This window comes from Musa acuminata, chromosome BXJ1-6, assembly GCF_036884655.1.
Source record: "Musa acuminata AAA Group cultivar baxijiao chromosome BXJ1-6, Cavendish_Baxijiao_AAA, whole genome shotgun sequence".
Lineage (NCBI taxonomy): Eukaryota > Viridiplantae > Streptophyta > Magnoliopsida > Zingiberales > Musaceae > Musa > Musa acuminata.
Genome location: NC_088332.1, coordinates 32,706,490 through 32,778,260, shown reverse-complemented (window position 1 = coordinate 32,778,260; position 71,771 = coordinate 32,706,490). Strand labels below are relative to the sequence as shown.

General features: G+C 38.1%; 5 protein-coding genes across 6 annotated transcripts; 2 read left to right on the top strand and 3 right to left on the bottom strand.

Annotated features, from left to right (window-relative positions):
* The first annotated feature begins 24,946 nt into the window (after positions 1 to 24,946).
* Positions 24,947 to 31,702, top strand: LOC135676680 (uncharacterized). Its single transcript, XM_065188125.1, has 7 exons — positions 24,947 to 25,147; positions 28,486 to 28,552; positions 28,642 to 28,703; positions 28,780 to 28,869; positions 28,946 to 29,067; positions 30,695 to 30,749; positions 31,296 to 31,702. The coding sequence occupies exons 2-7, from the start codon at positions 28,486 to 28,488 to the stop codon at positions 31,500 to 31,502; spliced, it is 603 nt and encodes a 200-aa protein (XP_065044197.1). The 5' UTR covers positions 24,947 to 25,147; the 3' UTR covers positions 31,503 to 31,702.
* A 1,722-nt stretch (positions 31,703 to 33,424) lies between these two features.
* LOC135676679 (UDP-glucose 4-epimerase 1-like) lies at positions 33,425 to 41,590 on the top strand. Its single transcript, XM_065188124.1, has 9 exons — positions 33,425 to 33,760; positions 34,764 to 34,813; positions 36,279 to 36,414; positions 37,707 to 37,808; positions 37,905 to 38,132; positions 38,577 to 38,658; positions 40,463 to 40,545; positions 40,838 to 40,929; positions 41,131 to 41,590. Exons 1-9 carry the CDS (start codon positions 33,578 to 33,580, stop codon positions 41,222 to 41,224), a joined length of 1,050 nt encoding a protein of 349 aa, XP_065044196.1. The 5' UTR covers positions 33,425 to 33,577; the 3' UTR covers positions 41,225 to 41,590.
* Positions 41,591 to 42,952: 1,362 nt separating this feature from the next.
* Positions 42,953 to 45,479, bottom strand: LOC135676678 (phosphatidylinositol 4-kinase gamma 4-like). Its single transcript, XM_065188123.1, has 3 exons — positions 45,341 to 45,479; positions 43,586 to 44,898; positions 42,953 to 43,411 (listed from the first exon to the last, which is right to left on the bottom strand). The coding sequence occupies exons 2-3, from the start codon at positions 44,888 to 44,890 to the stop codon at positions 43,034 to 43,036; spliced, it is 1,683 nt and encodes a 560-aa protein (XP_065044195.1). The 5' UTR covers positions 44,891 to 44,898; positions 45,341 to 45,479; the 3' UTR covers positions 42,953 to 43,033.
* Positions 45,480 to 47,424: 1,945 nt separating this feature from the next.
* On the bottom strand, positions 47,425 to 52,523 carry LOC103988806 (E3 ubiquitin-protein ligase SINAT5). The gene is made up of 3 exons (XM_009407445.3): positions 52,156 to 52,523; positions 48,404 to 48,790; positions 47,425 to 48,048 (listed from the first exon to the last, which is right to left on the bottom strand). Exons 1-3 carry the CDS (start codon positions 52,351 to 52,353, stop codon positions 47,692 to 47,694), a joined length of 942 nt encoding a protein of 313 aa, XP_009405720.1. The 5' UTR covers positions 52,354 to 52,523; the 3' UTR covers positions 47,425 to 47,691.
* Positions 52,524 to 53,786: 1,263 nt separating this feature from the next.
* On the bottom strand, positions 53,787 to 62,601 carry LOC103988805 (uncharacterized). Of its 2 annotated transcripts, none has more exons than XM_009407442.3 (3): positions 62,481 to 62,601; positions 61,925 to 62,106; positions 53,787 to 54,303 (listed from the first exon to the last, which is right to left on the bottom strand). In XM_009407442.3, exons 2-3 carry the CDS (start codon positions 62,104 to 62,106, stop codon positions 54,117 to 54,119), a joined length of 369 nt encoding a protein of 122 aa, XP_009405717.1. In that variant the 5' UTR covers positions 62,481 to 62,601; the 3' UTR covers positions 53,787 to 54,116. The 2 variants fall into 2 exon arrangements, with proteins under 2 accessions (XP_009405717.1, XP_009405718.1); XM_009407443.3 differs by having other exon boundaries at positions 61,925 to 62,109; positions 62,481 to 62,589.
* Between the last annotated feature and the right edge of the window lie 9,170 nt (positions 62,602 to 71,771).

The window sequence follows — 71,771 nt, the reverse complement described above, 5'->3', positions numbered from 1 at the left end:
CCTAATTCCCTTCTAATGAATTCAAATTGATCTTCATTCAAAGCTTTTGTAAATATATCTGCTAATTGATGCTTTGTGTCAATGAATTCTAGAACAACATCATTGTTAAGGACATGATCGCGTATGAAATGATGCCTAACGTCGATGTGCTTAGTTCTAGAGTGATGAATTGGATTTTTAGTAAGACATATGGCACTAGTATTATCACATTTTATGGGAATATTTTTAAAGTGGATTCCATAGTCTTCTAATGTATTTTTCATCCAAACAACTTGTGCACAGCATGCACTTGCAGCAATGTATTCGGCTTCCGCCGTAGATAGTGCAACTGAATTTTGTTTCTTGGAAGTCCAAGAAACAAGTGCATGTCCTAAAAATTGGCATGTTCCGGATGTACTTTTTCTGTCTATCCTGCATCCGCCAAAATCGGCATCTGCATAAGCTATTAAATCGAATTTTTCAGATTTTGGATACCACAATCCTAAATTTGGAGTTCCTTTAAGATACCTAAATATTCTTTTAACTCTTTTAAGATGAGATAATTTAGGATTTGATTGAAACCTAATGCAAAGTCTTACACTAAACATAATATCCGGTCTAGTCGTGGTGAAGTAGAGTAGACTACCTATCATTCCCCTATATGTTTTTTTATCGAAATTTTCACTATTTTCATCCATATCTTAGTTGCAGTACTCATAGGGGTGTTTCTTGCTTTTGAATTATCCATGTTAAATCATTTTAATAATTCTAATGTATATTTAGATTGGTTAAGAAATATACCATCACTAAGTTGTTTAATTTGTAATCCTAAAAAGAAAGTTAATTCACCCATTAAACTCATTTCAAATTCATAACTCATACATTTGGCAAATGATTCACATAGTGATTCATCAGAAGAGCCAAAAATAATATCGTCAACATAAATTTGCACAATAAGAAAATTATTTTTAAAATATTTAATAAACAATGTAGTATCAACCTTGCCTTTGGTAAAATTATTTAAAATAAGAAAGGAACTAAGCCTTTCATACCAAGCTCTAGGAGCTTGTTTCAAGCCATAGAGAGCCTTAGTCAATTTGAATACATGATTAGGAAGAAGAGAGTTTTCAAATCCGGGAGGTTGTTCGACATATACTTCTTCAGAAATAAAACCATTCAAGAAGGCACTTTTGATATCCATTTGAAATAGTTTAAAATTATTACTACTAGCATAGGCAAGGAGCATCCTTATGGCTTCTAATCAAGCCACGGGAGCGAAGATTTCTTCATAATCGATACCTTCTTCTTGGTTGAAACCTTTGGCCACTAATCTAGCCTTGTTTCTAACCACGATACCATTTTCGTCTTGCTTGTTTCTAAAGACCCATTTAGTACCAATGACTAAATTGTCACTAGGTCTAGGAACAAGCTTCCATACCTTATTCCTCTCAAATTGATTCAATTCCTCTTGCATTGCAATAACCCAAAAATCATCTTTTATGGCCTCGTCAATGTATTTAGGTTCGATTTGAGAAAGGAATGCAGTGTTAGCACAAAAATTCTTGAAAGAGGAACGAGTTTGAACCTCTTTTGATGTATCTCCTATAATTAGCTCTTTTGGATGAGCATCTATATACTTCCATTCCTTAGGTATGGAAATTTCGGAAGAAGGTGCATCCAAGTTGCTATTTTGAGGAGGGGGTTCATTTAAATTCAAATTATCAAAACCAAGATCATCATCAAAATCATTTTTCTTTAAATTAGAAATTTCATTAAAAACTACATGAATAGACTCTTCTATTACTAAGGTTCTTTTGTTAAAAACCCGAAAAGCCTTAGAAACGGAAGAGTAACCAAGAAAGATGTCTTCATCGGATTTAGCATCAAATTTTCCTAAGGCATCCCGTTCATTCAAAATAAAGCATTTACAACCGAAAACTTTAAAATGGGAAATATTTGGTTTTTTGTTATTCCATAATTCATAGGGAGTTTTTGATAAGGATGGTCTTATTAGGACTCTATTCATGATGTAGCAAGCCGTATTTACGGCTTCGGCCCAAAAATACTTAGGTAAACTATGTTCATTTAACATAGTTCTTGCCATTTCTTATAGATTTCTATTTTTTCTTTCAACTACATTTTGTTGGGGATTCCTCGGAGTGGAGAAGTTGTGATTGTATCCATTAACTTCACAAAAATTTTGAAAGTCACGGTTTTGAAATTCACCACCGTGATCACTCCGAATTGATGAAATCATGAAACCCTTTTCGTTTTGAGTGAGTTTACAAAATTTAGAGAAACACTTGAAACAATCACTTTTGTGAGCTAAGAAATAGGTCCAAGTGTATCTAGTATAGTCATCCATAATTACAAACGCATATTTGCTTCCCCCTAGACTTGTCGTGTCAATTGGTCCAAATAAGTCCAAATGAATCAATTGTAATGGTCTAGTGGTGCTAATTTGAGTTTTTGGTTTGAAACTAGTTTTTATTTGTTTACCTAATTGACATGCATCGCATACTTTGTCCTTAATAAACTTTATATTTGGAATTCCTTGCACTAATTCTCTAGATGAGATCTTAGATATTAGTTTCATGCTTACATGGCCTAGTCTCCTATGCCAAAGCCAAGCATCATCATTTAAAGCGGAGAAGCACATTTCATTACTTAGTTCATCAAGGTTGATGGTGTAGACATTATTTTGTTTTAGTGCAATCATAGTTATGTTATGGTTTGGTTTTTCAATAATACACACATTTGATTCAAATCTAACGATATAACCTTTATCGCATAATTGACTAACACTCAAGAGATTATGTTTCAATCCATCAACTAGTAAGACATCATCAATGGAAAATTTTAATTTGTTACCTATGGTTCCCTTGCCAATGATTTTGCCGTAGTTGTTGTCTCCGAAGGTGACGTACCCTTCTTCTTTGCTAGTGAGCATAGAGAAATGAGATGGATCTCCAATCATATGTCTTGAGCATCCACTATCTAGATACCATCTCTTGCTTCTAGCTTGTGATGGTGTATGTTTCTACAAGAAGGGATTATTTTTAGGTACCCATTTTCTTTTGGGTGCCATAAAAACTGATTTAACTTGTTCATCATATTGCATAGAATTGATCATGGTTCCTTTAGGAACCCAAATTAGTTTGTTCGGACTAATTTTCTTGAATGGATATTTATAAGTTTTATGTCTATATTTGCAACAAAAGTTACAATTGCTTTGGTGCCGAACATGTAAGACGGGGCCTTTAATGAAAGTGGTTGGATTTTGGTGAGGACTTCTCACAAATCCGATTCCACTTCTTTTAGGAACGTGACTCTTATTTGTAATAATCATGTTCAAAGATTTGCTACCAACTTCGAATTTCTTCAATGTGTCCTTAAGTAGCAAGTTCTCCTTTTGGAGAGATTCTAGATCATGGCATTTTATACATGGAGCTAAACTATCATGATATTCAGTTTTTAATTTATCGATATCACAAGTGAGACTATCATGCTCCTTTTTTAACAATTTGTATTTTCTACTAATTGTCTTACATTCATCAAATAACTCATGGAAAGCATTTAATAATTCATGATAAGGTAAATCTGCATCAATTAAATCTGTTACCTCTTCTCCGATGGCCATTAGGGCGTAGTGAGCAACTTGCTCGGTGTTGGACTCCTCTTCTTCGGACGCGCTTGAATCATCCCACGTTGCCTTGAGCGCCTTCTTCTTTGATGTTCTCTTTTTGGCTTGAGGACAATCGTTCTTGTAGTGTCCCGGTTTTTTGCATTCATAGAAAATCACTTGGTCCTTCTTGTGTTCGAACTTATTTTTTGTATTATTTTTAAATTTGTTCTTTCTTAAATATTTTTTAAATTTTTGAGTCAAAAGTGCAATGTCATTGTCACTATCCTCATCACTTGATGTTCCTTTCAAGTGGTCTTCTTGTGATATGAGTGTCATATCCTTCCTATTCTTTGGAAGGGGGTTCTCGAGCTCATCATTAGAGACCCAATAAGTTCTTCAAGAGGGAATGTTTTAAGGTCTTTGGCCTCTTGAATTGCCGTAACTTTTGGATCCCAACTTTTAGGGAGGGATCTTAAGATTTTAGTTACTAGTTCAAAGTTAGTAAAATCTTTACCAAGAGCTTTGAGTCCATTGATGACATCCGTGAACCGGGTGTACATGTCTCTGATGGACTCACTTGGTTTCATTTGGAAAAGTTCGTAAGAGTGCACAAGGATGTTGATTTTGGACTCTTTCACTCGGCTAGTGCCTTCATGAGTGACCTCAAGAGTTCTCCAAATATCAAAAGCCGAATCACAAATTGAAACACGATTAAATTCATTTTTGTCTAGTGCACAAAACAAGGCATTCATAGCCTTTGCGTTTAAAGCAAAAACCTTCTTCTCCGATTCATTCCATTCGCTCATCGGAAGAGAAGATTTTTGAAATCCGTTTTCAACAATAGTCCAAAGCTCGAAATCCATGGAAATGAGGAAGATCCTTATACGAGTCTTCCAATAAGTATAATCCGACCCATTAAACAAGGGTGGACGTGTGATAGAATGACCATCATGCATGCCGGAGTAAGCCATCTCTCTTGGGTATTAAACCAAAAATGAGAGTGAGCCTAGCTCTGATACCAATTGTTAGGATCGGAGCGGCACTAAGAGGGGGGGGGGGGGTGAATTAGTGCAGCGGATTAAAACTTTCGTTTCGACAAATCTTTCGTATGATAAAAATTGAACTCGGAAGTGCTTAACTTGAAAGCGTATTCGCAAAGTTGTGCAGCAAAGGTAATGAGGAAATAAAGCAAGTAAGAAGGTTTGCAGTAATGTAAATAGCAATAATGAAATGCAAACCAAAGATCATGCCGATTTTAAAGTGGTTCGGTCAAATGACCTATATCCACTTGTGAGGCCCCTCTTCGATGAGGCTCCCACCTTCCACTAGCAAATCTCTTGAAGGGGAAGGGTAAATACCCCTCTTACAACTTTTTACAAGCGGTTCACTCTCTTACAGATTTTCAGCAAGAAAGAAAGAGGTGAACACTAGCAAATTGAAAACAAGACTAGCTAAGGCTTTTCTAAGACCTTTCTCTCAATCAATTGCTTCTCAAAAAGTTGTGATCTCAGTTGAGATTTGAGGGGTATTTATAGGCCTCAAGAGGATTCAAATTTGGGCTCCAAAATTTGAATTCTCTTTGGGTTCCCGATGCTAGCAGTGCCACCGCCTGTCAGTGGCGGTGCCATCGCCTGTCAATGTTAGACACTAACAATGGACGGGCGATGCCACCGCCCAGCCAAGCGGTGCCACCGCCCAGCTCTCGGGTGTTGGGCGGTGCCACCGCCAGACCCTTCGGTTCACTGGTTGGGCTTCAAATTTAGCCCAAACCAAGTCTAATTTTGGGCCCAGTTGGCCCCTAACCAGGATATAGGATTATTTCTTAATCCTAATCCTAATTACAAGTGAACTACATAACACAAAAACATCCTAAGCAAGTTTTCAACCGCGAACGTCGAGTCTTGTTCCGGCGAGCTTTCCGACGAACTTCTTCCGACGGACTCCCAGCAAGCTCCCGAACTTGTGATGACTTTAACGAGTAGCCGAGCCTTCTCGGTGATCTCCGTGAACCTCCGACAATCTCTTCGGCAAACTTCCAAAAATTTCGACAGGTTCCCAATTTCTTCTCGGTTGGTTCCGGCAGCATCTCCGACGATTCTTCGGACTCTTAAACGTCCATCTAACTTGACTCCGGTATTCTTGCTTTGTGTTTTCTGGTTATCATAGTTAATCCTGCAAACTTAACTCAATAACATATATTAGATCAATTAACCCATCAATTGATTTTATCATCAAAATCCGAGATTCAACATCTTGTTCTTTGAAAGGTTATTCTCGAGTTCTCTTTTTGCCACATTGTTCATTTTGTAGGTCATTAGAAACCCAATAAGTTCTTCGAGAGAAAACGTGATTAAATTCATTTTTGTCAAGTGCATAATATAAGGCATTCATAGCCTTTGAATTTAGAGAAAACATCTTCTCCAAATCATTCCAATGGTTCACTGGAAGAGAAGACATTTCAAATCCATTTTCGACTATGTCCCATAAATTCAAATCCAAAGAAAGTAAGAAAACTCTCATTCAAGTTTTCCAATAAGTGTAGTTTGTCCCATTGAAAAATGGAGGACGAATGAGAGAGTGCCCCTCTTGAAAGCCGTAAAGAGCCATTTCTCTTGTGTGTTAAACCAACTGAGAAATAACGAGGCTCTGATACCAATTGTTAAGATCGGAGCGACACTAAGAGGGGGGGTGAATTAGTGCAGCGGATTAAAACTTATAAGTTTGAAAATAATTTCGTAAATGCGTAGAGATTTCGATTCGACAAAGAATGACATGGTAAAAGTAGCTTGAGTAAAGTAAAGAGATGAAAACCAAAAGCTTGCTGCTATGTAAATAATGGTTTCAGAAAGGTAAACACTCACACATTCAAGGAACACACCAATTTAAAATGGTTCGATCAAATGACCTACATCCACTTGCGAAGCCTTCTTCGATGAGGCTCCCAACTTCCATTAACAAATCACTTTGAAGGGGAAGGACAAATACCCCTCTTACAATCTTTTACAAGTGGTTTATACTCTTACAGATTTTTAAAGAGAAAGAGGGAGGTGAACACTTAAGCTATTGAAAACAAGACTTGCTAAAGACTTTGCTAAGGCTTTATCTCAATCTCTAACTTCTTAAAGGTTATCTTCTCTGCTGAGAATTGAAGGGTATTTATAGACCCCAAGAGGATTAAAATTTGGGCTCCAAATTTGAATTACTTTTGGGTTTCCCGGTGCTGGCGGTGCCACCGCCTGTTAGTGTCTGACACTGATAGTGTACTGGCGGTGCCACCGCCCAGTCCGGCGATGCCATTGTCGAACCTCTTGGGTGCTGGGCGATGCCACCGCCCGATCCTCGGGTTCTGGGCGGTGCCACCGCCCGGTCCGGCGGTTCCACCGCTCGACCCTACGGTTCCACCGCTCGACCCTATGGTTCACTAGATGGGCTTCAAATATGGCCCAAACTAGGTAATATCAGGCCCAGTTGGCCCCTAACCAGGATATAAGATTATCCCTTAATCCTAATCCTAATTACATGCAAACTATGCAACTGAAAACATAGTCGTAAGCAAGTTTTCAACCGGCAAACGTCGAGTCTCCTTCTGGTGAGCTTTCCGGCGATCTTCCAGTGGACTTCCGATACACCCTAGGATTTCTTCTGGCGGACTCCCAGTAGGCTCTCGATCTTGTGGCGAGTTCAGCGAGTAGCCGAGCCTCCTCGGTGATCTTCGCGAACCTTCGACGATCTCTTCGGCGGACTTTCGAAAACTCCGACAAGTCCCCGATTTCTTCTCGGTTGGTTCCAACAGCATCTCCGATGAATCTTCAGACTCTCGACCACCCATCGAACTTGACTCCGGTAGACTTACTTTATGTCTTCAAGCTATTGTAGTTAATCCTACACATGTAAAACAAAAGTTCGATCTAGACAATTACTCCTAAACAATTAATCAAGTTGTCCGGCATGTCATTGGTCCCTCGACGCTTCATCTGATTCTTCGGCGCATCGTCCTATCTTGCGGCCTATTGCCCAATCGGCCGGTTGACTCTGCAACTTCGATATCCTTGGCGCAATACCCGCTCTTCTTGGCCCGATGCCCAAATCTATATCTCTTGCCATATCTACATCTATGTAACCTATCAACACAGGTGGTCCACCTCCAAAGCTTAAACAAACCTTAGAGCTCCCTTTAAGATATCTAAAAATCCACTTCACTGTTGCCCAATGCTCTTTATCTGGATTTACAGGAAATCTACTAGTAACAACAACTGCATATGCGATGTCTAACCTCGTACATATCATCGCATACATTAAACTTCCAACTACTAAAGCATAAGGAACCTTTTGCATCTTCTCCTTCTCCTCATCACTTGATGGAATATGTTCTTAGTATAACTTGAAGTGATCTGCAAGAGGAGAACTAACTGGTTTTACATTGCTCATACTGAACCTTTCCAATACCTTCTCGATATATTTCTCCTGTGACAATCAAATTGTCTTGGTTTTTCTGTCATGAGAAATTTACATGCCTAGTATTTGCTTTGCTGGCCCCATGTCCTTCATTGCAAAAGACTCACTTAATTCCTTCTTCAACCTACCAATTTTAGACATATCTTTCCCAAGAATAAGCATGTCATCAACATAAAGTAAGAGAATAATAAAATTCTCACCAAACCATTTGCTGTATACACAATGATCTGAAGTTATTCTTTTATATCCATTTTTTGTCATAAATGAATCAAACTTTCTATATCACTGTCTTGGAGCTTACTTTAGCTCATACAAGCTCTTCTTCAACTTACAAACAAAGTTCTCTTTACCTTTGACTTTGAAGCCTTTTGGTTGCTCCATATAAATTTCCTCCTCCAAATCACCATGAAGAAAAGCTGTCTTCACATCTAACTACTCAACCTCCAAGTCCTGACTAGCAGCAATACCAAGAGCAACACGAATAGAAGACATTTTAACAACATGAGAAAAAATCTCTTCAAAGTCAATACCTTTCTTTTGACCAAAGCCTTTCACAACCAATCTATCTTTGTACTTTGGTTGAGAACAATATTCTTAAGTCTTCAACTTAAAAACTCACTTGTTCTTCAAGGCCTTCATTCTATTTGGTAGTAGTACTGAATCATAAGTGTGGTTCTTCTGAAAAGTATTCATCTCTTCCTGCATAGCAACTAACCACTTTTCTTTCTGCTCACTTTCAACTGCTTCCTGGCAACTCTCTGGTTCACCTGCATCAGTAAGCATCACATACTCATATGTAGAGTATCTTTTGGAATGTTGACATTGTCTAGAAGATCTTCTCAACTGAGGTTCTATGGAAAGTTGCTCTCCAACTTCTTCTTGCTCAACATGTCCTATAGGTAGATCAATATCAGGCTCTACACCATCTTCTTGCACATCTCCCCTATCACCCTTATATACTGGAGGAGTAATTGAGTCACAATCTGCTAATCCTTCTGTAGAAGTCTTGGCTGGTGTCTTCTTCTTCAAATCCTCAAAGGTTTGATCCTTAAATAAGACAACATCTCTGCTTCTAAACATCTTCTGTTTTTCTGGATCCCAAAGCCTATAACCAAACTGATCATGTGAGTAGCCAAGAAAAATACATTCTTTAGTCTTACCATCCAGCTTGGACCTCTCATTATCTAGAATATGTGCAAATGCACGCCAATCAAACACTCTCAAATGCTTATAGGAAATATCTTTCCCTGACTATACATTCTTTGCAACATTACCATCTAGGGCTATATATGGTGACAAGTTTATCGCATCAACTACAGTTCTCAAAGCCTCATCCCAAAACTTTTTGAGTAACTTGGCCTGTGAAAGCATACATTTGATCTTTTCCATAATGGTGCGGTTCATCCTCTCTGTAATTGTATTATGCTGAGGTGTACTAGGAACTGTCATCTCATGTTGGATCTCATGTGACCTACAATAATCATTAAATAATCCTGTGTAATCACCACCATTATCAGATCTTATGCATTTCAATTGTCTTTCTGTCTCCCTTTTAACCCTGGTATGAAACTCTTTAAAGATATTAATAACCTGATCTTTAATCTTCAAAGCATAGGCCCAAACTTTTTTTAAAAATTCATCTATAAAAGTGACAAAATAAAGTACACCACTTATACCAGGAACGTTAATAGATCCACCAAGAGTTTTTATCCTCAAAGGACCACATACATTTGTATAAACACAATCTAAGGCATGCATTTTTCTAGACATAGCAGGAATAGCAAATGAAACCCTGTATTGTTTACCAGCCAAACAATCAATACAAGGGTTCAAATGTGTACCTCTAAGGTCTGACAATACCTCTCTCTTAGAAAGAGCTTGTAGCCCCTTCTTGCTCATGTGTCCTAGTCGCCTATACCACAACTCCATGCTGAAATCTTTCTCTATAGCATTTAACTACTCACCATAAGCTTTGGCCTGTAACTTGTATAAGGTATAACATTTCTTTACACTAGCCACAATAAGAGAACCCTTACTAAGCTTCCATTACCCTTTGTGAAATCTACTATCATAGTCTTCATCATTTAGCCTTCCAACTGAAATTAAATTCAGCCTCAACTCAACCACATGCCTCACATCCTTAAGCACAAATTTGTAGCCAAGGTTAGTCTTTATGTGGATATCACCCATGCCAATGATGTCTACCGTGCCATAGTTGCCCGTCTTGACAACACCAAAATTTTTAAACCTATAGGTAGCAAAAAACTCTCTCCATGGTGTAGCATGATAAGAAACACTTGTGTCAATCACCCACTCAAGATCCTAACATATAAGAAAAAATATTATTAGGAGATAAAATCAAATAATCACCATTCTGCACTATAGCTGTGATATTATCTTTTGACTCTTGAAACTCCACTTCTTTTCTCTTTTTCTTACTCTTCTTAGGTTGCTTACATTGATTCTTGTAATGTCCTTTCTCACCATAGTTATAGCAAACAATATCTTTTCTTGATCTTGACTTGTTTCTACTCATGCGTGAACTGCTTCTATACTTTGATCTTTCTCTGTTCTCTGAGATAAGTGCCTGTGAATCATTCTGAGATGTTACTGAATTATTTCTTCTCAACTCCTCATTCAACAAACTACTTGTTACTTGACTCATGGTGATAACACTATGTAGCATGAAACTTTAGATAGTGTTGTCTTTCTGCCTATTTTGTCACCATTATCAGATCTTATGCATTTCAATTGTCTTTCTGTCTCCCTTTCAACCCTAGCATGAAACTCTTTGAAGATATTAATAACCTGATCTTTAATCTTCAAGGCATAGGCCCAAACTTTTTTGAAAAATTCATCTATAAAAGTGACAAAATAAAGTACACCACTTATACCAGGAATGTTAACAGATCCACCAAGAGTTTTTATCCTCAAAGGACCACATACATTTGTATAAACACAATCTAAGGCATGCATTTTTCTAAACATAGCATGAATAGCAAATGAAACCCTGTGTTGTTTACCAGCCAAACAATCAATACAAGGGTTCAAATGTGTACCTCTAAGGTCTGACAATACCTCTCTCTTAGAAAGAGCTTGTAGCCTCGTCTTGCTCATGTGTCCTAGTCGCCTATACCACAACTCCATGCTGAAATCTTTCTCTATAGCATTTAACTACTCACCATAAGCTTTGGCCTGTAACTTGTATAAGGTATAACATTTCTTTCCACTAGCCACAATAAGAAAACCCTTACTGAGCTTCCATTACCCTTTGTGAAATCTACTATCATAGTCTTCATCATTTAGCGTTCCAATTGAAATTAAATTCAGCCTCAAGTCAACCACATGCCTCACATCCTTAAGCACAAACTTGTAGTCAAGGTTAGTCTTTATGTGGATATCACCCATGCCAATGATGTCTACCGTGCCATAGTTGCCCGTCTTGACAACACCAAAATTTTTAAACCTATAGGTAGCAAAAAACTCTCTCCATGGTGTAGCATGATAAGAAGCACTTGTGTCAATCACCCACTCAAGATCCTAACATATAAGAAAAAATATTATTAGGAAATAAAATCAAATAATCACCATTCTGCACTATAGCTGTGATATTATCTTTTGACTCTGTAGACTCCACTTCTTTTCTCTTTTTCTTACTCTTCTTAGGTTGCTTACATTGATTCTTGTAATGTCCTTTCTCACCATAGTTATAGCAAACAATATCTTTTCTTGATCTTGACTTGCTTCTACCCATGCGTGAACTGCTTCTATACTTTGATCTTTCTCTGTTCTCTGAGATAAGTGCCTGTGAATCATTCTGAGATGTTACTGAATTATTTCTTCTCAACTCCTCATTCAACAAACTACTTGTTACTTGACTCATGGTGACAACACTATCTAGCGCAAAATTACTGAGAGAAACCACTAGTGTCTCCCAACTTTCTAGCAATGAACTGAGAAGTAACAATGCTTGTAACTCATCATCAAGAGACATTTTCATAGAGGATAACTAGTTAGTGATACTCTGCATTTCATTCAAATGCTCAGCAATAGAAGCACCCTCTCTATATTTTAGATTCATAAGTTTTCTAATCAGAAAAGCTTTGTTACCAACTGTTTTTTTTTTTTCATTGAGACTTTCCAACTTTTTCCAAAGAAAATATGCAGAAATTTCAGTAGAAACATAGTGAAAGACACTATTATCAAGCCATTATCGAATAAATCCAATTGTTTTTCGATCTAACCTCTAGCACTATCATTTGTTATAGTTGTGGGTTTTGCACTATCCACCTGCAAAGACCCATACAAATCTTTGCAATACAAGATATCTTCCATTTTTTGTTTTCATATCATCCAATTATTTCCATTAAAACTAATCATATAAGAAACACTACTGGCCTCCATGTTCAAATACAAAAATTAAATCACCATAACCCTACTCTGATACCAGTTAATGAGATATAAAGAGAAATAAACTTTTATATGTGAACAAATACTAGGAGGCCATAAAACGCAACAGAATTAAATGAAATCACAATAAAATAGAACACTAAGATTTACGTGGAAAACCTCTCTAAAGTGAAGGGTAAAAACCACGGGACAAACTAGAGATAATCCACTATAAGAATAATGAATATACAAATCTCAATCTCTTGCATAACTGGGATACAAGGATCACGTCACTGTGCATAATATCTAAAACCTCCCCAAGTAATCACAGCAAGAGTCTACTTTAGATTTGATCTAACTTGAGATAAGAACACTACTAGATGATTAAGAATAGTCTCCTTGCGTTGTCCTTGTTTTCTTCCCTTTCTTTCTCTTTATTTTTCTGCCTTTTTCTTCTCCTCTTTGAATCAAGATGTTGCTTCAAAGATCCTGCCTTATTGCTGCCCTTTTTCTGCCTTAAAAACGTAGCCCCCACACCCCCTAACTTTTGATCTAGGGTTAGGTCAAAGGGGGTGGGTTGTGGGCTAATAAAGCTCACCTTGGGCTGAACATATGGGCTGTCAACCCAACATCGATAATGTTCCGGTGGACTCCCGGCAAGCTCCTGGACTTTACGACGATCTTCTTGGCGAGTTCCAATAAGCTTCTTTAGTAAGCTCCTGGACTTCTCAGTTGATTCCGGTAGAACTTCCGACGAACGTTCAGACTTCCGTCAAACTCTCAAACTCCCAATGAGATCTCGATCTTGACTCCGACACAAACCCCGCTTTATGTCTTACTACTATCGTAGTTAATCCTGAATACTTTTCTCAACATATAGATTAGATCAAACAATTTATAATTGACTTCGTCATCAAAATCCGATATTCAATAATTTCTCTCTTTTTGATGATGATAATCAATTGATGATAGAGTTAACCTTAACTCCCCCTATCTATATGTCATACTAGAGAAAAGTCATTCTTGAATTCAAGGCCTTTGAATTCAAGAAACAAACCAGTAAGATAAGTTCATTAAACTTATTAACATGTACATCATGATTCTTATCATGATCTAATATCCTCAAATGATGTCAAGGCATGACATCCATTTTCAAGTATGATATTTCAAATATGAAAGATGACAAAGATAGCAATTCATCATTCTATGGCAAGATATTAATTGTAAAATAGCAAGTTAAGCTCTAGATATCTTATCATAATTAAGGAAATTTATCAAGCAAACATTTCAAGTATATATAATGAAATACATTACATGCATTTGTCGTCAATTTATCATATTTTGGTATTATTTCTCTCCCTTTGTCATCAACAAAAATGAGAATGATTCAACAATCCAAGTAGGGTAAAAATTCATGCCACATTTCAATTTGTATTTGACGATACCATTCATATTATTCAAAAGTTCTCACATTAAACATTTAAAAAGATAGCTTCCATTAACTTCTCCCCTTTTTTATCATCAAAACTTTGCATGTAGAAGGAAAGTAAGGAAGAAATCTATAATGAACCAACTTTGTGAAATAATTTGAATCAAGTCAAAAATGATAACAGAGTTTCATTAAATCATGCTTCAATTTTCATAAGGATCAAGATATTCATGTGAAATCAACTCCTCACTCTTGCAAGTGTTCATCTCAAAAAAATAAAAATTCTTCCTTCATTAAGAAAGAGTTCATATGAAAGAATCATCATATGAAGGATAAAAGAAATTTCATAAATAAACCTTCATAATGAGAGGAGCATCACATCAAATCCATTTCTCATTAAAAATTCACAAGAGATAAATCTGTGAGAGATGCATTTGTCAATGAAATCCATGGAGTGATTGAGTGTATCAAAAATCATTAAGTGATGGAGCAAGGGTATCAAGTAAACTTGATACCAAGGTTGATAAAAACGAAATAAGTTCATGAAAGCTCCATTTATGAGATACAAAAAGATAGTCCGGAAAAAATATACATCAAATTCATGCATTTGGGCAAATTAACATTCTTAACTCTCTTCTAATAAAATCATATTGTTCTTCACTTAAAGGTTTTGTAAAGATATCGGCTAATTAATGTTTCATATCAATAAACTCTAAGATTACATCATGATTAACATCATCTCAAATAAAGTGATGCCTAATATCAATATGTTTAGTTCTAGAGTATTGAATGAGATTTTTTGTTAAACATATTGCACTTGTGTTATCACATTTTATGGGAATATTTTTAAAATGAATCTTATAATCCTCTAAAGTGTTTTTCATCCCCACAACTTGTGCACAACATTCACTAGTTGCAATGTACTCAACTTCGGTTGTAGATAGTGCAACCGAGTTTTGTTTCTTAGAAGACCAAGAAACAAGTGCATGTCCTAAAAATTGACATGTTTCGGATATGCTTTTTCTATCTAATCTACATCCAATAAAATCTGCATCAGCATATGCAATTAGTTCAAAGTTCTCAGATTTTGGATACCATAATCCTAGATTTGTGGTACCTTTAAGATATCTAAGAATTCTCTTAACTACTTTAAGATGAGATATCTTAGGATTAGATTGAAACCTAGCACAAAGACCTACACTAAACATGATATCCGATCTAGTTGCGGTGGGATATAGTAAACTTCCTATCATACCCCTATAAGCTTTTTTATCAAAGCTTTCTCCACTTTTATCAATATCTAACTTAGTGGAGGTACTCATGGGAGTATTGATAGCCTTTGAGCTATCCATATTAAACCTTTTTAGCAAATCTAAAGCATATTTTGTTTGACTAAGAAAAATATCACTACTTAGTTATTTGATTTGTAAGCCTAAAAAGAAAGTTAATTCCCCAATCAAACTCATTTCAAATTCAAGACTCATACTTTTAGCAAATGATTCACTAAGAGATTCATTCGTGGAACTGAAAATAATATCATCAACATAAATTTCAATAATAAGAAAATTATTTTTAAAATTTTTGATAAACAATGTAGTATCGTCCTTGCCTTTAGAGAAATTATTATGAATTAGAAATGAGCTAAGTCTCGCATACCAAGCCCTTGGAACTTGTTTCAATCCATAAAGAGCTTTAGTCAATTTAAACACATGATTAGGGAAATTATCATTCTCAAATCCGAGCGGTTGTTCAACATAAGCATTTTCGGAAATACAGCCATTAAGAAAAGTACTTTTAATATCCATTTGAAATAATTTAAAATTATTACTACTAGCATAGGCAAGGAACATCCTTATGGCTTCTAATCAAGCCACAAGAGTGAAGGTTTCTTCATAATCAATACATTCTTCTTGGTTGAAACCTTTGGCTACTAATCTAGTCTTGTTTCTAACCACAATACCATATTCATCTTGCTTATTTCTAAAGACTCATTTAGTACTAATAACTAAATGGTCATTTGGCCTAGGAACAAGCTTCCATACCTCATTTCTTTCAAATTGATTTAACTCATCTTGCATTGCGATGACCCATGAATCATCTTTTAAGGCCTTGTTAATGCATTTAGGTTCAATTTGGGAGAGAAAAGTGGTGTTTGCATAAAAATTCTTAAGAGAGGAACGAGTTTGAACCCCTTTAGATGTGTCTCCTATGATTAGCTCCTTAGGATGAGTATCTACATACTTCCAATCCTTGGGTAAGGATGTTTCGGAAGTAGATGCATCCAAGTTGCTAGATGGAGAAAGGGTTTCATTTAAATTCAAGGCATCAAAATTAACATCATCATCAAAATCATTTTTCTTAACTTTAGAAACTTCATTAAAAACAACATGAATAGATTCTTCTATAATCAAAGTTCTTTTATTAAAGATACGAAATACTTTAGAAATAGAAGAATAGTCAAGAAAAATTCCTTCATCGGATTTAGCATCAAATTTTCCTAAGGCATCTTTTTTATTCAAGATAAAACACTTATACTCAAAACCTTTAAAATATGAAACATTGGGTTTTTTGTTGTTCCACAACTCATAAGGAGTTTATGGCTTCGGCCCAAAAATATTTGGGTAGACTATGTTCATTTAACATGGTTCTTGTCATTTCTTGTAAATTTCTATTCTTTCTTTCTACTACTCCATTTTGTTGAGGATTTCTTGGAGTAGAGAAGTTATTATTGTATCCATTATATTCATAAAATTCTTAGAAATTATGGTTTTGAAATTCATCACCATGATCACTTCGAATTGACGAAATCATAAAACCTTTTCATTTTGAATAAGTTTACAAAACTTAGAGAAATACCTAAAGCATTCACTTTTGTGTGTCAAAAAAGAAGTCCATGTGTATCTACTATAATCATCCACGATGACAAATGTGTATTTGCTATCTTCTAGGCTTGATGTAGAAATTGATCCAAACAAGTCCATATGGATCAATTGCAAAGGTCTAGAGGTGCTTATTTGGTTCTTAAGTTTGAAGCTACCTTTTATTTGTTTCCCTTGTTGACATGCATCACACACATTATCTTTGACGAACTTATATGAGGAATTCCTCTTACAAGTTCTTTAGATGAAATTTGAGAGATTAGTTTTATGCTAGCATGACCTAATCTCCTATGCCAAAGCCAAGCATCGTCATTTAAAACCAAAAAATATATTTCATTACAAAGATCATTAATGTCAACAGTGTATACATTATTTTGGTTTAGAGCAATCATAGATGTGCTTTTGTATGGTTTTTCTATAATACAAGCATTAAAGGTGGTTGGATTTTGGTGAAAACTACTCATAAATCCGATTCTATTTCTTTTATGAACGTGGCCCTTATTGGCAAGAATCATGTTCAAAGACTTGCTACCAACCTTAAAATTTTCTAAGGTTTCTTTGAATAGCGAGTTTTCCTTTCTAAGTGTTTTTGCTTCATGATATTTCATACATGGAGCGAAACTATCATTATGCTCAACTTTTAATCTATTATAATCACTAACAAGAGAATCATGTTCCTTTTTTAACAATTTATATTTTTTACTAATTGATTTACATTCATCGAAAAGCATTTAATAGTTTATCAAATGATAAATTTGCATCAATTGAACTTATTACCTCATCTCTAATGGTCATTAGTGCATAGTGAGCAACTTGCTCGGTGTTGGTTGGCTCCTCTTCTTCGGATGCACTTGAGTCATCCCATGTTGCTTTGAGAGCCTTCTTCTTTGATGTCCTCTTCTTAGCTTGGGGACATTTGCTCTTATAGTGTCCTGGCTTCTTGCATTCATAACATATTACTTGATCTTTCTTGGGTTCAAATTTATTTTTAGTGTCATTTTTAAATTTATTCCTTCTTAAATTTTTTTAAATTTCCTTACTAAAAGTACCAAGTCTTCATCAAGGTCCTCATCACTTGAGTTTTCTTTTAAGTAGTCTTCTTGGGTTCTTAGTGTCATATCCTTCTTGTTCTTTGGAAGGGTGTCTTCAAGCTCTTCATGAGCTTTACAAGTCATCTCATATGTCATTTGTGACCTAATTAGTTCTTCGAGAGAAAAATTATTTAAATTTTTGGCCTCTTAAATGGCTGTGACTTTAGGGTCCCAACTCTTTGGAAGGGATCTTAAAACTTTATTAATGAGTTTAAAAATCCGAGAAACCTTTACCAAGTCCTTTTAGACCATTGACAAAATCCGTAAATCAGATGTACATATCTCCAATGGTCTCACTCGGTTTCATCAAAAATAACTCATAAGTGTGCACTAAAAGATTAATTTTCGACTCCTTCACTCTACTAGTGCCTTCATGAGTCACTTCGAGTGTGTGCCAAATATCAAAAGTCATTTCACAAATCGACACTCGATTAAACTTGTTTTTATCTAATGCACAAAACAAGGCATTCATAGCCTTGGTATTTAAAGTAAAAGTCTTCTTCTCCAACTCGTTGCAATCGTTCATTGGAAGAGAAGACTTTTGAAAACTATTTTCGACAATGTTCTAAAGCTCAAAATCCATTAAAATTAGGAAGATCCTAATTCTAGTCTTCCAATATGTGTAATCCATCCCATTGAACATAGGTGGACGTGTAATTGAATGACCCTCTTGGTTGCAGCAAATGCCATCTCTCTTGGGTTTTAAACCAAACGAGAGTGAACCTTGCTCTGAGACCAATTGTTAGGATCAAGAGCGGCACTAAGAGGGGGGTGAATTAGTACAGCGAAAAACTTTCATGATTTCAAAAGTCTACGTTTCGATTAAAACCAATTCTAACAAAAATCATTTCGTAAGGAGTTTAACTTAAAAGCGTATGTGAGTGTAGAGAAGGCAGTAAGAAGGTAATGTAGCTTGCAATAATGAAACTTGCACAAATTGAAAAGCAAACCAGAATTTAGAGTGGTTCGGTCTTTGTAACCTACATCCACTTTTGAATTCCTTCTCCGTCAAGGTCACCGACGTTCACTAAAGGCCTTTCTTCAATAGGCAAAGACCAACCACCTCTTATAGCACTTTCTCCTTTTCATGGGTTTAGGAGAGAACCCTTACAAGTCTCACACCTCTCTTGAATGACCTCAAAACTTAGAAAGGGAGGAGGAGAACTCTAGCACTTGTTTACAACACTTTTACACTCTAACAACTCAAGATTATCTCAATGCTTTCATGCTTTTTTATGCAGAAAAGGGTGGGGTTTTTATAGGCCTCAATGGCTTTAAAAATGGAGTCAAAAAGTGTCTAATCCCGGATTTCCGGGGTCCTGGCGGTACCACCGCCTAACACCTAACACTGGGCGGCACCAGCGCCCAGTTTGGGCAGCACCACCGCCTGACAGGGGTAGTACCACCACTGGCAGCAATATCTGTCGGTGGTACCATCGCCTAGAAATCCTGGGGGGCACTGCTTTCCAAGCAGTGCCATTGTCGGCTAGGAATTCAGGGGCTAAATTGGGTGCTCAATTCGGCCCAATTAGCCCGTAATTAAGTTAGTAGGATCACCTCCCAATCCTAACTTAATTTACGCTCTACCTATGATAACTAAGACATGATTATAGTGCTGCTTGTTCCGATGCATCAATTGCTCTTCCGGCGAGCTTCCAGCGTACTTTTGACGAACATCCGACGAACTTTTGGCAATATTCCGGTGGACTCCCGGCAAGCTCCTGGACTTTACGATGATCTTCTTGGCGAGTTTCAATGAGCTTTTTTGGCAAGTTCCTGGACTTCTCGGTTGATTTTAGTAGAACTTCCGATGAACGTCCGGACTTCCGTCGAACTCTCGAACTCCCAATGAGATCTCGATCTTAACTCCGACACAAACCCTGCTTTATGTCTTACTGCTATTGTAGTTAATCCTGCACATTTTTCTCAACATATAGATTAGATCAAACAATTTACAATTGACTTCATCATCAAAATCCGAAATTCAACATTTTGAACTGACGTAATTTTATCTGCTGCACTAATTCACACCCCCCCTCCCCCCTCCTCCTCCTCCTCCTCTTAGTGCTGACTCGATCCTAACAAATATGCTACCTCTCCGCTCGGCCAAAGAGGTGCAACATCTTACAGGAAGGCTAGCCGCCCTCACTCGATTTTTGTTCCGATCAAGGGATAAATGTCTACCTTTCTTCCGAGCTCTAAGACATCCCAAGGACTTTTGGTGGACTTTAGAATGCGAAGAAGCCTTTTAGAAGCTCAAGGAACATCTTGCCCAGCTACCCCAGCTCACCTCCACCATCCCGTGCGAACCCCTCAGCCTCTACCTCGTGGCGTCCAAGCATGCAGTTAGTTCCATCCTAGTTTGAGATAATGCAGGGACACAATGACCAATTTATTATGCCAGCCATGTCTTGAACAAACTCGAGGAGTGATACCATCCGATTGAGAAATTAGCATTGGCTCTGGTGTAGGAGGCTCGAAAGCTACACCCCTCCTTTCAAGCCCACATGATAAAGGTGGTAACTGATCAACCGCTACGCCATGTCTTGTCCAAGTTCAATGTATCAAGACGAATGCTCAAATGGTCGGTAGAGCTCGGAGAATTGACATTCAATACACCCCGAGGACTGCCATCAAAGTTCAATTAATCATTGATTTTGTCTCGGAGCTGACCCGCCCCCCAAGACAATGCACGCAAAGATGTCGAACAAAGATGGACTCTATACATGGGTGGGTTGACTAACATAGAACGAGGTGGATCTAGGCTTATCTTAAAAGGGTCGGACAACCAACTGTTCGAACATGCGCTGTGCTTTGGATTTAAAGCTACCAACAATAGGGCTGAGTACGAAGCCCTCCTATTCGGGCTCCGGCTAGCCTTGGAACTACAAGTGACAAATATCAAAGTTTTCACTGACTTATAGCTAGTGGTTAGCCACGTCAGCAGAAACTACGAAGCTCAGGACACAACTATGACAAAATACCTAATCGAGGCACGATGGCTCACTGACCGCTTCCAACACTTCACAATAACAAGAGTGCCTAGGGCTTAGAATGCATAAGCAGATGCGCTAGTAAACCTTGCCTCAGGATGAGGAATGGAAGAATTCCCATTAGAGGTCGAAAAGCTCCCCTTCCGGACCATCACGACCGAGGACGTCGCCGCAACCGAAGTCACTTCGAGCTAGATTGAAGAGATTCTCTACTACAAGAGGGATGGGACACTGCCAACCAATCGCACCACCTCCTGACGACTCAAACGCATGTAGACGTGGTACTACAAAATTAATAGCCAACTCTACCGAAGATCCTTCAGCCAACCCCTACTTCAATGCCTAGATCCCGAAGAAGCTCAAACAATTTGGCTTAGGTCCATGAGGGGATCTGCTGGGAGCATATCGGTGGCTGAACTTTAGCCTTCAAAATCCTCTGACAAGGCTACTACTGGCCTACCATGCGATGGGACTCCATCGCCTATGTGCAACGATGTTTGCAATGTCAGAAGCATGCTCGGGTGCATCACCAGCCTGTAGTGCCCCTGACTTCGACAGATTGTGCATGGCCTTTTATGCAATGGGGGGATGGACCTCCTCGGCCCTTTCTCTCTCGCTTCAGGACTACGAAGGTTTCTTATCGTCGAGGGAGATTATTTCACCAAATAGGTTGAAGCGGAGCCCTTAGCATCTATCACCGAAAGACAAGTTGAAAGCTTCATTTGGAAAAACAACATCACCCGGTTTGACATCCCAAGGGCCCTTATCACTGATAATGGAGCTCAATTCAACAATGCAAAATTCAAAGAGTTCTGCCAAAGTTACAAAAGTTAGCTAAGATTTAGCTCGGTAGTGCACCCCCAAACCAACGGCCACGCCGAAGTATCATCCGAGCAATACTAGAAGGGTTAAAAAGAAGGGTCATCGATGTGCATGGGACGTGGGATGACAAACTCCCGGGCATCTTGTAGGCGTCCTACACTACACCAAAGACCGCCATGGGAGAGTCACCCTTCAGTCTGACATTCGAGACTGAGGCGATACTCCCACCCAAGGTGGCCTTCCCAACCCCTCAAGTAAACTTTTGAAGAAGGTGCGTCGGAAAATGGACTTCGAGCCAACCTTGAACTTATCAAGGAATGAAGACCGACGTGCACCTTCGAGCCTTAGTGTACAAAAGGGCCATAGCAAAACTCTACAACTGAAGTGTTGGGAAATCTAGAGTGACATCATATGTGTAGCAGACGAACAGAAAAATAAAACCCCAGAATTCCCACAAAAAAAAAGGTTTCATCATTATGCAAAAGTTGGTACACAAAAACCCGCGAAACCAAAAAACTACACATAAGAGAATTACCTAGGGAGATCGTATATCCCTAAAAACCTATAGATCTGTGGAAGAGGATGAAGGAGGTCAACTATCCTTCTCTCTAGCGGTGATCCACATGACAAGGGCTGCGAAGATGCTCCTCAAATCACTACCCAAATCTCTTCCTCGTGTGCACCATGTAATCAAGAAGGGACTGCCTCATCTTGCTATCCACACACCCTAAATAGGGGCTGTAGTGTGAGGAGGAGAGGGAGAGAGGAGAATAGGATGAGACAGCCAAAAAGAACCCCTAGCCTATGTGTCTTTGGTTCCCTCGTATTTATATAGGCCCTTTGTAAACTTACATTTGATCACTTTATAAATTATCAAGTATATGGACATCACTTTATAAAAAACAATATCTCATGTTTAATCGGTATGAGACATCTCTTGAAATTTTTAATGTCAAATCTTTTGACAATGGTGTCTATGTACTTGGACTGAGATAAACCAAGAATCCTCTTGGATATATCTCTACAGATCTAAATGCCCAAGATATAGGATGTTTCTCCTAAGTTCTTCGTGTAGAAGTGTATAGATAACCAAGCCTTTACTGTAGATAGCATTCCTACATTATTCTCAATGATCAAGATGTCATATACATATAATACCAAGAAGGTGATAGCTCTCTCACCTACATTCATATACACATAAGGCTCATCTTCGTTCTTAATGAAGTCATAAGATCTTATTGCCTCATCAAATTTTATGTTTCAACTTTGGGAAGCTTGCTTTAGTCCATAAATAGACCTAAGCAAACTACATACCTTATCTGGGCAATCCTTGGACACGAATCCCTCAGGCTTTATCATATACATCTCATCCTCGAGATTACCATTGAGGAACGTGATTTTCATTTTCATCTGTCAAATCTCATAATCATAGTGTGTTGAAATAGCCAATAGTATTTGGATGAATTTTAGCAAATGTGAGTCATATTTGTCAGAACTCCTTTTGGCTTAGCGAATTATTATCTCTATAATAATTCACTCGACTCATCAATGGCGGATCTACTAGGCTACTACTCCATAGTTCCTAGACGACTAATTTTGGCACCATCCACGTGATAATAGACAAAGGACCTTTGGGCTGACGCAAAGTGACACCTCAGACCTAGACGAGGTGACCACGTGAACTTCTCATTATTCGACGCCATACAGGTCGGCCCTGGACACCCCAGAGCCATTCCATAAAACTCGGGATGATGCTGACTCAAGCGGTGCCACGTGACGTTGGACACCCTAGAGTTATTCCGCAAAACTTTGAACGGCGCCGCACTGTGCTGACTCATACAAATCGGTCGATGCTCGTCTGTAGAGTATAAGCCATCCTCTCGAGGAGTCGACAGTCATTAAAGGATCACGTATAATTGACTGCCCGGTCGTAGATATAAAAGCCAACCCTTTGACCAATGAAAAGGGACTTCGAACACCCAACTCTCTCTTATTCTATCCCACTCTAACTTAAGCTTCGGAGGGATCAAGTCGAGAAATCTCCCTTCCGACTTCGACCTTAGTGCAAGAGCCCAGCAACAAAGCAGCAGGTGATGAGGCCCACAGCTCAACCTGACCCAATGCCCACTTCTTCCACCTGAGTTTCCGTATGGACAACCTTGTGCATCCAAAATCGGATCGAACCATGCTAACATTTCGACCACGATGTAAAGGTTCACCAATATTATTCATAATAGTAACATCAACATGTTTTGGTCCATCTCACTGTAACAACGTGTCGTTCATCGTAGTAACATCAACGTGTTTTGGTCCATCTCACTACCACTCGCAAGAACATGACCCCGAGACCTTATAAATATGTTTTTCCTTCTCTTTTTTATTTTGTTTGTTCTGAAAGAAGTGCGAAGAGGAAGAGATGATAGATTAAGAATTTACATATAATGCATTAATTTAATTTGATAATAAGATCCTCATCCAATAAATTTATCCCTAAAATATTTAGTTCGATAGTATATAAGATTTTTATTTATCGAAAACCTAAAATACTGATCTACTGATTGGAATAATATTAGGTCAATGGTGAAACCTGATATATTTTTAGAAATACTGGGTAGTCTTAAGAAGTTTTTATTAGATTATTCATAATATAATACTAGAATTTCTTTTACTGAATGCGAAAGTTTATTTATATAGTAATGATAATTTGTTGACAAGAAAATTAATTTCATGACTCAAGCTTTCGTCTATATTATGTAATACATATTATGTGCATATATTTAAAAGTCATTTCAAGTATCAACGCTAGCTTTTCATATTAATGTTGGTCCTAAAAATGATAGATATAAATTTGGCATCTAAATCTCACTTCCAGTAATAGTAACGAGGGTATTAAACTATATGATTCTATTAATATGGTTGATCGGATCGATAAATACCAATGAATAATCTCAACCGTGATATCAAGTTTTGTGTCTTCTCAATTACAACCGAAGTTTGTACATCTCCAAAACTATTTACTATATTCATTTTTATTAAATAGCTCGAAACAAATAAGATTAAAAAAATCATAAAACTAATTATTAAGACTTTCCTTCTCTTCGTTTGCCAAAACAAAAGACAGAAGAAGTCGACTTCTCTTTTTTCCCTTATATATATATATATATATATATATATTTACATGCGTCGAACCATTAAATGCGAAAGGCTATAAATGTTGATAAGCATTGTTTAGGGGGTATATTTGCAATAGACACATTAAGAGGTCAATAAATGAGAGGGCCGAGGGAGAGAGAAAGGTGCGGTTTGTAGGGCCCTCGCTTCGTCGAAGCAAGCAAACCCTAAAAGTTCTTGGAGAGCTGTGAAATTTTGGAGCTTTGATCCCCCTTCCTTTTGACCTCGGGAGCCCTCCGAATCCTTCGATTCGCCAATAAGCTGCAAGAAATTTTCTTCCCTCGGCTCCTTGTTCTTTTCTCCCTGCGGATCTGGTGAGTTTTCTTGTCCTTTCCTTCGCCGGTTCGCTTTCCGCTCTCCTAACCCTTGTTTTCTTTTATTTCGGACGATTTTGTTTTTGACCTTTTATGGTGTATGTTCGTCTCGTCGAGGAATTGGGCTCGAAAACCTACGTTCCCGAGTCGCCTTCTTGGATCCCAGGCTGTCAAGACTTGGAACCCTAGGTTCTTTGTAGAAACGAGTAGATTGCTTGGCACTCTTCGAGGTTTCCCCCAGATTGCACGTTGGATCTTGATTGTTTCGTTCTTAGTGGATCTTTCTTAATGGATCTTGCGAAAAAGGCTGGTCCAGGATCTTTTTCCCTCTCTATGCCTCGTTTATGTGATGTTCGTGTAAGTAATGTAAATTAGGGCATGAAAATTCAAATATTCTTCTTGGTTGGGTCGCCATTTTTGGTGTTAGACCAGAGCTTTGTTGGAGGATGGAACTTTTGCTGCATAGAGGTCATGGGAGTTCTGGAAATATTTTATAGTTTCGGAAATAGATATGCTCTTTAAGGGGGAATATGTAAGGATGGATGATGGATCCCTATATGGTGTGATGGGTTGCTTGTTTTGAGGTTTCTCTAAAGCTGATTGACTTTAGTTTCTTTATTCTTGAGATGCAATCGAAATCACCGATGATACTCCAAGGACCATCAGATAGATTAGCCGAGGCTAGAGTTCCAAAAATTATTGAGAATGACAACATAAATACTGGCATAAACCACGTAGATAAGCGAAGGACATGAGTCTTTATGTTCGGCAACATGTGCACATTGTGAATGGTTAGAGGTCACATTGATTGAAGTCGAGAATGTATTCCGAGCAATAAGGATGCCATCTAAAGCCCCTGTTGAGGGTTGGAAAGCAACACCATCTTCTTTTGATTTAGAAACTAATCATTATCTGGTAGATAATTTTTTGGCATTTATTAAGGAGTATGAAAATCTAGCTAAGTAGCCTCCTTTAAACAAAGGCGTTTGTTCTCCGTTTGCTTATATAATCAGATCATTGCTACGAATCCTACTTGGGCATCGAGATCATTGCACGGGTCGACATGGCCATCATCATCTTCTTTAGGTAGTATGTTGTGCTCGATCGTCTTGATGTTCTGCACCAAGACGAAGAAGTCATATTGAACAAGTCCAACATTGTGTAGTTATGATGTCATTCATCTCCATCGTCCTCTTAGATGTACCTGTTCATGTTGCACACAGTAGTAGGTGAAATCCATGGTGGTGTAGCTTCTGAAGGTTATGAGTCAAAACTACTAGACTTGGTATCTCTTGTGACTGCGCTTACTTTAGGATGCATCAGCTGCATAGACATCGCTTACTTGAAGAACTCCAACTTAAGCCATTGCTCATGCCTCAGTGAATGATGGTTTTCCTGCTCTTTTTTGTTATGGACCATCTTTACCATGACTACGTAGCCTCCTAGTCAACATTGCCTGCTTTTTCACCTCTACTTCATTCATCTTGCTCATGCATAGTTCAAGCGTAGTAGTTGCACTCGAGACTCGAGTCACTTGCTCTCCCGCATGTTCTCTGCATTGCTCTGTGCTGCTCAATACGACTGTTCTTGGTGCATCAATTGTGCATACCTGGAGCTGCTGAAGTTGCTGAGTTGGTGGACATATGGACGTCGATGGATTCAGCTTGACCATGCATGGGATGCAGTTGAGCGCACTAAGAATAGTCATATTGGGCAGAGCAAATAAGACATATGAGAGAGCAAGTGACTTTGATGCAATTATTATTGTTGACAATAGGAGCAAGAGGAGTCCGCATAATATGAGTGACATGACGAAGATGAGTACCATGTTATTGAAGAACATGAGAACCATCAACTGCTCGGAGGCCTAAGCTGGAGAAAATTTTCAAATAAATGACAGACATCTGATTAGTGCTTTAGGAAGTGATGGTCACAAGAGATACCAAGTTCAGTTGCTTCAACTCGTAAGCTTCAGAAGTTGCACCATGAGCAAGATGGTGATTCCAAAGCAAAGAGAAGGGATTATGACAAGCATGAAGTAGATCTTTTATAGGAACAAGTATGCCATTAGTACTAAGACAACGATGGAGACGGTGAAGAAGATCGTAGCGACTCAACATTGGACTTGTCTGATATGAAAATGCTGGATGATTTTGATGAAATAATTGGTGTAAAACATTAAGATGATCAAGGCCACCACACTGGCTAAGCTGAAGAAGATGCAGATCTTGAGGATGACCATGTTGGTCTACACTGCTACATCTTGATGCCCAGGTTGATTTGTGGCAATGATCCGATAAAAATGATGAGAAAGTAGGAGAGCAAATGATTTCATTTAAAAGAGGTTACATAGTTGGATTTTGCATCTGTTCCTTGGCCATTATCTTGCTGCACCTGCTGACACAAGTACATATTTGGAGAATCAGTGAAACCAATATGATCATATTTCATACAGGTTCAAGACAAAAGATAAATTAATGAAATAAGAAACATCACACACACACACACACACATATATATATATCCCAAGTTTGTTGATATCTTCACTCAATATAGGTTGAGTTAAGGGGAGATTTGGGCAGACTTCCAATACCAAATAGTTAAACCAATGATTCGTAATTAAATACAAACTGAAAGAATAACTGTCAATTATAGTGTTGTGAACTGTTGTGAACCAATGATCCGCACCATTGGCTGGCCGACCAAATGATCCCTTATCAGAACTGTTGTGAACCCATAAAAAAAAGACAAAAAGAAAATTATAATTCATTGAAATATGAGATTATGCATTCACTTAGATAAAAAATGTAATTATTAACTTAAGAATATATGAGATTTATTAACTCTTAGCAAAAAAAGATTTTATAAAGTTCTTTAAGTATATTTATTTATCTGAAGATTATTTTTTTTATAAATTGTAGGATTCCCTTTATGATCTTTGGTAGAAAAGCGAGTTTGACAACTCTTTCTCATGTAGAATTTTTTCAATGCAGCTATCTTTGAAGATCTTTAGAATTTAGTGCTGCAAAGCATAAGATTTTTTTCTTTTATTTTCCTCCTCTATTGCGTGCGATGATTCCCCTAATATTTCAAGAGCCTAGCTACCATGACTGGTGCTAACCAAAAAAATTCAGCCAGTGGTTTTGTATGTAACATAATTATATTTTTTCTTTTGTTATTTTTTAGTTGATTAGATTTAGTTTATTAATTTGGAATCTGTTTAAAGGTCTAGTGACTTAACATAATGGTCTAGTTTATTAATTTGGAATCTATTTAAATTAGTTTATTAATTTGTTTTCATTAAGTACTGCTGCTTACTTTCCTCTTTGAATGTCCAGATGGCAACTAAGCCATTAACAACTGAAGCAATTGCCCTGACTGAGAAGAAGATGGATATGACCTTAGGTATATCAGTATCTTTGCATACCTTTTCTTTTATGTGAAGTTTCTGTATGATAGTTTGCTCCTAACTTTGCTTTAAATGTTTGTTGTAGATGATATTATTAAAATGTCAAAGAAAAACCCAATGAAGGGCAAAAGACCTCAAAGGCCACCGGTGAGTATTCTTTGTATTCTGTGACAACTGTTTTTTTTATATTTTCAACAATTGAAATCGTATCCTTTGTTTTTAGATCAAAAGTCAAGGTTTCCAGAATGGCAATGCTTCCCATGGTAACACCAGGATGCAGCGATTCATAGATTCTAGATCATCGATCAGACAAGTAATTATTCTCTAAAATCTACAATATTGTATGGCAGTGCTTCATTTCTTAGTTTATTGTACGTGTACATGTACAGGGTGTCCTTGCAAAGAGGAGGTCAAATTTTCATAGTGATAAGTTCCCAATAACAACAGAGGTGGCCCGGAAGGCTGCGGTCATGCCTGTTAGCAACAGAAGGATAAATCGGAATGGACCAAGGTATTTAATCATCATGCTTTTCTTGGGCCCCTCATAGCTTTTTTAATTATCGGACTGTAATCTCATGACCTTTTATTGTATGTGTACCTTTACAGGTAAAAATGTGGTTATTTTATTGTTCAAAGAATGTCCACATTCGTGCAACCATGCTACCGCAGTCGTTTGCAGTTATATTGGACTATTGAGCTGTTAGATTGGTTGCCACATATGATATTTCAATATAGAACTGCTATCATAATATATTTCTGGGGAGTTTTGACTTTTGACTTGTTGATCTCCAAGATATGATTTTTCATCTTCATTCTAGTGTGTTTTTGGCCACTTGGTGGGAACAAATCTCAGCATTCATTTGCATCTCTCCTACCTGTATATAGATGGTGTGGCGAAGATGGGGGTTAGATGCAACCAAATGTGGTTGAGTCACTTCATTGTTTTCAAAGAGCAGTAATTCTCCTCCAAAATATGGGGTTTCCTGCACAGTTCTATGCGTGCACGATTTTTCTAGTCAACTTTAGAAAACAAATGTAGTATTTGTTTCTTGGTTAAAATTGAGGCTTGACATTGTAGCAACATTGAGAAGGGACCATACGGATTCAATTTTGAAAGCACGAAATGCTAGTTTGCCTTCTAAGTGGGAGAAGTCTTTAATGCCTATGGCATTCCTCTGTTGCCTCTGCTCCATTCCAAGATTTGTTCCCTTCATATCTAATCAGTTGGATCCTCAGCTGAGTGCCTGTTCATGGGGTTGAATTTATCAAATATGCTATGCATGAGTTTTTGCATTTATGAATCATCAATCATTTCAGGTTTGCAGGATTAATTTGAATTCGTTCAAGTATGAAAAAGTTGATCGAGCATCAGTTATATATAGGGATGTAATAAAATTTGAGCAATGCTCCATGCGCTGGTTTTATATGGTGGTAGATATGATATTTCTGGACATGTGTTTTGAGTCATATGTAGGCCGAAGTCTGTTTGTGTTGAAGTCTCCAAAAAGTCTGCAGTTGAGGTGAATGAACCGTTAAAAATATGCAGTGAAGGTGAACAAATGGTTGAAGTATGGTGTTTAGGCTGAAAACCTTTTCATAAATTTTCTGGTGCAGCTGAACTCCTGTTAGGTTTAGTTTACGTTGAAATTCTGGTATTCAGCAGAGTAGTGTTTGGTGGGATGAGCATCACCACGCTATTGAAACTTGATCTGGAAGCATCCTTATGGAGTATATGGTACTTTTGTGAGGAAAGAGGGGTCAGTGACTCTGGGATCTTTGTCCGTGGTACTCTTTGTTGCTTGGTGATAATAGATACTGCATCCTTATTCGGCATCCACTGTCTGTATCTCTCGGGTTTTCTGAATAATAAAATGAACAGTCAAGAATGTGCTAGAGAGCTTGGTCAGGAAAGTGGAGGCAGAGTTAGTATGTCTTGGCAGTTGTCTCTCTACTATCAATTTGTTTTGACTAGTTAATATAATTCTCTATTTGCATTAAGAGATGATGGTAAGCCACCATTATTATGATTATGGTTGCAATTCAATGCCACAATGAAGATCTCAATATGTTGCAAAATCATGTGCTTAAACTTCTAATAATCTTATTCTCAGCTATTTTACATTTACTTTCTTATGCAGGGTTACAGCCACAACTATTCAAAGAAAAGGTTATGATAATGGCTTCAATGTAAAGGTAAACTTTGTAATAGCACAATGAACTCCTTTTTTCTTGTGGTAAAGTAGATCTGTACAACATTTCATGTTTTCTTTATGAAACAGTCTTGCTTAAAAGCGCAAATTGTTGAAGTGCAAATCTATATGTTTGAGAGTACTATTTTTTTCTTTGTATACATGCCAATATCCAGAGTTACAATCTTTAAGATGGTTTGCATGAGATATTATATAAGAACCAGTTTTATCACTATGTGAATTATTTTCCTTGTAATACCTGTTCCGGCCATGTCGTACCCAGTTTTTTTTTTTGCTAGTATCAGGTTTCCCTAGTATCGGGTCTGCAATCCTGGTGTTCCTGTGTTTATAACATAGCAGTTTTTCAGCTTTTGGTTTCCTGGAGTTGTCTTTGCCTCTTTCGTTCAACTCAAATACAAGTTTTAGTTGAGACAGATTGAGTTGTAATTATTCTTCTAATGTTCGGTTCATTTGTATCTTGGATTCTCTTTGTTACTTCCAAATGGACGAATGGATGTGTCTTCTGATATCTCTTTGATGCTTCGTGCAGGATAAGGCAGTTGCCAAGCAGAAGCCTCAAACCTTAGATGCTCTCTTTGCAAATATGAAAGAGCAGAGGATGAGGCTGATGTCCCAGAAGGTAAACCATGAAAATGCTGTCAGATTGCACAAAAGGCACAATGTCCCATGGCAGCAACAGGGAAGTGGCGTAGCACGTGGGGGCCCTCGCCGGCAGTTTGCCAACTTTGCTAAATGAGGATAATTTTGTTGACTATGGTTTCTCATTTCATCAACTCTATACAGAAATTTCTGTGTGGTTGCTACTAGTGTGTTCTTCAAATGGGGGGGGCCACTCTTTGCAGTTTGCAAAAGCTGCAAAAGTGGTTTGTTTCATTTGCCAGTAAAGGTACATCTTGTGGTTAATCAATTGCTAGCTGCTTTAACATGCTTTTTTAACGTTTCTTGTCCCTTAAATTCTTATATCAGACTTATAAGCTAATGTTTTACCCAAAAAGTCATTGTGAAGTTTGCTTCATTTTTATACATATGCTTAAAATTTTCTCGGTTGGAATTATGACCTCCAAATTGCTTTTATGGTTTCTCGCCATGCAAGCAAAAATCTATTGGTCGAGGTATGGTTAGCTTATTGCTACATTCCTAAGTCCATGTTATGCCCATCTCAAATAAGCAAGGGTTTTTTTGTTCTGGATCACCACTCTCTAGTCACAATCAAGAGCTTCCAGGGTGAGGTCTCCCAACAGTTGTGTTGTGGTAATTGCATGAAGGAAGATGGATTTTAGTCTTTGTTTTACCTTGATGAATCTGTTGAAGATACTCAGCTGAAGTGATGGTTTCTCCAGAGGTTTTGTATCAGATGGAAACCTTTGACCTTCTGAGGATAAGATGAAGTTCTTACTGCGAGCTTTGGAGTTTCTATGCTCTGCTTTTGCCATCATTCTCACTTCACAGAAGGAACACTGATGGGAGCATGATGGCACTACTAAATTATTGACTCAGGATTAGTTGATGAGGCACGGATGCAAGCCCATCAGCCATCGTCTTTAGTAGACCAATAAAGCTTCTGTGGGATAAACATTTCAATATTCTTGCAGCAGCAGCAGCAGCAGCAGCAGATCGTTAAAAGTACCGAGTTAACAACTAAACGATGGATGTTAGCAATCGGACGTCCTCTAGAATAAAGCTGCAAAAGCATCAGTGGAAGAATGCTCAGCCCAGCCCGTAAAGGATGCCAAAGACGTCAGCTTTCGTGCATCAAGTCAAAGAGGACAAGTGTTGAGTGCAGATCCTGCTTGCCTTCGTCAGCAATGAATCAGATTGGTGGCATTCATTTGATGAAGTAAAAAAAACACAGAGTTTCTGAGCTCATCATCAGCGTAGGGATTCTAATCAAACAAGAAATGTCAGAAAATTATATAAGAAAAAAAAAATATGATTAAATAGTTAGATGCCATTGATTTTAATCGCCATGCAAATTGTCTCGACGTGTTTGACGGCCGATTCATTGTGTTGCGTGGTTTCTCGGAAGCCACCGTTGCTGCTGCTGCTGTCTTCGACGCCACGACGCCTCCATTGCTTTCTTCTCGTCCCAATCCATTCCGCACCTCCGCGGACACGCGTCCTCCGGTCGGCTCGTTTTCTTGTTCCTTCCCTCACCGCCCCCGGCCAATGGTCGGTCGATAAGTCTCCCCATCCAGTCGTCGTCAACGAGAACCACCCGCTCACGCATCCTCGGCCGATATGCAGTCGTCATGAAGGTATGCCTGCGGGGATGAAACAAAATCTACGACCTGTGGCGTCGGTCAACCTCCGGGAGGCGATACTTATCCGTTTATCTCGAGCCACCAGTACGAACTACCCGTTCCCTTATTGGATTTAAAAGTGGGACCCGTGTTTTATGCCAGGTCGGCAGGGGTTTATAAGTGGGTGAGAAAATATGTCGTGCTACTCTTGCTCGAGAATCTACCTGGTTTTTTATTGGACACAGGTGTGGGGTCCACGTGCTACACACTGCACCAGGTCAGCGAGTAGTAACAATCAGTAAGGAAACGTAGTCTGGGAATATTCTCTCGACGATCCCAAAGCCATTCCCATCGTGTCATCTTGGCGGTCAAAACGGAACCAAACGGCGAACGTATAGCGTTCTATATACAAACCCGACACTGTCACTTCCAATTCAATTGTCCGCTCCCGATTCCCTCTTCTTCGCTCTCCTCTCCCACGTTTCTGTCCCCTCCTCTCCTCGGCCTACCTCTCATCCCAAAACCCTACCTTTCGCCTCGTTTTCCGCTGCCTCAGTCCCGCTCTCCGGTCATGGCGAGGCGTGTGCTGGTCACGGGTGGTGCCGGATACATCGGGAGCCACACCGTGCTGCAGCTCCTCCTGGAAGGGTTCTCTGTCGTGGTGGTGGATAACCTCGATAACTCATCGGTGGTCGCCGTCCAGCGCGTCGCCCAACTCGCCGGCGAATTCGGCAAGAACCTCGCCTTTCATCGGGTAATCGTCGTCTCTTGTTGTGTGACACGCGGGGCGGAGACTGGGTTTTGGGTATCGGATTTATTTTTAATGGAGGTGATTTATTCCTCGGATTTATTTTATTGAAAGACCCCAGTTTTGATGGACCTTCATCGTGATGATTTGGTTGTCTATCTTTTCTCCCGAAAGCATCGAGCAAAATCGAAACTTTTGGTTAGAGATGGCCCATTTGGCTCTAGTTTCGGTTTGGATTCGGAGGCTCAGAAAGTCGTAGAGTACCGTATCCTTAGGGATGTGTGGATTTTTCACTTTTGATGATTTGGAATTTTTGGTCGGTGACAGCGTATTCTAGTTAGTGACTTTGTAAAATTAGGGTTCTTGGCATATTTCTGTTGCAAGCGTTCTTTCGCCAAATCAGGCAGTTGTGTGGTATTTACTTTCAAGTTGTTTCGCTAAATTCACCACCATTCTTTAATTATTATTTCAGTTGCTCAATAAAAATGTCTCACCTCAGCTTTAGTTATTCACAAAATAATGTTTTTTCGATGATAGGAAATAGCTGTACTCTTGCTGAACCATTTGACTTGATCCTATATGTTGTAATTCCACTTTTTTATTGGAATGAGCTTTAGCTGCTATAGTAGGATTAATTTAATCGTCATAATCCTTGCACGCATTCTCTTATTCTAAACAAGATAATGAAATGGTAGGTTTCTGTTTTATTAGTTCCACGATTTGACTAAATTTTTTATTTGTTTCTAGAAGTTGCTTTCTTGAATATTTTCCTGATCCATAATAAGGTTCCATGAAAATGAAACATTTTATATTTGTTATCACAATTTCTGGTCTCAATTTTATCAAGGCGGGCTTGATTTGTGATGGTGTTTTTCTTGTGGTTGCCTATATATATTTTGTTTCTGACCTCTGTTGTCCTCATGAGTTTGATTATGCTTCGTAGTGAATGCAAAAGTAGCAGTTCTTTTTTCATGGATTTGATTACTATATTATGCGGATGCTTCTGCAGTTTGACATTCGAGACAAGGAAGCATTGGAAAAAGTTTTTGCTACATCAAAGTAAGTGTTTTTTCCTTGATATTTATACGTAAGTCGTTTGATCACTTACATTAAGTTGGCACCTTGTGTGGTTTTCTTGATGGTCATGTCACATTGCTTACTTGTTAATTTTTTAAATTTAAGAACTTATGGCATTATTTAAATACTATTTTATTGGCATCAAATGTGACTTTTGATTGGTAGAATACATTTTAGGCAGTCAATATTTGGTTTAGAAAGGAAAATTGAGCTGTTTCAGTTGAAAGTGGGATATTTTGGGTCTATCCTTAAAAATCAGTAAAAGTTCTCTGTTCGTTGTAGTTATGTTCCGGGTTTTGATCTAACGTCTAGCTATCTTAGTTATTAAGTAGCTCCTCATGCCATTTCTTACCAATTACGTCTGTTGTTTGGCAATTGAGCAAATTTAGTTAACCAGCACAAAAATCAAGAAATCATGTGGGAAGTCAAACTTTCTTAGAATTAACACTTGAACCAAAATTGAACCTAATTGATTTCTTGAAGTTATGCATTTGATTGATAAATATAAAGGCAGGTACTATCATGAGAATCAGTATATGGACATTTATTAGGTAACATACTGTTTAAAACTATTCCTATATCTTTAGACTAATGGACATTTATTACCCTAAGAACATTTCACACATTTTTTTCTTTTTGCTGATTATCCTTGTTTCTGTCGACTGATATCCCAAATCTCTCAACCTAGAAGAACAGAAACGAAGATTGGGCTTCCGTGTAGGTTGCGATTGGCCAAAGTCATAACAGATAGAGACACTTAAGCTTTATGTGGAATAATTAGGTACCATGCAGAATAGATAGGTACCAGAGTTTGATATTTTTATAGTCATGAATCTTTTCATGTATTTGTCTCTTGATCCAGTTTTACATTTTTGTGATTAACATTCCTCTTTGATTAAAAGGATTTTAGAACGCAGTAGTCAGATACTTATGTGGTTGGAATGTTGGATATCAAGACAGCAATATGTACAACAAAACTATCATTGTTGGGATGAGGATAATGAGATGAAAGTGTGGGATCATCAGAAATGACATAATAAGTTCTTACTTTTATGAATTATGAGGTATATTTTAAAATAAGATAAAATCAGAGAGAATCATTTAAAATGGTGCCAACATATCCTAAAGAAACCTATAAAACCTTTGTTAGATGAGGTTTACCATTGTAGTAGTATGAGGAGTGGTAGGAGACATAAGAAAGTTTAATTAGAAAAATGTAAAAAAGATATGTGACTTCTCTTTGTTGAACTAGTGATATTGCTCTAAATAGAACTCAATGGCAGGGAAAGATCATTGTGGTCAACCCCAAATAGTTGAACATGGCTTCCTTTTGTTATTATTATTGTATTTCTTAAATGTGAATGTCAGTGGATTTCTTCATGTAATTTTCAGAATCTTATGTTGAGTTTATGTTCTTCGTGTATGAAGCTATGATTTTTGTCATCAGGTTTGATGCTGTTATACATTTTGCTGGTCTAAAGGCTGTGGGTGAAAGTGTTCAGAAACCTTTGATTTATTATGAAAATAACATCATTGGTACAATTACTCTCTTGGAAGTAATGGCTGCACATGGATGCAAAAAGGTATTTCTCTGGATAAACTTGATTTGTTGGCCAAGATTTTTCTTCTTAGAAGATTGTAAAGAAAAACAAAACATTTAGAACATCATTACAAATTCCTCAGTGTTTTGAAACAACTTATCTCATTCTCAATGGTTGTTCACATGAATTGTTTTTTCTCAGTTGGTGTAGCACATCGATTTCTTCACTCTTGCCAGTTATGTAACTAATAAGTAAACGGAGAAGGTCCTATGCTGTTTCAATAGTTGGATCATTGAAGAAGCAAAAGCATGCATGCTTGTTATACACTGAATGCACATTTTTGTTTTCCATAATTTCTTGTGATCAAAGGAATCTTATGGATCACACTCTGCCTCCTTTTTTCCCTCATAGTTGGCCACATGACCACAGGCTGGGCCAATGTGCCTTGTCTGTTTTGCCATGCTTATCTAGTTTTTGTGGAGAGCTAATACTTGTTATTTAAATAGCAAATTTCTCAAGATCTTGATAGAGAGTATCATGTGCCATTTAACATTTTATGGTGTCAAATTGTGAGAGGTATACATTGAGACAAAGATCAATTGTTCATGTACAATATTATCCTAAATACAGATTCTATCAGGAATGAGGTCATGCTATGGCCTTGCGTTTCTATGCTTTAGTAATAGCCATATCTATATGGCTACTCCTTGCGGACTTCATAACTCTCATACTGCCGGTGTCTTTTTGTGTATACCGCTTTCTGTTCTACCCAATAGTTCTTTTGAAGTTTATGGAATGGGCACCTCAATGGGCCCCAGAGGCATTCAAGGAAGGCTACTTTAGTTCGGTTATACTTGCTACGGTCCTTTCATAAACCTTCTCTCATGGGCTCTTACACATATGACATACCTGACCTTTTGGGCATTCACATATATCAGGGTTGTGAAGGAACCACACCACATAGGATGATGAGACACAAACTAGTTTTCATGAGATAGCCTTTTAAGTTGATATTTGATAATAAATATATATTAGATGAATTTATATTTATTTTCTTTTACCATAATGATTAATGCAATAGACATTTGTTAGGATTTGCTTTCTTGATGATTTCCTTGTTTTATATAAAAATACATGTAACCAAGAAATTGAACTTTCTTTGTAATTATTGTTATGTGATAACCTTTTTATGTAAATTAATTTATATTTTTAAAGTATCTATTTATGACCTTTCTGATGAAATATTGGCTTTTGGGGTGACTGTTTCAGTGATATGAATGTACATATATTTCACCATTAAAGCATTTGGGTGACTGATTTTTCAAACTTCTCAGCTGGTATTTTCATCATCAGCTACCGTTTATGGTTGGCCTAAGGATCTGCCCTGTACAGAGGAATCACCTTTATGTGCAATGAATCCATATGGTCGAACCAAGGTTCCTTCTTTCTTCTTTGCCTACATTTTATTTTTCACTTTTTACCTTTATGTACCTATTGGTGTGATCTGAAGATTTTTATATCAATATTTGCAGCTTATGATTGAAGAAATATGTCGTGATATCCATCATGCAGATGGTGATTGGAAGATCATGCTACTAAGATATTTCAATCCTGTTGGAGCTCATCCCAGTGGACAAATTGGTGAAGATCCTTGTGGAATTCCCAATAACCTCATGCCACTTGTCCAGCAAGTTGCTGTTGGTAGGAGACCTACACTTGCAGTATTTGGAAATGACTATTCAACCAAGGATGGCACAGGGGTATGTTTTTCATGAATTATATATCATTTTTATTTATTTTTGGTCTCTTTAATGTTTAAGTTGTTTAAGGACATGTACTCAAATATTGTGATACTTGGTTTTATCCTACTGGAACCAGCTTGACAGAACAATCATCTTAATTGAAGCAAGTAATGGAGCTTAATTTATGATATTGATTCTGTTGTTAATGTATATAACATTAAATTTTATATATTAGTTCTATGACTATTTTGGATGAAAATGTGCGTTTGAGAAACTGTAGATTTACTTATAGTGCAGATTTTGATAGATTTACTTATTCATATGTTGCTGTCAAGTATTCTAAATATACAACATTAGTATTATCTAATGCAGAAACTGCTTGGTTCAAGGGCCAAAAATTTTATTGTTTTAGTGCTAGTTATTACAGTTTTTCTTCTTATGGTCATCACAAAATGGCTGCAGGTAAGGGATTACATCCATGTTGTTGATCTAGCAGATGGACATATTGCAGCCCTGCAGAAGTTCTTTGAGGACCCCAACATAGGTACGTATTGGATGCAATTAAAATTTGTAGTACTTTATGTAATTGCTGGCCCAAATACTTTTTGTAAATTTCTTGATTACAGCCATTATTTACACATTTGCTTATGGTGAAGTTTAGGCTATTTACTATTATTTACACATTTGGTGTTTGCAACTTATAAACTTAAGATATATAGTTCAGACTATTGTTTATTCTTCAGGATATATAATGTTCAGCAACATTTTAGGAAGTAATGCTTACGACCTAACACCAACTTTCACCTGCACTAAATATTTGACTATTACCCAAGCAACCAGTGTTATAGGTCCTGTTTATACTTATATGCATGGAAAGCTAGGTTTTGGTAGCTTGAATTGTTGTTTGGTGAGTCTTTAAAGTTGAAGTTGTGTAAATAAAAACTAAGTTTGTTAATGATCACTTTTGTTGTTTTTGGTTGTTGTTTTTTTATGGAAAGTATGACATGGTCATTTTTTATTTTTTTTTAAGTGATATAGGATGTTACTGGTTGCTATACCATAATATATCAGTATTATACCGATCTGATTAATTTCCAAAGCCAACACTGGACCTAGATTTAAATCCTTGACCCACGTACCCATTTTTCACAAATTTTTCTCAGTTTGGTTTAGGGTTGTTGTTTCACCCGGTTTGGCTCCTCCTGATTGGTATTTAGCGGTTTCGCAGTTTAGTTAGTGTCAAGCCCAAACCAAGACGCGGACTACCTCCATTTTGGATGGTCTGGTCCGACATATTAAAAAAAGTAAAAAAAAACTATATAACTCGTAAACTGTTGGTTTATGTGAGCCCTCTTTACTGGCCTGATGTTGCCCGCTGCCCATCGTGTGCCGCTAATTTCGGGTACACTTCCTCTTCTTCCTTTTCTTCTCTTATTTTTTCTTCCTCTTCTCCTCCTTTTGCCTCCTCTTCTTGCTTGTCGTGTGCACTGATCATACATATCGGTCTGACCAGGGACCGATACAGGTCCAGTAAGAAATTGCAAACATTGTTATTCCAAGCTTGTGAACATATAGCTATTGTGTTGTCAAGTACCGAATGTATCTAAATGGAGAATGTCTCATGGATCATGATTTCCGTTGCTATCCAAAGGCTATACTATCTCTGTGGGGTTTGCTATGGGTCACCTGTGTGTCATCTGGGTTAATGGATGATAAAAGCATTCTCAACATCATGTGGCTTATATTTTTTGAAACTCAGCTTGTGCAGAATTATGCAGCATAATTATTATTATCATTGTCATCTGAATCTTGTATCATCCTTTCAGAGTCAGGTATGATAACTATGCTTCAACTTGGTTCAATGGAAGATTTTAATATTCCTAGAAATCTTAGCACGCCATTAACATTTGCCCTAATGCTACTCTTATCTACTTGTGCTGAAATAGGCTGGAACAGTTTCGTATATGCTCGACAACATTAATATTTTCTAGAGTGAGACATTCACATTAGTCCTTTCTTATTTGGGCTTACATTAGCATTTCTGTTTTTAATGAGCCATGATTTATGATATAGAATTTTTATTGTGCTTTAACATGCTTTGTTAAAATGGAAGAGCTTTTAGTATTACAGACCAAATACAGGACAGTAAGCACCTTCAAGCGAGGTGACTCATATAGTTAAAGACATGGATTAACAATTTAATCTTCAAACATCACATTTGATGCCTAACCATCAGTGTTTATCTGGATATTTCACCATGTAGTTTTTTTAAAGCATTCATGTATTGATTCTTAATTCCTTGCAAGGCTTTCGATATGTTTAATCTGACAAAGTACTGTAAGCTGCAGGCTGTGAAGTTTATAATCTAGGAACTGGAAAGGGAACATCCGTATTAGAAATGGTGGCAGCATTCGAGAAGGCTTCTGGCAAGGTATTACAGTTTCAGGCAACATGATTTATTAAGATGAAGAAAAACGACTGGCTATTTGAGCAATCGTGTGTAATTAGGGTAGGATAACTTGATATTGAGATGCATATCATGAATTTCATTAGATGACTCGAATCAATTCTCTACCAAATCTTCTGCTTTTGAGTAAAATGTGTTGTGTTGTTACCTATTGCTGGCTGAAGGATTCTGGATTGGAGATCAGTCAAGCCACATGGTGTTAGTATGCATGCTCTGTCTTTCTTCTATAAGTCTCGACTTATTAGATTATTTTCAGAAAATTCCTCTGGTCATGGCTGGAAGGCGTCCTGGTGATGCTGAAATTCTTTATGCATGCACCGTCAAAGCAGAGAAGGAACTCAGTTGGAAGTATGTACTTTATGCTTCAGTTCATGCAGTAATACTTGACATTCTTGTAGGCCAATTCTCTGATATTTTTTGTTAATGTTGTTAGTCATTGTTTCTTAGTATGACCGAAGAATCCATTCCTCAGCTCAATATGTTATCATTAGGGTTCTGGTTGACAGTGTTTAATTTCTTGTATGGATGTTGAAATGATGGCTACTGCAGAGCAAAGTATGGCATCGAAGAGATGTGCCGTGATCAATGGAACTGGGCTACCAAGAACCCCTGGGGATACAGATCACCTGACCCTCCTAACTGAAGAAGCTCTGCAAATTATAACACCAGTCCTTCAATGAATTCAGAGAGATTACTAATTGTGAACTTGTAAATATGGCATAGGTGCAGCTGATTTGTCTGTTATATAATGCTTCATGAATAAATATGCTTCTGTTATGACAAAAGCATTATAGTCAAAAGGATCTTTGCTTTTTCTTCCCATAGGAATTTTCTTTCAGCCTCTTAGATACTGCTCCCTTTTTTCTAAATTCCACTGGATAGTTGATCTAAGGCTGGTGAAAGTTTAGAACATGTCTAACAATGATTTGTCCAATGACTGGTGACAGATGATGATATATGTGCTGTATACCTGGATGCAGAATCTAGTAATCATGAAGTGTTTCGCATCGCCTTTGTTGTTATTACCTACTGAGATTACAACTCTGTTGCTTGAAACTGTTCTTGACTTTTTATGATTGCTGATGTAAAAGTTTGCAGTGTCTCCCAAAAGATTCAAAGCAATGTATTTGTTTGTCTTTTATCTGCCACTAAGACGGATTCAGTTAGGAATTTCCATTTTGGTAGTTAATGTTTGACTTTGCTCTTCTCAACCAAGGATGAACAATTTTTTGAAGGTGGTGTCTGTAAATAAAAGTTGCATAATATTTTTTGGGTCATGGCAGGGGAATTGAATTCTAGTGAAGTGAATTGTTATGCTTTATGCTTGTGCGCTTCCACAAAGAGGGTTTCAAGCTCATGTATATTTTGATAATGGATTTTCTTAGATAATTCTCTCTCTTCAAAGTGCAAATGTTGTGAATTCTGTTTTTTTTTTTTTTTTTTTTTGTGAATGGATTTATAATTTACATAGTTGGGTAGCCTGGTAATGTATTTCTGAGTGTATTTTCCCATAGGGTTGAGGGTATAACTATTCGTAATAGCATATCCTTTGATCCTCCTTTTATATTCAAAATAGCATATCTTGCTATTTTGTAATAGCAAGATATCTATTCGTTCTTCTGATACACTCGTTGTCCTTTCATTCTAAATGATCGATGCCTACAAAGAGGGAGTAAAGGAAAAAGAATGATTCTCCAATTTTGTGTGCATGGAATGATGAGATAGGAACCACCTAGAAAAAAAGCTCCCAAATGCAACTGAATCCTGAAGAGCATGGATTGTGGTTTCTCCTTCGTTTTTTTGCCTTGTGAATCCATCCAGCTCCGAAACCCCTTCTAATTTGATTGCAAATTTTCTGAACTAGAGAACATAACCTATATACAAATCCAAGCTGTGAATGGTATGTGACACCCTTCACAAGTGTTTTGGAACACTAGTTTAGTCTGAACCTACAATTTTGTTTTATTATTTGATCACTTCTTCAGTCTTTGTTTTAGCAGATATGGCTGTTTCCACCCTACTATTAATCTTTGGCTGTTGTCATGAGTGCTGTATATATATATATATATAGATAGATAGAGAGAGAGAGAGAGAGAGGTATAAAATATGGATCTACTAGGATTCTTGAGTGTATGTTCATTCTCCCAACAACGACATTGCATGAGACATGAACCAAACAGAGAGACGCAACCATCGGCAGTCGAAAGTCGCAAGAACCTCTCGCCTCCTGTGTCATGGTGATCACATCAACACACAGAGGGGGGGGGGGGGTGTGGTGGGGGGCATCACATCTATATCTATACACTGACTGCTGACTGCTCTCACATACATACTCGCAAACTCCCATCCGCCTTTTTCCAAGTACCAACGATGATGATATCCTTCTCCCACACATACATACACGCCCGTGGCTGCGTGCGCATAAATATAAGCCTCCGATGGGTGGGTGGGTCTATACGCTGAGTCGATCGAGATAGCCATCCATGATGTCAGAAATCGACTCCAAGAATGCGGCCTCGTCGGTGGCCGGAAGAACAGCATTCTTGGCTTGGCTTATGATCTCTTCGATCTTGGACTCTTTGTTGATGGTTTCTCTACACATTATGCTTCCGATACGATACGGAGTGAGACCTCTTTCGACGCCTTTCTTGAGAAGCATGGTGGAGATGCGAAGAGTGCGAGCGCAGTCGGGCGACATCTCCCACCCATAGAACTTTAGCAGTGCGATGTCCTGCTCAGCGTCCAGCGACTTTATGTACTCTGTGGTTTCGGAATTAAAAGGTTGGCGAGACTGAGGCCAGTAGAGCCACTCGAATGTGCAATCCTCGAACTGCATCAATCAGAAAAGCAAGCATAAATATAATATATATATATATATATATAATATATATATGCATTGCATCATCAAACAACAAACTGTGAGAACAAAAATTCCAGAGAGAATTCAGATCATACATAAATAAATAAATAAATAAATAAAAGGTAAGTGGGTCTGCAAACTCACATTCTCTGGCAGGCAGTATCCATGGTCGATGGGGACCAACGCTAGCCGTCCTCCTTCCCCCTCCTTGCAGACTAGGATATTTCCGGCGTGCCGATCTGCATTTGCCAATCTAATGTCTAACACGCAGATCTTATGAACCTCCTGCGCCGGAAACTCCCGAGTCCCCATGTCTTCGCAGCTTCCATAGTTCTTCACAAACATTTGCAGTGATCCCATCTTGAAGTCTATCGCTTCGTGTTCACATCCGGTGGGATGGTTAAAGCCTCCGTCCAAGCATCGAGCCATGACGGTCGGAGGAACCCCGGCGAATCCAAAGTCCACATGTGAGAATGAGCGGCGGCCACTGACGGGATGATCAAGAATGTACGCTGCCACTTCCCTGAGGGCACCTTCTCCTACCCGTGTCCCCCTTTTCAACCCTTCCCCATTCGTCGACGGTGGAAGTCCTCGAGGGTTGTTCGCGGCCAGTGGTTCCTCGTCGATCGGCTTAAAGACGGCAACGTACTCATTGCCCGTGATGTCTTGCATGAAATAGGTTCCCCCTGTTCCTTCCGAGGACATTATAGGTGGGTTTCCCTTGTCCAGTCCAGAAAGAGTGGCACCGAGCAGATCCTTCATCAATCGAGGCAATTCCACCTTGGGATTGACGATGACTGGCTCGATCAACGCATCCCTACCCGGAGGCCTACTGTCCGCCACCGGTGCCCTGAAAAATGGCTCCAAGTCATTCTCCACAGCTCCGGTGCCGGCTTCTGCCGACCTATGCACCAGCAGGTGGATGAATGCATTGTTGTTTGTGCATATGTTATGGATCTCCTTCCGGTCTTGAAGCTGTTTCCGAGGCCGCCCTTGGAAGACACATTGTTCATCTTCAAGATCCGCAACCTGCTTGTTGACATGACGAACGGTTCGCCCCCGGTCGACGCGGAACTTGAGTTTCTTTCCAGATGCAGTCTTCACGGTGATGACACGGAGATCTGATGTTTTGATGATAAGATGGAGGACGTTGCCATCGGCCACACCGTAGTCACGTATTAGACAATCATTCCGAGCCATCTCCCGGCCATCGAATACCAGCTTCTGCTTCTTGGCAGCAAAGCCCTTGCAGCTCTGGACCTTGAGCTTTACGGAGGCGATGGAGTCGGACTCCAACACCCGCATGGGGATGACAGGGGCACCCAGAACTGCCAGGTATATCGTTATCAACTCTGGAGAGTAAAGTGGACCTCCGGCTCCATTGGAATGGCATGTTGACAGTTCAACATCTTCCCGGATTGGCCGAAGAGTGGCTCCGGCGGATGACATCCCTTTCACTGCAAGGAAAACCATACAACCGTCAGAGCTTGATTTTAGCTGCACAACCAAAAGGAAATCGTTTTCCTCTCGATTTAATCCACCCAGAACAACAAACAATAAAGCACAATCCCGTCCGAATCCTACTAGCTTCCAAGGGAAAAGAGGAAAACGATTGCAACATGGAAACAATGTGATTGCCAGAGGTCGTTAAAGGATCCGCCTTTCTAATCATCGAAGAAGAACTAAACATGGATTGCAACCAGGAAACAATGTGATCGGACAAGGATCACAAGAACACGAGCAAAAACAACCGCCTTTGTACGAACAATTGGGGTTTCAGCCAAGAATTAGCACCCGGGGATCAAAAGAGTCCAAATTTGAAAAGATCTTCAAAGAAAAACCAGAAAAAAAAAAAAATCACTCAACGGAGAATCGAATGCAAGGGGGACGGATTCTTACAGAAAGGGAAGAACCGAAGGCCAATGGAGGACGGAGGCCACCTTAAATCGGCAGAGGAATACAGCTGATGGAGCGCAGGATCGGGTAGGGGAGGCTGCTCCAAATTTAGAGCTCCGTTCGGGGATCGATCTCGCGCTTATCTCTCTCTCTCTCTCTCTCGTTCCGGTCTTGGCTGCGAGTCATCCGCTTCGCTCCTCCTCCATCGTCACGGTTTAGAGGGATGACGGAGGAGGAAGGCAAGCGGAGGAGAAAGAGAGGGAAATGGCAACGGAATCGAAACGGTTGCCATTAACGCGCGGTTCGCTCGGGCGTAACGGAGAACTCACCGTCTCGGGAAAACGAGAAAGCAGGTTAGTTAAGTCGGATCCGTTAACAAGCGGATACGGATTTTTGTGCGGATCCGATTTGATCCGTTAAGGTCGAAATGGGATATCCATCCATCTGATTCGGTACAGATTCGAACAGCAAATTAGATATTTTTGTTGTATTTGGGATGAATTATTAATACCCAAATAACTGTTTGAGATAAAATACTTAAATTAGATTAGAATAAATATGAGCAAAAAGCTAAAAAAGGTCATCGAGTTAATTTGGATTAGGATAACCATTAATTAATTGAGTCGAGAATAAATGTGAGTAAAAGTATTACGTGGATTAAAAAACATTCCATTAATTCTAGATAAAGATTAATTAAAATTATATTAAAAAAAAGTCATTTTAATATATTTTTAGATTTGATATAGATATATCCGATCGATAAATTTTAAATATTAGCTCACGTGGTTTTGATCATGAATCACTTAAGCCCTTATGATAAATATGTTGACTGGCAATAAACTATTAATATAATAAATATGTTGACTCATAATAAACTATTAATATAATGATGTATGTAATTTAAGTTTAAAAAAGAGTTAAATCCATGGTCTTGGTGACTACTTAGGCAAAAAATAGTATATAAACCCTTGCCATCAAATCTAAGTTAATAAATGTTAGAGTCTATTTATCTGATATACTGACTCATAATAAATAATTAATATAATAACATGTATAATTTAAGTTTAAAAAAGATTAAGATTTATCTTATCTAAGAAGAGCAAGCGACGAAGGCGGGACCGAAAGCTCTAAGCTCTGAACATCCTCCTCTAATCAATGACGACGATCTCGATTTTTTTTTTAACTTAAATAAAAAAATTAAATTATATATGTTATTATATTAATAATTTATTATAAGTCACCTAAACACTTTAATGTTTGTTAGAGGGTCATTTTTCGTTTTATTTTTTCTCATTATTTTTTTCTCTTTTGAACGTGGGATAATTTTTTTCCTCACAATATATGGCTAGCAAGAACAAATACCTCGAAAAGATACACCGTGCAACTTGATGAAACCATGTTCAACGTATGTTAGCATAATTTCTGGATACCTCGACTCGAATCATACACACATAAAACTCACAAGAATTAAATAGTTGTGTTGCATGAGTAAATCTAACATAGGTTCATGGCTGGCTCCATCTGTCACACCACCAAGCTACAAAAGAGCCACAAACATAATCATTAGTAAACATCAGAGCGATTGCTCTTCTACCATATAAACCATGTACCATTAATGTTTGTAATTCCATCAGAAAATATATTGTGTAAATTGAGAGATAATACAAGAGTTGGTATTGGAGAGTTCCAATAGCGCGTCCCTGTGCAACTCCTTCCAATGTTGCCAAAAGACTCTTTATTCGATATCACATAACAAGAGGAAGAAAGAAAGCATATTAAGAGGACAAAAAGCCTCTGAAATAAGTCAGAGAAACCGAGTGGCAGCAAAACTCTCCCTCCTCATAGCTAATAACTGACTGATCTTGGCCTTTGATGTCATAAACAAGAGTGCATGGGGTGACAAAGCCATCCGATTGGAGTAGATTCAGAAATATAGTAAAAACCAATAACTCAAAAAAGTTCTGAAGAACCAAAACACTATACCCTTTGATCAGTTCATAATGCAAATTACCCTCCCAACTTCTGATACACAAACTCGATTTATTTTGGAAAATGACAAGATGAAGATTACTCATAATAAACTCATCTGGAAAAGGAACAGAAAAGCTTCTTGTTTTAAAATAAAATAAAGGGAAAATATTCAAAATCATGTATCCTACTGTACTGACAGAAGATACTGTTATTAGTCACTACAGTTCCAGGATGCATGTTTTCGAACCACATAAACATCCATTCCTCTATTCACAATTATCGCATTAACGTGCATCAAAGTGCGATATGGTTACGCACCACATTGCAACCACAAAGCCACACATTGCATTGACATAATGGCACATACAAGTTTCGGATCTCACCTATAGAGACTGGGCGCACACTCCAGAGTCAGGGTTTGGCTGCTCCTTCCATATCCGGCCTGTGACACGCAGCTTCAGCTCTTTCCTGTCACCACCAGAGAAGAATAAGGCCATGTTCCTCTGTATTACGAGACCATCATGACTGTCTCGGACTTTGCGGTGGCCGTCACGGATGCTACGTGGAGTACCTTCCCATGTTAGCTTCCTGCCATTGCCCCCAACTTCAAGGCTGTAACTGAAGTTCCTTGCCTCATTTTCATCACCCATGAACCGTAGAAACGCCATGTAAACAGGAGCGATACCTAACTGGAAGGCTTCAAAGTGCAAGCAAAAGTACTGTCCAAAACAGTAAAAGACCTGGATGGCAAAAAAACACGGAGTGAGGAATTTGATTCAAAACCATATCAAAATCAGTATGATTACAAATATTGTATTCTTTTTATGTAGGAACCGTTCCACTTTCTATATATCTCTACAATAGAATTGAATTTGTGGACTCCCAGAAAAGGCTGTAAATCTGTAAAGGGTCAATCTGGCAGTTGATGGATTCCATTTCAACAAAATATTATGAAAATTCAGCCTCCTTCCCAATCTAATCAATTTGAGTACACTTGCACACTATGAATGAAATGAAATATACTAACAATTGCAAAGTGGTCGTGAGAACTTGGAAAGTTTTGGTCATAACTTTAAAGGCCTCAAGCATACTTACAGTCAGCATCCATGTTGCATTTTCAACCTCTCGTGGATTCGACTTTACATAACGGTGATTGAATGTGCATCCGGTATGCATGTCTACTTTATGATCGTCTCTCAAATGTGCGACCAAGAAAGGAATCTCGCCAACAACTGAGCATTCGGATCCAGCATATGGGCAATTATAAGGCCTGAAGTTGCATCGTGCTTCATGCTTGAGCTTGCTGTAGTAGGGAAAGATTTCAGGGCAGCCAAGTGTGCTATATTTGCAAGGCAGCTCAAGTGATTCGGCCACCTTTTCAAGTGCTAGACACCTGATGTCCCCAAGCTCTTGTCTACAAGTAGGGCACCGGTTATGCACTCTTGATTTACAAGTTGAGCAGAGTGTATGCCCATTACGGCACTGCAAAAGTTAGAAAACATGATTTCAATACAGGAACAAAAAATTAACAGCAGCAAGAAATTTAGTAGGTGATACCAATTTATTCCTAATCACTAATAACAGGGAAACATTTATAATGCACATAAATATATCAATTGTACAAATCTTTCCTTTATCAAATTGATCAGGCACTATGTAAATCCAGGTACATAATAGGCAGCATTTATTAAATAGAATCAAGAAGAAAAGAAGCAGTTCATCTGAAAATGGTGCCTCGCAGGAATTACAAAACAGTCGAAAGGAAACTTACACATTATCTGATGTTTTCTGAAGATACATGATCATCATACTTGCTGGTCAATGACTGATTAAATTGTTCATAATTCAGAATTTGCAAGAGGAGATCTACAAGCATTGGAAAAGCATTAAACAGTTCATCTTAGTCAAACCTGAACTGTTTTCATACCTATGCATAACGTAATCAGATCAAAATGGTTGTAAGTCGTAGTGTTTTTAAAAGCACTACGCGCCAAGGTCCCAAAATGCCTGAGCGCCTAGTCGCCAACCCAAGCGAAGCTAGGCGTTCTAGAATATTAAAATATATAAAATATATAATTATAAAATATATAAAAATATATATAATATAAAATATGGTAACAATAGTTTTAATTATCAGTTCTAAGGATTAACAATCCGCTTTTAATAGTAGTTAATCCACTTTCAACAGTTGTTATAATAGTGTGCAGTAGGGGGAGGAACCTTCGGACAGCAAGTGGAAGTTGTGGACGGTGACATCAACAACGGAGAAAGCTGTGGAACTGTCCCTTGACGACGGAGGGAGCTGCACACAAACGGTTAGGCAGTAGAGGGAGCTGCGCACGAGAAAAGCAGCAGTGAAGGAGCAAGATTTGAACCTTTATGTCAGCGGCAAAGGACTTAGTGGTGGAAGAGGAAGATTGGACCTTTCCGTCAGCTGCAAAGAATGCAACGAGGGATCCTAGGGTTTACCGAGCGAGTCGAGGGAGGGAAGTGGGTTTCGATTTTTTTACTGTTGGGCTTAGTTGGTTTGATTGAGCCAACTAAGTCACTGCTGAATCGAACGAGAGTCCAAAATCTGGTTTGACTCATTGGATTTGATCGAGCGCCCGGGCGGCACTTAAGAGAAGCACATCACCTAGACCTTGTGCGAGGCGCTTGGGCCTCGCCTCGCTCGAGCGCCTAGACGAGCACCCGAATGCCTTTTAAAAACACTGATAAATCATACAGTCATGCTTAAAACATGTCATTAGTAACAATAAAGAGATATAATAACCACAACGAAGCATCAACTTAATGGGCACAAGAGTGATCAATATGGTAGGATCCACTGGACATGTAGCCATGTTCTGCAGCATGCCCATGCCAATCATTTAGAACTGAGTATGCACATTTGTAGCAGGCACATAACTGGTCATGGCACCAACATATTCTGATATCCTGTGGTCACGGAACATGCCAGCACCATGGCAATCCTTAACTATAACAAAGCTTGCACAAAATACTCTGTAATAAACTGAGATAACAAATGCCGCAGTCTAACACGAATGATGCAATCCAAAGGCTTCAATAATTTCCAATCATACTACCATACACCTGAAGCTTTCAAATTTTGTCACGTTAAAATCACCATTCTTTTTTTCTTGACCGATCCCAACATGAAACAACAGAAAATAGATTAGGGTCGATAATTCCCAATCCAAAACCCAGTTTCGGGATTAGTCCAAATCAATCAAAGCTCTTTCAAGTCAAAGTGGCAAAACAGATCGGATCATAGAAACTGCTGAAGCTATCCTGATCTGTTAGATTTCTGTCCCACTGACAGAAAAGGCTTCTTCTCTTAATGATTTTATATCAAAAACATTGGCCCTGCTACAGATTGTCTGAAACCATTGCAACAACCTGGAATTTCTTAAACCATCAAAACAGCCAAAATTAGAACTCTCTTGGGAGATCAAAGAAACAATGCATATGTTTGACTTCTAACAATGAGGCCAATCAACTTCTGAGAAATATAACCGGGTACAAACATAACTTTACCAGCATTCCTATACTTCCTTTGTGTGGTAGAAGTTCCCCCATACAGGATAAGACCAAGTAGGACGTAAGCAGATTCAAAATAAGCAGTTAATAGCAAACATGTTTATCCTTGCCGATAAACCGAATTAGTCTATCCGACCATGATTTAATATGTCTAAATACATGGTTCCATGAGATCATGATTATGCAAATAAGCTCTAGTTTCGCAAAAGTTGTCTATATTTTGCTAACAATTTAAAGAAATGAGATAACCACAAATCCTTCAGCAAAGCATTTAAGAGCCTAAAAACAACCCAAAAATTCCCAAGTCAAATATGAAAAGGCATCTAACCAGGTCCTCGCTCAGCTGTTACACAATGAAACGGAAAGGAAAGCATAAAGCAGACTCATCATTGCTACAACATAACTATAACCCACAAAAAAATTCCCATTTTCCAGTACTTTTTCTACCGTGGATTGCATAAACCTCAACTGGATGATATAACTGCATTCAACACATCGCAATAACTAGCTGTGAAATAAAAATCAGATCCAAAATTTTGTCAGTGTATATGCTATGGTATTTAAATCTGAATCAGTTTTAAATTGTACAGGCCAAGAACTACCAAGCATAAGAACCAATGACAGGACAAATAAAGAAGCATATCACGTTTCAGATCAATAAATTCATTTAGATCCATCAGAAGGTTTTTTCATCATTTATGTATGTCCTAAGATCAACAACGACTCTGGATCATTTAATTAAATTTTATAATCCATCGTATATGTCCTAACATCAACAACTACTCTGGATCATTTAATTAAATTTCGAATCCACATGCCAAGCAACCAATTGAAACAAGATCTATATGGCCCCCTATTTTTAATTAGTAATACAGTATCAGATCTCATTGCGACACACGTTCAAAATTAGAAACGTAGTGAAACAAGATTGACCAAATAGATGTTAACATTGCCACGGGGAACCCACAAAAGTCAAATTTCTCTACTTACGCGCAATTAAGCCGAATCAACCTGCATCTGAGTCTTTCAACTATCATAAAGCTTCCAATTATTGCATGATCTTAATAACTATAAGTCACCACGATAACCATTCAATTACCAAGCTTTTCACAAATTATTGGCCGAAATAGCCCAAATACTTGCCCTTATTATCACATCTAACAAAATAATCAGAAAAATCACAACTATTGATAATAAAATTCCAAAATCTAATGGGAAAACCCAGTGTCAAGAATGCATAATCTCGTAATCGCCCGATCACCATCACTTTGAAGACAACCCAAAATTCCAAAATACGAAATACCGACCTGATGGATCGGGGGATACATGGAGTTGGTGCAGACGGGGCACTCGAGTAGCTCGTGGACGCTGGTGGCGGGCGCGATCCCGGGGAGAGGGGGAGCGCCGCTGCCGTGTGGTTTGGGGAAGGGGTGGCGGTGCTGGGTGACCTCCTCCTCATCAAGCCCATCCGTCAATGAGACACAATCGACGCTATCCGACTCCATTCATCAAAACAGCAAGAGATCAAAACCCCTCTCCACCGCCGGACCCTCCCCGTCTCGATCGGGAGGGGAATCCCAGGGGAAAAAAGGAGAGATTTTGCAGGGAAAACAGGTGGAGAGAGAGAGATAGAGAGAGAGAGACAGAGAGAGAGAGAGAGAAGGGTAACAGGGAACTGATGAGCGAGAAGATATATATATATATATATATATATATATATATATATATATATACACACACAATATATATAACGATTTCCCATAAAAAAAAAACCTCCTCCTTTTGGCTTTTCCCATATGTTTTTTTTTTTTTCATATTTCCTTAATAGCATTCGCTGGTTCATCTAATTTTGAATATACTTTTAATTTGAGAGTCACACACCTGCCTAATTTTTTCCACCCTCCCGCGCACCACCCCCACCCCTCCCCGTTCCTTTTTTTAACCCTCCACAATAATTTTTTACTTTATGAAATGAGAATCATAAGTATTTTTCTAATTTTTCAATCAATTTAACTTTGTTACGAAAGTTATAGTATTTTTTAAAATGTACTAAAAACACTATAACTCATATAGAAATCAAATCATTTGGATGTTTATTTTTGAAAATAGTAGACGCGATACTGGAGGCAGTTTCAACGATCCCTCCTTTCTCACATGAGGGTTACAACGATGATGCACAAAGAATGTGATGATAGATTCAATCGAGACGATAATAAATTTGACAAAGGTAAAGATACAATAGTTTTTTCATGCAGCTTATAAAGATTTTTTTAAGTTGGAATGCTCTATCAAAAGTTTTCAAAGTTAAATTATATTTTAAAAAACTTATCGTATAATTTTTGGGCCTAAAGTAATAAATATGAAAATAGTTGACTTTGGAGGCATACATAACGACGGGAGTGGAAACAAAAGAGGGCAGATAGTTGCATACCACTCGTCCTTGTTTGTCTCTTTTTTCTTGCCTTCTTTTGGTAAAGGGATATACTTGTTTCGGTAAAATATACGTTTGCCATGCAAGCGGTGGCAGGGCACGGTTGGTTATGTTGTGTGAAATGACAGTGAGTACTGTGTGGTGATCTTGTGGGCTTTATAAAATGTGTTTTGGATGATCCCACCCCCTTTACACACGATCAATTTAACGTGCAGTCAAACCAATCTTTAGTTCATTTGACAAAATAATTAGATAATATTATCTAAGAATGACAAGAAAATAATTTGGTCATACACAAATTTTCCTTATTTTTTGCAATATGGGAAAGGTTTATCGATCTAAGTTGAATACAGAAGTACTAATCTCACTTTTAACGGAAGTGTTATACGGTGGGCAGAGAATTTAGTCCATGTTAACGTTAGGCCCTTATGAAACACAATGCACCATATACACAAGATTATTCTATGCATCACCATAAATCAATATCAAAATCCTAAATCAAAGGGATTAATAATCTTGAAATATATATTGCACATGATCATCGAACATACCTGCAGATTGGCAGTCGAGTCCGGACGTACATATGTCTACTCACATTGAGGGGCTTTCCGTAGAATTGGGGGTTGAGATAGTGCAAGTGTGCGACAACAGCCAATGCATGAAACACTGACAGAAGAGGTACAAGCCAGCAGATTATTGCCGCAACTATGCTTGTTTTGCTGACCACCAGTTTAAGAAAATGTATCGGGTGAACAAAATTGTGCATGTAAAATGAGGTCAGAAGCTTGAGCATCTAAGAAGAAATTAAACTTATTGGGATCCAGAAGTCAGACTCATTCAGACATAGTAGCCTGTGAAAGTGAATCCTCTTCCCACGATCTCGCCAACACAGGACCATGCATATAACTCGAGCCCAAACAGGGCAGCGATGCTGACATCCTCAACTTTCAGATCCTGCCTGTTTCTCCAGATGTGCTTCACGCCATCAAGCTCCTTCCAGAATGACTCGTAACGACCAGGAATGCTGTAGAGAGACAAGGCATTAGTACTGCAGATTGCTTGTTTTAAGACAAGTATGATACGATTGTAAATCTCATCCGAGTCCTATTATATATGGTTATGGACTCATGCCGAGCTAAGACATCTCCTGATTTGCCTAGTACAAACAAGGAGAAACCCCATTTCAGAAGTTGAGAGGGAACACTAAGACTTTGCAATTCTGGGGGTGGGAGGGAGAGGTCAAGGAGTACAACAACGACCACAACAATAAAGCCAAAGTCCCCAACTATTTGGGGTACAAGGAAGGGTCCAGGAGTAGGGTCCCAACTGCTTAGGCTTGGCTACATAAATCATTTGCCATCACTGAGATATATAAAAGGAACAAAGAGTGAGGAAAGAAAATCTGAAAGAAAGGATAAAACAAAAGGGTAGGAGAAGGAATTCATATTGGGCAGCTGCATAAGAATCTGCAATAAGGCATAGCATAAATAGTGCTAAACTCAGAAATGAAATAGTGCAGTAGGATGTAAGTACATCAAACAGCTATAATTTTTCCACATGACCACAGTGGAAGATAATTTTTCCACAAGTTAACCACCCAGCATGTGAAGTACTTGTCACCAACATCAACAAAGCTTTCAACAAATTAGATATCAGGGTGTGTGTAATTTGTACACAACACAATAAGTTCAGGCACAACAACGGGGGAAAGAGAAACAATGTTTCTCAAGAGTGTTGGCACTCTCAGGCAGGAAGATTGAAAGCAAAGGTTTCAGCAATGATGTTTAAGGGGTTCTCTATCTGAATTCAACTCTAATTTGAAAACTAGCATATTGACCGGTAGCATCCTTTCCTAAAGATGCCAGTCTACTGAAATGATAGTTTGTTTCTAATTAAGCATAGGACCACTGTTTACACGAGATGAAATGAAGATAAAAGAGAGAAGATAAATCTTTAAGATAATGATATTTTTTAAAAGTACAAAATCTGTTATAACTAGTAGAAAAAGTTATCACATGTAACAAAAGAAAAGGATGGAATATATGAGTCGTGCATATTTAAATCAAAATAACTAAAGCCTTTATTATTTGAAACAATAAATAGCCTTTAGGCATGATGCCTGTCATCTACAAGGCATCTTGGTCGTTCACAGGTGAACGATACAGATCACTAACGCCTTAAAAGGATAAGGCTGTTAAAAGATTTTGAAGTTATTATTTTGTCAAGAATGAACAACAATCCGCAATTCAAATCTGGAAATAATGAATTAGCTACTACAATCATCTTTCATTACTAAATTAGCTATTATTCAATATAGACAAATACTTGTCTCTCCCTCATAAATGATGCTAGTAGCCCACAGTGGGAACCGTGAAGAAACTTCAATACGATAACCAAAGTCTGTCGAACACCTAAGCTATTGTCATGTGGCAACTTATCATATACTATAAAAGATTACATATATCTATAAAGTAACACCAAATTGCTAGACTAAGAAGTAACATGATAATCAAATTCAAGCAACACTGGACATGATCTTATAATCAATTTATTAAGACTAGGGTTAAACTTTCTTCTTTGACATGTAGTCTATCAACGGTAGGCACATAGGAGGACACATAGGAGGACTTAAAGCAAGAGTTGAGAACTCAGTTTCTACTCGAGAACATAAAATTCGTTGCAAGGAGGAAACTAAGACAACTCCGCCAAAGAACTTCCATTTGAGACTACGTGAAGCAATTTTCTGCACTAATGCTGGACATACAGGACATGTCCGAGAAGGATAAGCTGTTCAACTTCCTTGATAGTTTGAAGCCATGGGCGCAACAAGAACTGCATCGAAGGAATATCACCGATGTGATCGGGACAATTGCTGCTGTAGAGAGACTCACCGACTTTGTTTCCTCTTAAGACCCGAGAAAAAGGAAACAATCTTCAGAAAATCGCTCCCCAAAATATTCTCTAGGGAAGGAGCCCGGGGGCGAACAAAGGAAGAAGAGTTCTCACAAAGGGCCAAGCTCAAAAGACAAGGCCCCAAAACCTGGCGGATGCTTCTTGTGTGGAGGGCCGCACATAGTGAGAGAGTGCCCACAGAAACAAGCACTCAATGCCTTAACAGCTTCTATCCATCCTCCCAAATCGGACAAGGGCAAGGCTGTCGCTCTTAGTTCGAGTAGTTCAGAATCCAGCAGCGACGATGTGGAGTCGCAAGGACCCCGGATGGGGGCAATGCGTTTGTTGAACGCTATGCGGGGTTAAGTGGGGGAGAACACGAAGACAAGACCGCAAAAAGCAGGAAGTAACGAGCTGATGTACGTAGACATTAAGCTCAATGGTCAAACGACCCATGCAATAGTGGACACGGGCATTACCCACAACTTTATTGCCAATCGAGAAGCAAAGCGACTTAGGCTGATCTTGGAGAAGAACCCAAGTCGAATGAAGGCGGTGAACTCAGAGGCCAAGCGAATCTTCGGGTTGGCGATGCCACTGGACGATTTCCAAATGATTCTTGAAATGGAATTCATGCACAAGGCGAAGTTGGAACCAATGTTGTTCTTAAACTCCCTATGTATGATGGGAGGTGACGACCCCTGTGTGGTTCCCGTCTCTCAGAGAAGAACCAGGGAACCCCAACAGATATCGATATTACAACTGAAGAATTGGGTACGAAAAGGCGAATTAACATTCGTGGCTGCTATGAAGCTAGAGCCACTCGACGAAAAGGTCATTCATGAACCTACTGTGGTGGTGAACGTCTTGAAGGAGTTCACAGATGTTATGCCACCCGAGTAGCCGAAGACTCTACCGCCACGCAGAGGCGTGGATCATCACATCGAGCTGGAGCCAGGAGTGAAGCCTCCAGCGAGACCACCCTACCGCATGCCCCCTCCAGAGTTGGCAGAGCTCAGAAAGTAGTTAGATGAACTGCTAAGCGATGGTCTCATCCGTAGTTCTAAAGCACCATTCAGAGCTTCAATTCTCTTCCAAAAGAAATAAGATGGAAGCCTCCGACTATGCGCCAATTATCGAGCCCTTAATAAAGTGACGGTGAAGAACAAGTATCCAATTCCACTCATCGCGGACTCGTTCGACCAATTGGGCAAGAGGCCAAGTATGTCTCCAAACTCGACCTCCGGTCGGGATACTGGCAGGTGCGCATTACTGAAGGCGACGAAGCGAAGACTACCTGTGTGACCAGGTATGGAGTGTTTGAGTTCTTGGTGATGCCTTTCGGTTTAACCAACGCTCCGGCCACGTTCTGCACTCTTATGAACCAATTATTCAAAAAGTATTTGGATAAAGTTTGTGGTCGTCTACTTGGATGATATCGTCGTCTACAGCCAAATGCTCGAGGAGCATATCGAGCACCTTCGGACAATTTTCAAGGTTCTCAAGGAGAACACTTTGTTCGTGAAGAGGGAGAAGTGCTACTTTGCTCAAACAAAGATCTTGTTTTTGGGGCATCAAATCGGGGATGGCTCCATTCGGATGGACCAATCAAAGGTGTAAGTTGTTGCAGAATGGCAAACTCCAAATAAGGTACCAGAGTTGAGATCCTTCCTTGATTTTGTCAACTATTATCGATGCTTCATAGCAGAGTATTCAAAGCGTGCAACTCCACTGACGGAGTTACTAAAGAAGGAGCAGTCTTGGAGGTGGGGTCTGACAAATGTGAAACTGCATTCCTAGAAGGAGCAGTCTTGGAGTTGTGTTGGAAGAACTGGTGCTCAAATTGCCAGACTATAGGGAGCCTTTCGAAGTCCATACAGATGCTTCAGACTTCGCTATTGGGGAAGTACTCATGCAGGAGAGTTATCTAGTGGCCTACAAGAGCCGCAAGCTCAACGAGACCGAGCGGCGGTATCCGGTGCACGAGAAGGAGATGACAGCGGTGGTCCACTGTCTACGAGTTTGGCGGCACTACCTTCTTGGATCGCGATTTGTGTTGAGGACAGACAATATCGCTTTGAGCTATTTCCAAACTCAGAAGAAACTTTGCCCAAAGCAAGAACGATGGCAGGACTTCCTGGCTGAGTTTGATATAGCAATGGAGTACAAGCCCAGAAAAGCACATGTCATGGCCGATGTATTGTGCCGGAAGGTGGAGCGAGTGAACGCCATGTAGTTGGAGGGCAGAGGCCAAGCAAATCAGTTGCACTCCAACTTCCTTTCCAGGATCAGGGATGGACTGTATAGTGATCCCTAGGTAGTAACCCTAATACAGCTCATCAAAGAAGGCAAGATACGACGATTTTAGGTCTAGGAGGGACTCGTTTACACAAAAGGGAATAGGGTTTATGTTCCTCGAGTGGATAATTTTAGACGTGAACTCTTAAGAGAGTATCACGATTCCCTTTGGGTTGGACATCCGGGCATTCACAGAACCTTGGCTCTCGTGGAGAGGGCCTTCTACTGGCCGAAGATGGGGACTGATGTGGAGGAGCTCTACGTCCAACAAGAGCCCTTTCGAGATCATTACAGGACAACAACCGTCGACTCCTCACACCCTAGCTATCGGATACACTAGGAGTAGTTCGTCAGCATATCACTTTGTCAAAGAATGGCACCGAAATGCAGATATTATGCGGGCTTACTTGGAGAAGACGACCAAAAAGATGAAGAAGTGGGCCGACTTGAGAAGGCAACCACAAGAGTTCAAAGTCGGTGATTTGGTGTTAGTGAAGCTCCAACCAACATCACTCCAATTCTTTAGGAACAAAGTACACAAAGTATTGGTGTGCAAGTACGAAGGGTCCTTCCCAATTATCAATAGGGTGGGCAACGTTTCCTACAGGTTGCAGCTGCCGGCGTGGCTCAAAATTCACAATGTTTTTCACGCCAGCAACTTGAAAGCCTACCACTCAGATCCGCAAGATGCTTCCCGAAGTGTTGCAACTCGGCTACCCCCCCATACCCCCCTCACCAGAGCCTCCTACGAGAAGCAAGTTGAAATCATTCTGGCGGATCGCAAGATAAAGCTACCCAATGGAGCTAAGCAGACCGAGTACTTGGTGAAATGACAAAAACTTCCCTGAACTGAAGCCAGTTGGGAGCCCGAAGATGCCCTACGACATGAAGAAGCAATCATCAATAACTACCAACAAGCGTTAACGAGGGCGTCGACAGTTTAAGTGGGGGAGAATGTCACAAGCGGTTGTCACGCACTCGCAACAACTTCGTTCAACGAACCGTTTGACGCTTTTGCATGCTTGAACAAAGATATGACAACCTGTTTTGCCTTGGTTTTATGCGTTTTTGCTTGTAAAAATACATGTTCGAACAGGTTGCAGTGCACAGTGCCACCGCTCACCGCGCCGGGCCAAAAAACCCCAAAATAGCTCCATTTTTGCGTGCCGCGGGCTATTTTCTGCAGCCCGCTGTAGCGCACGAAATGTCAGCCATCTTAGCACCCTGGAACCCCCCGAGTGGCACAGGGCTGGATGGGGCTTCAGTATATTATCGGGCGTTGAACAATCTTCACAAGTTCGCACATTTTCTTGACAGGAACTTGTCTTCGCACCCGGCACCCGGTGAGCAGTTGTTTGTGGACTTGCAGTTGTTCATTCAACCTTCTAAAGTCCTTGTTTTCCTCCTTTCTTTATTTTCTCTCATGTGCGCAAGGTGCTCGCTGAATTGCTTGTAAAGCTTCCCTCTTCGCGAAACGTCGGGACTTGTCCGTCGCTCGTTCTTCGAACTAATCAACTTTCTTTTTTACAGGTCCTTCGGGACCTGAGTGAGGTTGCAAATTGGCTGACCTTTGCGGACGCATATCGCAAGGGCACGTCAAGACTTGGGCAATCCCAGCTAAGTTCGAGAAGTTGGTGCAAGGATGCTTCGCGACTTAGGCAATGCAAGCTAAGTTCGCGTCTTGGCCGTAAGGGTGCCTCACGACTTAGGCAATTCCAGCTAAGTCCGTGACAATATGGGAACTTTATTTTGTTTAGTAGCAGCACAACACATACCCCATTAGTCGTACCAACACAGGAAAAATACAAAGGAAAAAAGCTTCAAGACATTCCACCATATCAGTAGCATCATGGAGCAGCTAAGACAGACTTTATATTAGTCACTATTTTAAATTGTGAGACAGGAAGGAACAACCAAGTCTATGATATAGCCTCAAAGCAATAGGAAGAGAAAATTGAGGTTTAGGTTTCAATTTTAAACAGTCTCTAAAACTATTTGCACAGAGAACAGTAAACAAATAGCCACTGATATGTGATCGAGAGTAGATACAACAACAAGAAAAAGAAGAAGAAGAAGCCATAATTTTCCAACTATTTCGGGTTGGTTACATAAACTTTATCCTGTCATTGAGCTCTGCACAAGATAATATTTCTAGTTAAATCAAATTCAGTAAACCAATGATCCATTTGAAATCTCAAGTTTTGTGATGTTAGCAGGAAGATAACATGAAAAATATTTTTTTAATTGATGAATAACCAGAGAGTTAGATGACCTTAGAGAACAGTTCACGTACAAACCAACAGAATAAAAAATAGAGAAACTTCGAAGGAAAAAAATAAAGGATAAAATTATAAATATGGCCTCCAAAAAACTCTCTCTCGTAAGGGTGACTCATAGTTCCCCTTTGAGACTGATTTGATAGTCTGATAGATCTTTTACGCATTTTCTCAATCAGATGTTCTTCCGAGACTCACTAGGACATCAGCTTAAACAAAAATTAAATAAACTGAACAAAACATAATTAGCTTAAAGAAAAAGCTGGTACCAACTCTCCATAGATGTGAGTCCGTGCATCTTACTTGACAGCAAACTTATGGTCTTATCACAATGTGTCTATACTGTGTTAGGCACCTTCAGTTATACATTTGATGCCATGTGAAGCACCCAAAGCCAGTGAACATTACAGGTAAGGACTCCTAAATTTGATCAGATTCCAACTCGTATACTAAGTCATTTCGAGTCCAAGTGAAATCAATTTAAGAATCAACTCTAGGATCCATTTCTCTCAAGTGATTTACTGGATCATTCTGACTTAACTGAGATCTTGATTTAGAAAAAAAAGGAAAAAACCATTAACAATTAGGTGCATCAATCCATCACAAGAAAACTAAGTGACATCTCTTTTGCTGGTCCAAACAACGCAATTGCTATAGAACTTTACAAGAGGCATAAAGAGATTTGCTATGTCACCAATCATCATGTGACCAACGCCACAGTGTAAGTCAGGCATCCTCTAGTTAGTGTTTTTATATGATTTCTAAACATACAAAAGAAAAAATAAATGTTTGCTAGGACTGAATAAGGAAATAAGATTCTAATTCAAAAGTGATCAACAAACATCCAAATGATAGAAAGAACACCAGATTACATTCAGAATAACACTTTACATGTATGCCATGCCATGTTCAGCGCGAAAAGTGCAGATATTTTCTTCACAAATCACAGATAATGAAGGAAAATAAAGCGACCTGTTAATCACTGGTGTCCTTTAGCTATCGCTCATATTCACAGTATAGCTACTCAATTTTAAACTTGAGTTGATATTTGACCTCAAATCACTCAATATTTCAAATGCTTTCCAACCAATCCTACCCATCAAAACCCCAATCTTCAGTGGTCTATATGCCCTATAAAGCAACTGACCAAAATGAAATCACATCGACATGAAGACTGACCTTGAAAGACGTGTATAGAAGAGCTTCTTCGACAGATCTTGGCACGTCTCGATGGTTGGCGGTTGAACAATGTACTGCTTGTTCTTCTCCAACAGTTCCTTGTAGTAAGTGCTTCCATGCTTGGCAATGAACTCCGAGGCTTGAACAGCCTTCGACCGAAGCTGGTGCAACTTCGACGCCATCTGCTGCGCAAACAATCAGCACGCCGTTCTCATTGGTAGCGCTAAGAACTAAGACTATATCTACCGTCACAATCAACACAAATCTGGTCCAAGCAATCACCGAAATATCAAAAAACCCCTAATAAGAGAGTAGGACAGAGGGAAAAACTCCTTAATTTATGGAATTAGGTGAAACCAAATCATACAAGGGCAAGCAGAATAACATAAGAAAGAAATTAAAGATCAACGAAGATCCATACGATTCCCAGCAGAGAAAGATTAGATCGCTGTGATCGGAGACCCAAAAAACCTTTAGAAGCATGGAAGATATGGAAACGAGAACTGGGATTCACAGAAATTTCGATCAACAACTCAGTAAGGCGGAAGAGAAGTACCTCGGAATCGAACTCTGAAGGAGACGGGAGAAATGGGGATCGGCGAGTCGCGATGAGTCCTCTTTGCTCGATGGAAGGGGTAATATCGTGATTTTACAGGTGATGGAGGAGGAGATATCGGTCATTTCATCATTTTGGCAAATTTTCCGTCTACAACCTTATTTTAATAATTTTTAATATATCTAAATTATCTTTTTTATAAATGTATCAAAATATTCCTCTATTTTTTCTTCCTCCCTCTCCTCTTAGACTTCTACTTTTTCTTCTCTTCCTTTTTCTCTTCTACATATTCGACGACGATAACAACTACACAAAATCGATTACAACGGTGTCAACGAAGATTAGTGATAAGGTGAATAAATTGAGATTAGTAATTGATAACAACGAACGATGAGGACATGGCCATGGTCACTTTTGTGTGACTATCTAGTGTGTAGACGAGCACGATAAGAAATAAAAAATTAAGAAAGAAGGATAAAGGTAAATTTGAGGGGTTATAAATAATAAATTATTTTTTATTATTTTTAAGAGATTATAAATAGTATGGAGTGTGATTATTAAGAAAGGGTTTTAAATAGTAATTTTTAAATTTTTTAAGAAGATTATTGTTTAAGGTTCAATTTTGTTATTTATAATTCTATTTATAATTTTTTAAAATTTAAATTAACTTTTATAAATATACATAAACTTTTTTTTTTTCTTCTCATCTTCTTTCCTCTCGACAACATTGACAGCAAGCGATATTGATGATGAGCAACATTGACAAATGACGATGGAAATGACATTAGCAATGAGGATAAAAAATAAGAGGTCATGGGGATTAAAAAAAGATATTGATAACATTAGGACTATAAATAGTAAAATAATAATTTATTATTTTTTAAAAATAAATTTAATAATAAAGTAATAGTAAAAAAAGGGACAGCAAGTAATAAGGCTTTTCCGTCAACCTCATTATATTAATCATGTAATATATATATATATATATACTGATTTTAATTATATTATATTTATAATTGGAGAAATTGTATCATTCATTAGTTCTTAAATTTTATATATTTTAATTGGATTTCAAATGTTCATTTTTGATCAATTGACCAATTTGATATGAATATCAAGCAAAATTGTCGCTACGTGCACTCATATTGATCAATAAAACAAGCCAAGTAAAGTTTGATATGTTCTAAATATTAATTTTGAGTATATGATGTATGACTTTGCAGCTAAAATATTGTTTTATATTATGCTAGCAATTAACTCATACCATGGAATTAAATTATTTTTAATAAAAAATAAGAATGCCGGATTTAATTGAAACATTGACCAAGTTCAAAAACTTAATTAACCAAATTTAAGTTTAATAATAATCGTTGAATCTCGGATTTTGACGATGAAACCAATTGATGAGTTTGTAATCTAATATGTATTTTGAGTTAAGTAGGACTAGCTTCGATCATGAAGAGATAATTTGATTTAAGCAAGAAGAATCAATGTTGGGTCAAAGTGAAATATTTTAGAAGATTGGACGTCGAGCCGAAGGATCGGTTGATGTTGTTAGGAAAAGAGTCAGCACTAAGAGGGGGGTGAATTAGTGTAGTGGTAAAAATTACGTCGATTCAAAATTTCGTTGTGATTAAATATGTTTCCAACGAAAAACCGTTTCATAAAGATAATAAATTTGAAAGTGTACAGAAGAGCGTAGTGGATGTAAAGCTAGTAAAGTGATTTGCAGTTAAAGTAAATTGCTCAAGAGAAATACAAACCAAATTTTTATAGTAGTTCGGTCATCGTGACCTACATCCACTCCACTGATTCCTTTTCTGTCGAGGCCATTGGCATCCACTATCGGTCTTCCTTCAATAGGCGAAGATCAACCACTTTTTACACTCCTCTTCTTCTTTTCATAGGTTTAGGAGACAACATTTTACAATCCTCTTTTACAAGGCATCCCTCTCGCACCTCCCTTAGAACTATCTTTAAGTTTTGGGAGGAGGTAACTAAGCTTTCTAAAATTTATAACTTTAGAATCACAGAGTTTTGCTCAATATTTCTTGCTTATCTATGCAGGAATAACTGGGGTATTTATAAGCCCCAAATGGATTCAAATTTAGAGCCCAAAATTCAAACCCCCGAAATTTCAAGGTACAGGCGGTACCACCGCCTGCAGCCTGACACTAGGTGGTACCACTGCCTAGACAGTCTCGGAGACTGAGTCTAGGCGGTATCATTGCCCAAACTGGTGGTACCACCGTTTGACATAGTCTCGGAGACTATGCCATGACGGTTTCACATGTTTGGTCACTATTTAGGCCTTTCTCGTGACCCAACACAGCCCAAACTTGGCCCAACTGTCCTCTAATTGGGTTGGCCTAATTCTAATCCCTATTATAGGCTAACTATAAATTTTAATACATTTACTAAGCTAAATAAAGTTCGTAAGTCTAGGTTTCTTCCGGTGAGCTTCCGACAATCTTCCAATGAACTTCCGACGATCTCTCGGTAATGTTCCAGCGAACTCCCGACAAGCTCCTGGACTTCACGATGATCTTCTTGGCGAGTTCGACGAGCTTCTTTGGCAAGCTCCAGGACTTCTCGATCAATTCCAATAGAACTTTTGATGAACATCCAGACTTCCGACGAACTCTCGAACTCCCAACGAAATCGCGTTCTTGACTCTGAGACTTCATTTTGCTTTATGCCTTGCCATCGTAGTTAATCCTGCACATGTAAAAACACACTTTGATCTAGACAATTATTACTAAGCATGAATCATGTTGTCCGGCATGTCATTGGTCCATCGACGCTTCGTCCGATTCTTCGACGCATTGTCCTCTCTTGCGGTGTATTGTCCAATTGGCAAGTTGACCTCCGCAACTCCGATATCCTTGGTGCAATTTCCGCTCTTCTTAGCCCGATGCCCGAATCCATGGCCCGAAGCCTTCTATCGATATGTCATCCGATCCTCCGGTTAGACTTTCAATCTTTTGACATGTTCCACCGGCCCAACATGATTCTTCCTGCTTTAATTGTCTTATCCTGATCGAAGCATCTTGCATCCCTCAAAACACAGATCAATTCATAAACACTTACCGATTGGTTTCATCATCAAAATCCGAGATTCAACAATCTCTCCCTTTTTTATGATGACAACCAATTAATGACGGAGTTTAAACAAACTCCCCCTATCGATATGTCATATTGATAGAGACTCTTGGATTCAAAAATTTAAGCAATATATTATCATAAACTTATGCATAACATCATACTTCTCCCCCTTTGTCATCAATAAAAAGGAGAAGTACAACTAGCAAGTGTTTTTAGATATCAAGTTCAAATCATTGCATAATAAATCTTAAGTTTTATCATCATTGCAAGTTAGCAAAAATTTTGAGTTTTACATCATGTAAGCTAGCAATATTTAAGATGTTTAAGAAGGCAACTTTTGCTTCTTGAAATATGTAAGTTAGCAATCTTTGCTTCTTTTTTTAGATGAGCAAGCTAACATGTTTTTGCATCTTCTTGACTTATGCAGTTAACAAGTTTGCCTCTTTTCATGATGTGCACGAAAATTCTTACTCTCCCTTTGTCATCGGCAAAAAGAGGGGAATAACAAAATAATAGTGTAATTCATCAATTCTTAAATTATGACAAAAATAAAGTGTCATTCTTATTTCAATATGTCATAATTGAGATAAATCTTAAATTTAAATTTAATTCAAGTCAATGCAATTTTAATCATGATTCCCATACATGATACATGATATGCAATACATCAAATACATCATCATAATAAAATCATAAGTATTGCATGCATCATTTTAGAATAAGCTAGCAACTTTGCTTCCTAGAAAATTTTTCTCCTTGCAATTTGTGTGCTAGCAAATTTTACACATAAAAGCTGGCAAAAATTTTTTACATCTTTTGGGATAATCTAGCTTTTTGCTTCTTCTTGAAGTATGCAAGCTAGCTAGCAAGCTAGCAAAATTTCTCCCATTTTGTCATTATCCAAAAAGAAGGGAAGAAAATAATTTTGTAATTTTTTTTCTTTTATAATAATTTTCAAATCATGACAAAGGTAAATAACGAAGATAAAAAATCAAGTCATGAATGTCAAAATAATTTTTTTATCATGAATATTTCATCATTGCATGTATCAATATCATAAGTTTGAAGTATTACATGCATAATACCAAATCACCATTCATAATTACATCAATATTCTAATCATTATTTCAATCATCAAAAATTCAAGTCATGAATGTCAAAATTATAGTATTACATGTATTCATATCGAAGAATATCAAGAAGAACTTGGTGATGAGATATACTTCGTGAATACAAGGAATTTTACATAATAAAATTCAAGTCATAAACCTTAAAAGATGTAAGTAGCATATCATGATTTATTAGAATAAGTCTTCTTTTTGGTGAATAGAAAAAAGAATAGTAGGAGAACAAGATCTCAATTCATGCATATCAATAGATATGATTCACTTTGACAAATCTCATTTTTAGTAAATAACAAAAAGAAACATAGGAGTACAAAAATAAGATCTTGATTCATAGAAAAATTTCAAGTATCAATATTGAGAATTCAAGATCATGATATAGATGAAGATATTCCTATAGCAAAAAGATGTCATGAGAGAACACATAAATGATCTTGATTCATGTATAATATCTCTCGATTCATTATAAATCATAAAAATTATAATTTTAAAAAATCATGATTCATTTAGAAAATCTTCTCTTAAGAAAATACCAAGTAGAATCGAAGAAGAATGATTAAAAAAAATCTTGATTCATAATAAATCTTAATTTGTAAATATCAAGGAATCAAGATCATGATTTGGATAAAAAAAAATTATTCTAATTTAAATCATCAAATCATCAAAATCACTTTCATAGTTCAAGAGATTCAAAATAATATAAATATATATTTCAATCTCTTATTCAAAACTCAATAAGATAGAGATGTTTCATTTTAAGTTGTTAGTTTTATACAAGTATGCATGTCTTTTTATGCCAAATAAGAACATGCATCAATCGTTTAGGATCAAAAAATAAAATTTATTATAAAAACTATCAAGATCAATAATCCATAAATTACCCAAAAATCATCATTTCTTCAAATCATCATGCATAGATTCATATTAAGCATGATATCAAACCTCTTAATATTTTTATTAAGACATCAAGCATGGTTTCAATCAAAATCGGAAATCATCAAGATACACATTATTTCTTCTTGAAAAACATACATAGGATTATCCTTAGATTTAAATCTAATATTTTATTTATAAAACATATAATTTTCATGATCATTACTAGAAGGATAAGCATGATTCCTAAAATTTTTATTTTTAGCATTATTCATTATATTATTAAACATGCAATTTTCATGATCATTACTAGAAGGATATGCATGATTCCTAAAAGTTTTATTTTTAACATTATTCACTACATTATTAAACATGCAATTTTTAAGAAAAATAATTTTCGAAGCTAAATTAAAAATAACTCATGCAAAGCATCATGTTATTTCGAGATAAACTAAGGAGGTTTCGTTTGAGTATTTTACCTCATCGAAAACCGTTAAGGCGTAGTTTGTTACCTCACCTTTGTTGGATTGTCCTTCATCTTCGGATGATCTCGTTTCGTCCAAGATTGCTTCATTCTTCTTGCATTCATAGCAACCAGTTGCGTTCTTTTTAAGTTTATTTTTGTTCTTTAATTTTTGTTTCATGAACTTTTTAAATTTCATAGTGAGGAGTTCAAGTTCAACATCACTGGAGCTTATGCTCAAGTGGTCTTCGATTGTTCTAAGTTCGAAATCCTTCCTGTTCTTTGGAAGGATGTTCTTAAGTTCGTTTTGTGTATTGTGCATCATTCCGTATATCATTAATTAATCAAAAAGTTTTTCAAGTGAAAAATTATTAAGATCTTTTGCCTCTTGTATTATGATTACTTTCGGATCCCAGTGTTGAATCTCGTATTTTGATGATGAAATCAATTGATATGTGTTTATGTTTTAATCTGCATTTTGAGTGACGTATGATGCTTCAATCAGGATGAGACAATTAAAGTAGAAAAAATCATGTTGGGCTGGAGGAACATGTTAGAAGATTGGACGTCGAGCCAGTGGATCGGTTGACGTATCGATAGAAGGCTTCGAGCTATGGATTCGGGCATCGGACCAAGAAGAGCAGATATTGCGCCAAGGATATCGGAGTTGCAGAGTCAACTGGCCGATTGGGCAATAGACCACAAGAGAGGACGATGCACCGAACAATTAGACGAAGCGTCGAGGGACCAATGACATGCTAGACAACTTGATTAATCCTTAGTATTAATTGTCTAGATCGAAGTGTGTTTTTACATATACAAGATTAACTACGATAGCAAGGCATGAAGCAAAATGAAGTCCCGGAGTCAAGGGCGCGACTTCGTTGGGAGTTCGAGAGTTCGTCGGAAGTCCAGACGTTCGTGAGAAGTTTTAAAGGAACCAGCCGAGAAGTCTCAAAGCTTGCCAGAGAAGCTTGTCGAAACTCGCCAAGAAGATCGTCGTGAAGTTCAGGAGTTCGTCGGAAGTTCGCCGGAAGAATAGACTTAGGGACTTGTTTTGCTTAGCAAATGTCTTAGGATTTCGTAGTTAGCACGTAATTTGGCTTGGATTTGGACTAACCCAATTAAGGGCCAGCTAGGCCCATGTAAGGACTGTGTTAGGCCTAATAAGAGGCCCAAACAATACCCCAAGAAGTCTCATCGTTGTGGCATAATCTTCGAGACTATGTTAGGCGGTGGTACTGCCAGTCTAGGCGGTTGTACCGCTAGTATGAGTGGTTGTACCACCAGTCTGGGTGGTTGTACAACCTCTGGAAGGGTGCCTGTCACGCACCTCAAAATATCGACAATATTAAAATTTTCATCACAACTAATCCAGGATCCAAACACACAATTGAGGTCACTAAGAAAACATTCAGATCAAAATTTCACCTCTATAGTCTACAAATTTATAACCCTGTGCAGTTCATAAACATACCACACATCACTCGATAATTCATACAATCTGAACTCAAACCATCAAAATAATAACCACAACATAAATTCACAAGTGGGAAAGTCTATGCAGTCACCAAACCAACGATTACCATAAGTTCATATCATTACATGAATTTAACTTAACATTCCAAAATCCTAAACATGAGGGATCCTTTAACTTACACAAAATCCACAGGTTTAGATTCATCGTCAACATTTCATTAGATACAGAGTGGCTTATACAACAAATACATATATGCTAATAAAGATCTGCTCAAAACCTTCTAACTTTCCACTGCCTCAGCCCAATCTTAACATTTAAGCAAACGATACGCTATCCTGAAAAATTTATCAACAAACGGGGTGAGCATATAGAGCTCAGCAAGTGACTAACATATCCATATCAAAATAGGGCAATTTCCAAAGAGATAAAGTTTCAAAATGCAAGGAAGAATATACGAATTCATAGACGTAATATCATTAGGTGCAGAATCACAATTGTCATTTCTATCATACATAATTGGTTCATAACAGATGGGGCATAGAGTAATTGGAGCATAACAGCAATGAATGAAATGTTTTGAAGCATATCAATAACAAATGAAACATATCGGAGCTTATCAATGGCATATGAAATGTTCCGGAGCATATCAATGGCATATAGAACATTTCGAAGCATATCAACAGTGAATGAAACTTTTCAGAGCATATCAATAACAAATACCGTACAGAAGCTCAAACGTCGTCTTTGACGTTGCAATCATATCATTCTTATCCAAAGCATGTACCGAAACACATAACCAAAGCTCTGGATATCATATCAAACATACAGAAGGTGTAGTGGGATCTCAGACAGAACGTGATTCATCCATTTCTGAATGACCACCAGACAGAAGTCTCCCACGTCTGGGAGCTCCATCCACCCACGTCTAGGTGAAGCCAGAGGGGGCCGGCAGAGCATCGCAGGCTCTAAACACATACCCTTTACCATTTCTGGCAAAGGTCCAGACAATCCCACAAACACCAGAGTACAAGAGGGCAGTTTTAACAATAAGTAGCATATATCGGAAGCACACGCGGAACAACAAAACGTACATGTGCCTTTTCGAGACAATACGATGCAAGGAACAAATCTCTCACAAATGTATTCAGATTTGGAATGAAATAAAAGCAAGGGTATACAGGGATTCCAAGCAATCATATTTAGCTCAATTCAAATAAGAAGGTTAGATGAATTCAATATCCAAAGGAATGGAACAGAATACGCGAAATCGACCAAAGCTCGAATTCTGACAGAATTCAAGTGGCACATAGAACAAATACTTCAGAATATCAATTATGCTCCAATACCCATAATAAAACTACTGTTGAAAGATATATCAATCTGTTTTCTGATGAAATAAGTTTCATACGAATCAAGGTTTCCAACAAGGAGTTACCATGGATTTAGTGACCAAAAGTCAAAGACTAAATCACTGTTTTGCAGAATCTATAGGGAGAATCAACGGATAGCAGGATAGGCCTTTGAATTCCAAATTTTTCAATCTATATATCAAAAGAAAGATTTTCAAGTCTAGTTTCAAATAAAATCAGTTTAGTACAAATCAGAATTTCCAACAGGGAGTTATAGGCATTTTAGTATCGAAAGGTCAGAAATCTTGATCCCTGTTTTACAGCATCCATAGGCTCATTTGAAACAGACATTTGGGTAAGTATTCGGAGTCCAAAATTTTCAAAATCAGTGTCAAATGGAAGGTATAAGAGTCTACTTTCAAATAAACAAGGTCTTGCCTAAATCCATATTCGATACTGAAAACTATGGCTGGAACAACGTATAGGGGTCAGTTTACCAAAAAATTTCAGATCCATGATTTTTGTATCCAACAAGAAAAATATCCGGTTCTAGGCTAAAATCTTTCGAATAATTCAGAACAAATTTGAGATCAAAGGCTAATAATTATGTAGGATGGGGTTAGAACACTTGCCTTTGAGAATTATAGCCCTAAATGAGAAGATTTGAGTAAGAACCCTTAAAGCCCCAATTTTTTCTTCTTTTTCTTTTCTTCTTCTTCTTCTTCTTCTTCTTCTTCTTTCTTTCTTTCCCTGATCATCCACGCAGCTGCCTTCTCTGCTTCCTTAATAACGAAGGCAGAGAGGCTTAAATGGTGGGATTTGTCATTTTGTATATTTTACAATTTAGTCCTTGTATTTATTATATTTTCGATTAGGTCCTCAGGGTTTACATATAGG

Coding starts and splice junctions, on each gene's coding strand:
- LOC135676680 (XM_065188125.1), top strand. CDS start 28,486: ATGGCAACTAAGCCATTAACAACTGAAGCAATTGCCCTGACTGAGAAG. Junction 28,704..28,779: donor AAAGACCTCAAAGGCCACCG/GTGAGTATTCTT, acceptor CTTTGTTTTTAG/ATCAAAAGTCAAGGTTTCCA. Junction 29,068..30,694: donor ATAAATCGGAATGGACCAAG/GTATTTAATCAT, acceptor TTTCTTATGCAG/GGTTACAGCCACAACTATTC.
- LOC135676679 (XM_065188124.1), top strand. CDS start 33,578: ATGGCGAGGCGTGTGCTGGTCACGGGTGGTGCCGGATACATCGGGAGC. Junction 33,761..34,763: donor AGAACCTCGCCTTTCATCGG/GTAATCGTCGTC, acceptor ATGCTTCTGCAG/TTTGACATTCGAGACAAGGA. Junction 38,659..40,462: donor CTTTGAGGACCCCAACATAG/GTACGTATTGGA, acceptor TGTAAGCTGCAG/GCTGTGAAGTTTATAATCTA.
- LOC135676678 (XM_065188123.1), bottom strand. CDS start 44,890: ATGTCATCCGCCGGAGCCACTCTTCGGCCAATCCGGGAAGATGTTGAA. Junction 43,412..43,585: donor GATACTGCCTGCCAGAGAAT/GTGAGTTTGCAG, acceptor TGATTGATGCAG/TTCGAGGATTGCACATTCGA.
- LOC103988806 (XM_009407445.3), bottom strand. CDS start 52,353: ATGGAGTCGGATAGCGTCGATTGTGTCTCATTGACGGATGGGCTTGAT. Junction 48,791..52,155: donor TGTATCCCCCGATCCATCAG/GTCGGTATTTCG, acceptor TAACTTTTGCAG/TGCCGTAATGGGCATACACT. Junction 48,049..48,403: donor ATGCAACATGGATGCTGACT/GTAAGTATGCTT, acceptor TTTGCCATCCAG/GTCTTTTACTGTTTTGGACA.
- LOC103988805 (XM_009407442.3), bottom strand. CDS start 62,106: ATGGCGTCGAAGTTGCACCAGCTTCGGTCGAAGGCTGTTCAAGCCTCG. Junction 54,304..61,924: donor TTCTATACACGTCTTTCAAG/GTCAGTCTTCAT, acceptor GTCTCTCTACAG/CATTCCTGGTCGTTACGAGT.